The 62,715-nt window shown below is 45.9% G+C and overlaps 1 protein-coding gene across 2 annotated transcripts; it reads right to left on the bottom strand.

Moving 5' to 3' along the window:
- Positions 1 to 29,585: 29,585 nt before the first annotated feature.
- On the bottom strand, positions 29,586 to 60,164 carry ATP1A1 (ATPase Na+/K+ transporting subunit alpha 1). 2 transcript variants are annotated; one of them, XM_034788755.1, is made up of 23 exons: positions 59,989 to 60,164; positions 51,503 to 51,616; positions 50,497 to 50,556; positions 48,604 to 48,807; positions 48,098 to 48,211; positions 47,373 to 47,507; positions 47,038 to 47,155; positions 45,533 to 45,801; positions 44,730 to 44,928; positions 43,031 to 43,140; positions 41,787 to 41,921; positions 41,066 to 41,258; positions 40,338 to 40,513; positions 39,328 to 39,464; positions 36,493 to 36,643; positions 35,600 to 35,768; positions 34,486 to 34,640; positions 33,978 to 34,101; positions 32,986 to 33,131; positions 32,719 to 32,849; positions 32,142 to 32,243; positions 30,851 to 30,942; positions 29,586 to 29,911 (listed from the first exon to the last, which is right to left on the bottom strand). In XM_034788755.1, exons 1-23 carry the CDS (start codon positions 59,998 to 60,000, stop codon positions 29,883 to 29,885), a joined length of 3,075 nt encoding a protein of 1,024 aa, XP_034644646.1. In that variant the 5' UTR covers positions 60,001 to 60,164; the 3' UTR covers positions 29,586 to 29,882. The 2 variants fall into 2 exon arrangements, with proteins under 2 accessions (XP_034644646.1, XP_034644657.1); XM_034788766.1 differs by lacking the exon at positions 59,989 to 60,164 and adding an exon at positions 53,475 to 53,639.
- Between the last annotated feature and the right edge of the window lie 2,551 nt (positions 60,165 to 62,715).

Consider the following 62,715-nt stretch of genomic DNA (forward strand, 5'->3'; position numbering starts at 1 on the left):
TGCCCAGTGACCCTCTAATGTGGTTCTTTCACTAGCCAGAAAGGACAGGAACAAATATTAGTTTGAGCTGATTATGAATGTCTTCATCTCACTGTGAGCAGTGCACTGTACTTGCAACAATGCCATGCCTCACAGGCTCAGAGCCCTGCCGTTCCAGCTTCCTGCTGGCTCCTGGAGGGCTGCCAAGTTTCGCTCCTGTCGATCTCTTGCTATCAGCGAAGGAAGAAAGAGCCAGTGCCCCGCTCAACAGGACTTTGCTCTCCCAACGGCAGGGAGCTTATGAACCACCGGCCGCTGCAGAGGCTGGAGTGGCATACGGGCTCTGGTGAACTCAGCTACGCAAGAATGCACCCAAATTAAGGGCTCCGCTGAGAAGGCTTTTCAGCGAGATTTGATCATTTGTGAATGGAGCCCTGGGGGTGGGGTTGGGGGCTGCATGGAGTGATATATATTGGCTATGGGTGCGATTTTATTTGTATAGAGAAAGACACAGAGTTTTAACCATCCACTGTGCTTTATGCTTTCGGTCTACGGACGTGCCCAGCTGCACTCCCAGGACTCTGGGTGACATAGTGCACAAATAAAAACTATTTCCCCATGTTAATTTCCCCCCTACTGTTACTTACACCTTCTTGTCAGCTGTTTGAAATGGGCCACCCTGATTATCACTACAAAAGTTTTTTTTTCTCCTGCTGAAAATAGCCCACCTTAATCAATTAGTCTCATTAGAGTTGGTATGGCAACACCCATTTTTTCATGTTCTCTGTATATATACATGTATTTTTCACTGCATGCATCTGATGAAGTGGGCTTTAGCCCACAAAAGCTTATGCTCAGATAAATTTGTTAGTCTCTAAGGTGCCACAAGTACTCCTTGTTCATAGTGCAGTAGGCATTTCCTGTACTAAGAAGTACTGTAAGTAGAACTACCACTAGAGGGCACTCCATACAGAATGCCCCTACAGCTGGTATATCATGAGATCCCTGTGTGCTGCTTGCGTGGGCAGCAGTTGCATGGTTGACTCATGAAGAAGCCTGAAAAACGTACAGATAAATGCAGCTAACCAGCCTCCATCTAGAGGCCCTTTCCCATTGTGAGAAAACCCAGTTCTAGCTTCTGTGGTGTTTTAAGCATTGCTGTCACATTACACAACTGAGTTCCGGTCAGCTGCCTCGACGGTCAGCGCCCTTCCTTCCGATCACATGTTCCAACCACGGAGATGTATCATTGTGTGTATGTAAGGATTAATTGTGAGGTTATGAGATCAGAGCCGGGAGACCCACCTCTGAGTTCTCTCAGTGTTTACTACTTGCCAAAGGCACTTTCACTGTGACTTGACTGAGAGGGCAGGACTACAAGCATTGGGGAGCTGCTGCTGGCAAGCAGGAAGATAATTTAGCAGTGTGGGTGTCGTTACTAGAGCCATCGGCCCCTGTGGTAGAAATCAAAGTGGAGGAGGAGCTGACTTAGACAAGGGGAATTGTTTGTTCAGCTCAAGATCAGAGGCCCTTGTTTTGAAAGCTCAGTATTTTATTCTCTCCATAATCCGTTAATTGCTGGTCTGGGGAGGTGGATATGGATGGTCTCCAGAGCTGTAGAGCTAGTTGGATGGCTCTTGGTAGCACGCTGTAAATAAGTCCCAGTGGGAATCTGCATATGTAAACAGCTTCTCTGCTGGCACCCAGGCCTGTTGACACAGCATCAGCCCTGCCTTAGTTTGGGGCAAATTCTGTTTGTAATTACCATCATATAACCCTGGAGTAAATCCACTGAGGTCAATCAATTGACACGGAATTTACACCGGTGAAAGTCAGCGCTGATATGGGCCGTCAGAGCATGGTTGGAAAATGGTAACTATTTTCCTCGAAAATATCTATAAGAAATGATTTTTTAAAAATGTGTGGAGGTTTTATTCCCCTAAACATTTTCATGGCAATTTTTTGGGTTGTTGTTGTTGGAAAAACGGATAAAATTTGTTTATTTTTTGTCAAAAACCTGGAAAATGTGGGCCAAAATGATGATTTTCTATGAAAAAAATTCATTTCCATAAAATAGCCCTTTTTCATCTTTTTTTTTTCTTCAAATGAAAAAAAACTGACTAGCACCAGGGGCCAGGCAGGCTCCTGGGCAATGAATAAGGCACGGATACACCCCTGGACCAGCGAAGATTAAAAATAAATGCTTCCAGGCGGGCAGGCTCAGTGGTCTTTGCCTTCTCTGGGGACAAAGCGACCTTCTGTCACCCGTTAGTAGGAGAGATCAGGGACTGACTCAGTGCCCTGACACATTCCTAATTAGCCAATGGCACTCTGAGTATAGCCTGTTTCACTGGATTGAATGAAATAAAATCAGTTCAATACCCAGTGGCCAGGGATCCACATCACAAAAACACCCTACAACCAATAGCCCCCCCAGGAATCAGGTCTCCAACCAGGACTGAAAAGGGCTGTGGAGAGTGAGCTCCCCCTCACCCAGCAGAGGATCCCCTCCAGGGAGGCTCGCTGGGGGGCGGGGATGGTGTGTATGGGGGAGATTGCCTTGCTATTGCCCATTCTGTCCCCTTTCTGTGGCTAAGGGCAGGTTGCTAATCTTCCAGGCTGTCAATATAGGAAGCCTTTCAGCTGTGCTAGAGACATAGAACATACAGAGAGACACACATACGGGCTTGTCACAGTGTTTATAAATGGGTTAGGTAATAATCCAATCTGGGTACTGTCCGTCTAGTTGGGCTTTGTTCTCCTGATGTAGCTGGAATACGGTCAGTCTGCAGCGTGTTCCTTGCTACTGTGATTTGCATTCATGAAAAGGAACTGACAGTTTTACACTGAAGGAGTAGAAAAGCACATGAATGGGACTCTGGGGTTTACAGCATGGCATGTCCCCAGGGCTTTAATATGTAGCACTGGCACCTTGAGCTGTCTAGTGTAAATTTAGCTGTGGGTTTTATTGTGATTGTTAACCTGTGCTTGGACTAAGGCTATGTCTAGACAGCTGCAGCTATGCTGCTGTCATCTAGAAACCTGTGATAGTGATGGAGAGTTTTTTTTTTTTCATCACTGTAGTAAATCCACCCACTTAAGAGGCGGTAGCCAGGTCAATGGTGTCACACTGTCTGGAATGGCTCATGACCATAAGTGCCAACCTCCAGGCAGACTGTTAAGAAACAGGGCATGAACCCCAAACTGGGTGTGAGTTCTCTATTTAGATTTCACCAACCAAGTATCGTCTGTGAACTCCTCAAGGGCTATAACAGCATTAACATGGAGTCAGAGACAGTCCAGTCTGTCTTGACACCCAGGCGAGCCTGCCTTTGTGATAGAGAGTCCCTTACACCAAAAAGCACACTAATATTCAGGTTACTCCCAGTCCCAAAGGACCAGTCGCTTACCCCAGTCAAGTGCAACCTAGATCTCTCACCAAAAAGAATCCTATAATAAACTAACTAAAGGTTTATTAACTAGGAAGAAGAACTAGAGTTATTTACAAGGTTAAAGCAGGTAAACACGCACACACAAATGATTTACAGTCCTAGGTTCCAAAAGATGATAGTAGCTGGTATATATGCTTTATATGTCCTTTAGAGATAATCCAAGCTAAACCTCTAGGGACCCCTTGCTTATGCTTAGAAATCTTCACCCCTCAGAGTTCAAGCAGCATCGGGATACAATTTCTCCTTATCAGGGATTTTTATTCCCTTCCCCTAGCATTCAATCTGTGATGGGATGAGGGCTTGTGCAGGTCCCTTCTTCATAGGTGTGTGGGGACCAATCCACAACGTCTTTTATCCACTGATGTTCCACAGTGGTTTGTCTGGTGGCTGTAGGCCTTCTTTTGTTGGGGAGGAGATGACGCCTCTTGTGGTAAACTAGTATTTTACACTTGGTAATGCTTTTCTCCTTGCTGGGGGTGGTTTTAGAGTTTTAGCAAACACTTTAATAGTTACGGAGCAAACCCTTACACGTTACCTTATACCATGGGATACAGGTATTGGAAGTAAGATCAATACATGCAGCATCCTACAAGCATTTCATAAAGTCTAAACACATTCTTATAACTCTAAAATCCATTTTAACAACACTAACACACAGGTGAGCCAGACTGGTTTCCAGCTATGAATTTGTCAGTGTTCAGCAAGGCCCAGTGGCTTTGGCATGAGATGGCACCTGGTCTGCCAGGGTCACAAATGAAAAAACTCTTCTGCAACCTCACAGTGCCTATATTGGGGCTTAGGTCAGTTTAACTATGTCTCTCGGGGGTGTGAAAACCTGAGCTATACAGCTAGAACCACCTAAGTTTTAGGTGCAGAGCCGGTCTTAGTTGTACCTAATGCTAGATGTTATGGCTGTTTGGATGGATTTTGTGGGTATTGGCTAGGGGAGGGCACTGGGAGATAGGATTCCATTCCTAGGTTGGGGGGTAGGAGGGGGGATGTCACGTAGGCTAGGACAGAAGACTGGGAGCTAACACTCCTCGGTTCTGTTCCCAGCCTTGTCTCTGGGAACATCTACACTGCAGTTGGCGATGGGATTGCAGCCTGGGGCGGAACACCCACCCTAGCTTTAATCCAGCTAGCACAGCTCAAAATAGCAGTGAAGCTGGGGTGGCACAGAGATCAGCATGGGCTAGAAATGCCAGTACCTAACTGGGGAGACTCGGTGGGCTTGTATGTGCTGCAGCTGGTAGGCACTTCTGACAGGCCAGGGTGCATGTATGGAGTCAGGCTCCTAGCAGGTGGACAGGGCAAGATCCATAAGCTTTAGCCTTCTTAATCCCACAGATTCTTGGTCTCTGTGCAATCGGCAGCCCAAGATCCTTCTCAGATCTGCACTGCCACAGCCTCTGAGAGGGGACAATAAGGCAGAACGGAGGCAGGCAAGTAAATTCTCCCTTCCTGCACCTTTTCACTAGTAAGAGGAAGACCTGGAGCTGTGTAAACTCTCCCCAGCCCATTGCTATAAATACCCTCTCTGGGTCACACCTATATCTCCTCCGGCCCATCTCCCAGTAACCACCCCCAAAACATACCTTTCCCCCATACCTGTACCCCTTGTCCTCATCTCAGCTTTACAGCACTCCTTGCAGACAACTAAATTAGCCCAGCCATGCTGTAGATGATCCTCCACCCCCAGACAGGCTCCAGATCCAAACTCCCCACGATATGGCAGGGAGGGGCAGATTGCTGATTTTTGTTTGGCCTGGTGCAGACAGTGCTGCAGAATACAGACCCTGGTCTGACTATTTCTGGAGTTCTAGCTTGGTTCAGACCTATGTCTAGAAGGAGAGTAAACAAGAAGTGGAGGCTTCTCTTGCTCTTCCTGGACCAGTAAATTCTGCAGGCTATGGCAGATCCCTCCAGGAAACATATCCTTTCAGCACCGCCAGTTGCAGCTGGCACATCTGTGCATTCTTGGATGCAAGTGGACATGTTATTACAGCTTCTGATGAGGCGCTGGCCAGCCCAGCCTGCCAGCATAACAGAGGTGGGTGAAATGAACATGCCTGGGTAATTTCCAGAGCAGGAGCTATTGCTTCACTAAATACCTTCTCTCCCTCCTTTCTGCCTCTCTTTCTCAATGTTCTCCCAGGTTTGCTTTTTGGACAAAATGCTCTGTACATCTACACCTTGCCCATCCGGTGACTCAAAGGACAGGGATCAAAGCCCCAAAGGGTTATAGTGGGGGCCAGGAGGAGAGAAGGAGCTATTGTGCCATGGGTGCCAGGGTTTCCTACAAAGGCTTCAAGGCAGAAGCTGAGTCATCCTGCTATGCACATGCATGTGCCTGCAGCACTTAAAGTGGGTTGGGTCTTCTGGCCTCACAGATACAACCCAAGAAAAATGATGGTTCTGAGGCAGCTCTAGAGAGAGGAGGGGCTTGGAGCTCTGGGTCTGTATGATGTGGTCAAGTCGGCAGCAGCTGTTTCCTGCTGGCAACCAGGGAATGTGGCCTGTCCTGCCTCCGTCCCTTAAGCTTCCTACTCTATTCGGGACAGGAGACTCCTTGCATTGGTGCGGTAACGTCTCTGACTGGACTGGGGCATGGAGATGCAGGTTCCGGGGATGGGTCTGGGTGCATTTCAGAGGGGAAACCAGTCTCACGCATTGATGGTGGTTTGTCTTGATTGAAGATCTCTTGGGTGTGGTTTTAGCACTGAGTGCTGGTCAGGGTTCAAGGCCACAGCAGGCTCGGCTTAATGTCTGTTCTAGGCTCGTCCAAACACATGCCACCCCCCAAATGGCACACTCAGACCAGTCCACCATGGCAGTCCCTCCACTGCTTTCAAATATTTTAAAAGGGGCTGTCCCTTTCCAGGAAGTCTTGGCAAAGTCCTGAAATGCACTACCTAACATTCTGGTCTGCACTCATACCATTCCACCCTGGAGTAACAACAGACCCAAGACTTCTTTGAGATCCCAGTGAGTGCCATGTGTGCCTGTCTGTCTCTATCAGTCTGACCCCATATGAGTATGTGTTTTGGTGCAAGTGCCGCTCTGTATGGGTGGGTCTGTGTGTGTGTATGTATGCCTCTGGCTGTGCGGGTACATGTATGTGTGGGCCTGTGTACACATGTGTCTGTGCATACATGCTGCATATGCATCTCTGAGCAGGCAACTTTGTGTGCCTCTGTATATGCGTCTCTGAGCAGTCTTTCTGGGCATGTATACTTTGGTTCCTGTGTGCATTTGGGGGCACATGTGTTTGCAGATCTGTATTATACAGCTAAGTGTAATAAATAGTTTTAATTCTTCTATTCCTCCTTCCTGTTTGATTCCACGCCATCAATCTGCCAAATTTAAGACTATGTCAAATGTGGCTGGAACAATCCTGTCTGTCCTCAGACGAATCAGAGCTGTGCAGTTTCCCTTCCTCCCCTAAGCACAAAACAATGGTACTTGTAAAATGGCTGGGATAATATAAAATAGGTCTGTAAATGTTCCTTTAATTAGTCAAATTTTGACACATTGACCATGTTCTCCATGTAACTGTATGTGCAGCGATGGGTTCATTAGCTGCCAACCTCAATCAAGCAGCAAAATCTCCCTGTTCCAAGGTTTGGTCTGAATACCAGATCCCAGCAAGGTCCCCATAGTGCAGCAATAACATTTACTCCCCTCTTCTGCTATTGCCTTCCTGAGAAAATCATTCCACTCAGCTGTTGGCAAATGACCAAAATTCCAGGTTCACACTTGTGTGTCGACTGTGGGTCCCAGCAGGGTTCACAATGCAGGATGTGAAGCCTCAGCTGTGAGCCACAAGGAAATGAAGAGCTCTCATGCCAGGCCTTGGATTCTGGCTCTGTTGCCATGGCGCCCCCACAGCAGGGCAGCCGCTCTCACTTTATGATAGTCTCCTTTAGCAGATGTGCCAAAAGAGGATTTGAAGGTGGTGCCAGGGAGGTGGCTGGCCTTCAGTACAGTGTTCACGTCAGGCTCTAATCTTGTGCCATGGGGATATGGCAGACTCTGAAATAATGACAGTAATTCATGGCACCTCTCCTCTGGGGCTCTCAAAGCACTTCTTACAAGCATTTATTGAAATAAGCTTCAACACACTGCTCCTGAAATAGGTGTCCCTTAATACAGACGAGGTAACTGAGGCAACGAGAGGTTAGGTGACTTTTCCAAGGCCAAAGAACAAGCCAGGACTCTTGAATGCTGACTTTCAGTCATGTGCCCTAAGCACAAGAATATACTGCCTCCCGAATAGCCTGTTCTTCTGCCAGAAGTAGGGAGCAAACTCAGGCATTGTCCTTCAGGAGCTCCCTTAGCTGGGTTACAGGGCTGCTTAGCCATTAGAACCAGCCTCCACCCCACAGGTCAGGTCAGGATCTCTGTGCCACCTTAACTGGGCCCACTTAGCAAGCTCCACTGTGGTCAGTCCCAGATGCCCAGAATGAGGAGAAGCAGCTTGATGTGAGAGGCTCTGAAGGACTGAGCCACCTATTTGTCCTCTTTGAGGACTTCCAAGATGGACTCAGGGGCCATGGAAGGGCATGGCCTCTCTCTGGCTGGAAGAAGGCAATTACATTACACAGGCCAGCTTAGACACGAGTCACCACGCTCCCCCACGCGGTGGTGAATGTGCATTTCAGCCAGGCAGTTGCCGTTTTGTGGGCAGAGAGAGCAGAGGGCTGGAGCAGCCACCTGGGTCTTCCCTACACTCATTCGCACAAACATCTTCCTGAGGTTGGACATAGCTGCCTCTTCTGATGCCATCTTGAAAGGTGAGCACTTTAAACTGGAGTTAATCAGTAGCTGCAACGCTGGCTCCCTTGCTGGCAGAGGCAATGCTGTAGCTTTGTAGTCTTATGTGGGAAGAAGGGCTCACATCAGCAGAAGTCTGTGATTCCCCCTCCCTTCTTCATAGCCACCTGCTGGTAGGGGCAAGTAAATCCACTTATCTAGAGAGCTGATGTAGGAGATCATAGAGGAGAAAGCAGAGAAACAAGAAATTGCAGTGTGTCTGGATTAACATTTTATATGCTCAGAGCTTGGCGCATGAAACCCTTATAGGGGATCCAGTGTCAGTTGCAGGGTTTGCAACCTGCCTTTTAGTAACAATGGGCTCCAAACACAGAGCAGCCTTACTCCACGATAACAAGATACACCTTAGCCTGAGACTCTCCAGGGAGGTCAGAGCTGGGATCCATGACTTTCCAGCACAGTACAAGAATGCTTCAAAGGGGGCAGGAGATGAGGTGGGGGCAGGAGGGGAAAGGCCATGTCATCTGAGCTGTAATTGATTTATTCTTTGGCAATGTGCCGTGACGGCATGTCAATGAACAACTTGACTCCAGTAAGGCAAGAACAGAGCTCTTTGTCCCAGCGGCGGGAACAATGGCCTGCCTGTGAGCGTTTGGGCAATACTGACCCAACCGGGATCAGCTGCCCTTCTATCCTCCTTCACCATCACAATGCACAGTTACAGGGCTGCTTTCCCCCAGCCGGGCACGGGATTCAATGACACCGTACGCTCAGCAAGTGGCAGCCGAGATGCTGCACTTGAGTCCCTTTCAACGGGGGTGATGTCTGTGTTTTGTTTCGTTTGCTTCTGCTTCCCCCATTTTGCACTTAGGCTCATCCTCATTCTCTCTTTCTCTCTCCTTCTCATCCACTGTTCCTTACTTGCAGGGGTCAAAGTGGCAGAAAAAAGCAGTGGCCTCTCTTCAACCTGAACCAGCCACAGTCCCGAAGCAACGTTGACATTAAATGGTTCACGTGGTCATCGTTAAGCTTCGGAGGTGATGCCCATTGAGATGAATGAGGCAGCTTTTGCCTCTCTCTATGCTAGTGCTTCAAGCTGTCAAGCTCTAGACTTGGGCAGATAGGCCCCTTCCAGAAGGTTTAATTCAGTGGGTGGTGGAGAACTGCCAGCATGGTGCATCTCCAGGCTCTCACCCATTAGGCCTGAAGACAGGACAGGAAACAAGATGCACCCCACAGTGTGTTGCAGCAAAGCAGCATGAGATCATTTCTGCTGCCTGTTCTCCATTCCCATCCGAAACTATGCTGCTCTCAGGGCTGAATTAAGATGACATGGGGCACCAGGCACTCCCTACATGGTGGCACCATGGTTGTACCCTCATCTTATGACCCTTCCCCGTACTGTTATCCTGCCCCACCTTGTGGTGGCAGAAGGTTTCCTGGTGAATAAGATGAATTGGGAAGTTCACACCTCTTGGAAACATTGCTTCAGGCTGTGGACAGACTCAGGCAGGAATTATACACACTTGGGTCACATTTTCAAGACTTTCTTTGCAGGGATAGAAACATAATTGTATTTTTAACTGAGACCTGAGATCCTGATCTCATCACATGACTCCAGCAGCTGGTGCTCTAGGTATGGGCCTGTAATGCACATGCCTTAATCTGGTCTGGTTGTGCAGATTCATGAGCAGAAGCTGCATTGCATAGAGTTAGCAGAGCACTCTCTGGGTGCAGATAAGGATTATGTGCCTGATTCATTTTCCATTGATTTCCCCATTGACATCTGAGGCACTGAACTGGGCTGTAGGAACTGAATAGCTATCAAATCAGATCCTTAATGGCAGAGCCTGGGGTGAGAGGAAGCACAGGGTGACATTGGGCTATGCAGGGTGTTAACAGTGGCTGAAAGGAGCAGGGCCGTGTCTCCAGGAGGGGGGTACCCAGACAGGGGTAAGGCAGCCGAGGCTGGGGCCACAGCTTGGGGTGGGTGTGGGGCCGGCAGCTGGAAACCCATATGGGGGGCCATAAGTGGAGCCCAGGTGCGGGGCCGGCAGCCAGGACCCCTCCTGAGAGTTGGGAGCGGAGCCCTGCATGAAACCTGGGGGTGCTGCAGCACCCCCCACAACCCTATTTCCCACGCATATGACTAGTGAAGGTGTTGTCATAACTCTATTTCTAGTATGAGATGGTGGGCCACAGAACGACTGTGGTGTAGGAGGTCTGGCGAGTTTGCAATAGCTGGATGAACAGGTGGGATGGGTGCTTGTACCTCCTACTGAATGAAAGAGACACTCCCCAACAGGCTGGTTCAAGGTGAGACACCAACGCCAAGACCCCTCTCTATCCAGATAGTATAGGGGTTGTGTAATTCTCTGTGCCAAGCTTAACTGCCCCAGCTGGCCCCTGCAGACATATAAACTGATGTCCAGAAGCAACAGGCCACTGTGCAGACAACATCCCTGGGTGTCTCCATAGCGACTTTCCCTGGAGCTATGGTTTCTGTGCCTGAACTGCAAGGGGTGCTCTCTAAAGCAGCACTGCCCTGCTTTCTCTTTCTCAGACTCATAGACTTTAAAGCCAGAAGGGACCATCATGATCATCTAGTCTGACCTCCTGCACATCGCAGGCCACAGAACGTCACTCACTCCTGTAATAGACCACTAACCTCTTATGCGCTCTGTGCCCTGGGTTTTTTCATGTGTCCAGGAGGAAAGCCCACAACCTGGTCCTGGTCCTGTTTTGCCTCTGACCATGCACTGGTTGCAGAACCACCTGCAGCAGCACAGGGCACCTCCCATGTACCAGGGAAGGCCTGGGGAGCAGCAAAGCCCTCTCTACAAGGTCAGCTTGGAATAAAGGTTCACACAAGCCTAATCTGAGAGAATCAGGCTATGGAAAGCACGGGGAGGAACTAAAAAGACACAAGTGCTTAGGCAAGAGGGGAGCACTATTAAAAATAAGGGCATTGTTTTTGTCACGAGTAGTCTTAGCAATGCGGGTGTGTATTTGAGAATATACACAAGCCATGAGACATTGTCCCTTGTTGTCTGGTTTATGGACTGTTTCTTTCCATAAAAAACTAATCACACAATTATGAAATAAGGGATGGGGGATCAAAAATTGCTAGCCAGCTCCCAGGGAGCATCTCCCCAGACTCCTCAAGATCTTGACCTGCCCAATTTCAGGAGGCAGCAGCTTCCCCGATGTTGTTTAGTGTGGTAGCATCCTGTGGGGTAGAGAAGAGGCAGAACTTGGGTGTGATGAATACAGAGGAGATCCTTCACTGAGGCCACTGGACACAGACAGACCCTGCGGATCTTTCTAGCTCTTTAGCTCCCAGATTGACTAACACAGCCTGTGCTGTCACCCTAAATCCTGGCCTACTGTCAGCAATCATGGAAGGGACTGCTGTCTGCATTTTGCAGTCCTTTCATCTCCAACTCTCAGTGCACCTGTGGGAACGCTGGGTCTTGGGGACACTGATCCAAGAGGGAGTTTTGGCAGGGGTGTGAAACTTGGCTACCCCCCTTGCTTCTCCCTACTGAGATTAAAGGAGCAGGTTGTGGCTGGTGCTGCCTAGAGAGTTTTAATCAGATTTTCTTTGCGGAATTAGAATGGCTGCCAGCTGAGAGCACTGATCCCAGGGAACTCAAACAGAATCTCCCCTGGGATGTTTGTTGTGTCTGCCAGTGGGTGACCAGGCAGTAGCCTGCTGGCTCTAATTAAGAGATCACCAATTATTTTAGATACCTAGCTGCAGTCAAGTTTTTTTTTTTTTTTTAAAGTGTGATTGCATACTGAAAGATTTCAGAGGGGTAGCCCTGTTAGTCTGTATCAGCAAAAACAATGAGGAGTCCTTGTGGCACTTTAGAGACTAGCAAATTTATTTGGGCATAAGCTTACTTACCTACTGTATTTTTCACTCCATGCATCTGATGAAGTGGGTTATAGCTCACAAAAGTTTATGCCCAAATACATTTGTTAGTCTCTAAAGTGCCACAACGACTCCTCGTTGTTCATACTGAAAGATTGTCACAAGGTATGCACACCTACAGGAAGCATTAAGATCACATGTTCAGCCTTAACTTTTCTATTTCCTGCCATTGAAGTGTGGAAACCAGGAGCACACATCTGCGGGTGTCAAGGAAGAGTGCATCTACACTGCAATCGGAGGTGTGGTTGTACCTTGGGGAGCCATACCTGCGCTAGCTTTAATCTAGCAAGCGTGGCTAAAAGTAGCTAAATGAACCTGCAGAGATTTGGGCTGTACAAGTCCGCCCCATTCCTCTGGGTATGTACTCATCTTCCCAGCCTGTGCTGAGACCCGTGCTGCCATGTCTTCACTGTTATTTTTAGCCATGTTAGCTAGATTAAAGCTATGCCAACCCACGCTGCAATCACATCTCCAACAGCAGTGTAGATGTCTCCAAGAGGCAGGCTGGTGGCTTATTCATAGCTTTATAGAGTTTTAGGCCAGCAGTGACCATTGGGTCATCTAGTCTGACCTCCTGTTTGTCACAGGCCCCTATATTTCACCCATTTAGCCCTGTATGGAATCCAATAACTTGTGCTTGGCTAAAGCAGGTACAAGGTGGGCAAGGAGAGGGAAGGACTGAGCCCAGGGAGAAGGGGTCAGACTGGGGTTCTTTGTGGAGCGTGGGGGCAGGTTGCACGAAGGCTTGAGAAAGGTTCGTGGGGACAGGGTTTACCAGTGCATGGAGGAGAAATGTTAGAGGGACACAGACTGAGTTTACTCCTCTTCAGGTGCAGTATGAAGTTCACAGCAGGTCACATCAGTCAATGTAGAGGACAGCAAACATGTTCCAGGGAGAATTGTTAAAAAAGCAAAACCACACCCCGTGTACCAGGCAGGGAACATTCTGTTCGGCTGCCCATTAGTTCAGTTTATGAGTCTTGTTTGTATGGCTTGGCAACGTTCTGCGCCGTGAAAAATCATTTGCCATGGAGAGATCTGATAAGGGCTGAACTGCCACAGACTGGAGCAAAATGCCAAGAATGCTCTGTGCCATGCACCCCTTTCACCAGATGGCAGGCGCTCAGCTGGGGAAGTCAGTAACAGAACAGTCGGCTGCCTTCCCCTCTGTCTAACGCTCCTCCCATCAGTCGCATCTCTATTGACCTCCTGTGTCTACAAAGACTTCTCTCTGAGAGCCCATCTGATCTCTCGAGCCCCCATGTGCAGCCTGGATGATGACAGGGCATTTGGAGCAGCAGGGCAAGGCCATTTATGGCAAGGACAAAGCCCATGGGCTGCTCTCAAGTGTTCCATGGGGTGAGTCACACCTCTGATTGCACTGTCAACGTTCCCCAAGAGACAGGCTGGTGGCAAAATCATAGATTCATAGTTATAGGCCGGAAAGGATCATTAGCTCATCTAGTCTGATCGCCTGTATGTCACAGGCCATTACATTTCACCCAGTTGCCCATGACTTGACACCTCAATAACTTGTGCTTGGCTAAAGCAGGTACAAGGTGGGCAAGGAAAGAAAGGACTAAGCCCAGGGAGAAGGGGTCAGACTGGGGTTCTTTGTGGAGCGTGGGGGCAGGTTGCAAGAAGGCTAGAGTAAGGTTCGTGGGGGCAGGGTTTAGAATGGGCTTCAGTGCATGGAGTACGACTATTAGAGGGACACAGACTGAGTTTACTCCTCTTCAGGTGCAGTATGAAGTTCACAGCAGGTCACATCAGTCAATGTAGAGGACAGCAAACATGTTCCAGGGAGAATTGTTAAAAAAGCAAAACCACACCCCGTGTACCAGGCAGGGAACATTCTGCTTGGCTGCCCATTAGTTCAGTTTATGAGTCTTTTCTGTATGGCTTGGCAATGTTCTGCATCGTGAAAATCATTTGCCATGGAGAGATCTGATAAGGGCTGAACTGCCACAGACTGAAGCAAAATGCCGAGAACACTCTGTGCCATGTACCCCTTTCACCTGACGGCCGGCGCTCAGCCGGGGAAGTCAGTAACAGAACAGTCGGCTGCCTTCCCCTCTGTCTAACGCTCCTCCCATCAGTCGCGTCTCTATTGACCTCCTGTGTCTGCAAAGACTTTTCTCTGAGAGCCCATCTGATCGTTCGAGCCCCCATGCGCAGCCTAGATGATGACAAGGCATTTGGAGCAGCAGGGCAAGGCCATTTATGGCAAGAACAAAGCCCACGGCTGTTCTCAAGAGTTCCATGGGATGAGTCACAGCAGAGGGCCCGGAAGCTAGTGGGACCCATAGCAGAAGTGATACCAACCTTCCCAAAGAGTTTTGGGGGAGGAGCCAAGAGTGAAAAATGCAGGAACCCTGCAGCTGCTGGAGGTGGCCGGAACTGGCCAGCTAAAAGTTGTCAGGCAGCGGTGGCGTGATTTACAGCTAGTCGTGCCTGGGTCCCAGAGGAAAACTGCGTTGTGTCTTTCTCCACAAGTAGTACAAGGGGTGAGTGAGCATAGCAGGTAGAAATAAAGAATCCATGTAATGATGGTAGTAATCTGATCTAATCCAGCCACGGGGCTGCCCAAAGGGGGGGGGCAAGTGGGGCAATTTGCCCCAGGCCCTGTGCCCCGCTGGGACCCCCATGAGAATATAGTATTCTGTAGTATTGCAACTTTTTTATGGAAGGTGCCCCTGAAATTGCTTTGCCCCAGGCCCCCTGAATCCTCTGGGCGGCCCTGTCCAGCCATCCCCGCTGACTGGCCCTCGGCAGCGCTTTGCACATGAAAGGTGCTGCAGACAGTGTAAAGCCTTCAGGCAAGCGACTAGTCCTGGCTCAAGCTCTTTCCACTGCGATCCTTATCAGTTTCCTTCTTCATCTGTCCCCTTGTGTAGGTGGGCTCTGCTTTAACTGCTGCAGGCTGGCCAGTGTCCAAGGGGCCTGTGGACACTTGGGAAGTATTAGAAGGATTCAACAATACATGGTGAGCACAAAAGCTCCATGGGTAGATGGAGCCTGGGTAGATCGCTGCAGAGTAGCACTGCTAGGTTTATAGGTGGAGCGACTGGAACACAAGGAGGCCAAATGGCTTGCCTCATATGAGACTCTAATGCAGGATGCATCCTCCTAATTAAATTAGAGCCTGTTGTAGTAGGGACCACAACAAGCACCTTCGTTGCGCGCTCTCTGCTCGCGCATGCCGTGAAAGGGGCAAGAGACCAAGTGCCCCCTCTCTCCTCCTTCAAGCACTCCTGTCCTGTCTCCCCCTTATCCTCAGGAGCCCAGCCTCTCCCCTCTCCTGAGCTGTCATGTTGGGTCTTTGTCTCATTTAGACAGTGAGCACTTTGCGGTGCTCAAGGGAGCATCTCTTTAACTAGTGTAAGCAAAAAGCCCTGGCTCTGAGATCTGCTAACAATCCTGACCTACAACATGCAGGGTTGTGTGACTAGATTCAAAGATGGTAAGGGGAAAGCCCAGGGGACTTAACCCATCAGAACACAGACAATGCACATGAGTCGTTATGTTTGCAGACATGGGATAAGGGTCTGGATGTGCTGAACAAGTAGGAATGAATTATAGAGCTGGGCCCAGAAGCAGGAGTGGTGGAAGCTCCTTAAAAATGGAGGGCCCACCGGCGCCTGAACCATGGCCCTGCCCCTGCGCCACCACATCCCCGAGGCCCTTTGATGCCCCCTGAGTCCCCGCCGCCATGCTGCCCTGTCTCCCTGAACCCCCGCCCTCAAACTGCCCCTTCCCCTGAGGTCCTGCCCCTGTGATGCCCCTTCCCACCAAGCCTCTGCCCCCCCGGCCCACTCCTCTCCGCCCCTTCCCCCTCCATCGCTCTCCCTTACGGCCAGTAAAAAGTGATGTGGCCATGGCCCCCTGCCTCCACACCCTGGTCTGGCGCCCCCCCAGAAGAGCAGTGCAGATTTAGGAACATTCAAATCCATATCCAGTCCTTGCTGCCCAGGCCCAGTACTAAGGGACTAGTCAGGGCACGGACTCCTCATACTCACTCCCTCTTCACACTGTCTCTGTAAATGGGAAGCTAGGGGTACGTCTACACTGCAAGCCCTACAGTGGCATGGCTGCAACACTTCTGCTATCCCACTGTAGCACAGACACTTGCTACAGCGAGGGAAGGGTTTTTTCTGTAGCTATAGAAAATCCACCCCCTTGAGAGGAGTAGTAGAATTCTTCCATCAACCAAGTTGAATCTACAGGGGAGGTTAGGTCAACCTCAGTTTCACAGCCTTGAGCAATGTGGCTAGGTCGACTTAAGTTTTAGGTGTAGCCCAGGCCTAGGTTTGGTGTTAACAATCTCCCCTTCTCCCCAGCGGCGGCTCCAGGCACCAGTGCACCAAGCACGTGCCTAGGGCGGCAAGCGACGGGGGGGGGGCAGCCTGCCGGTCGCCATGAGGGCGGCAGTCAGGCTGCTTTCAGCGGCTTTCCTGCGGGAGGTCCGCCGGTCCCGCGGCTTCAGTGGCAATTCGGCGGCGGGTACGCCGGAGCCGCGGAACTGGCGGACCTCCCGCAGGCAAGTCACCGAAGCTGCGGGACCTGGGACCTCCCTCAGGCATGCCGCCGAAGGCAGCCTGACTGCCGTGCTTGGGGCGGCAAAAAAGCTAGAGCCGCTCCTGCTTCTCCCGAGTGCTTTGGAAGGTGCTGCTTTCCCCTGCCAATTGCCTCGCTCTCACAAAAAACATTAGCACTAAATGGGCACAAAACAGGAGGAGGAAGAGTTTTTAATCTGCTTAATGCAACCACCAGGTGCCTCCCCCCAGGAAAGTGGGGGTGGGCAGGAGGGATTAATTCTTCAGCTAAGAATTGCAGCTAAGAACTTGGGTTGGGACCAACGGGCAATGCAAAGTGGGAGGGTCCACGGGATGTATTTGGGGAGGATGCGCCTGCAAATTGTTTCAGCCCCTTAGATCTGCTGTCAGCTCTCAAACAAGCTGTATTCTCCAGGACCTGTTTCTTCCGGTTTCCTGCTCAGATCCCATTGCTGATGGAGTGGGACAGTGATTTGGGCTTGCTCTGTGTTACACCTAACCCCTTGTGGGAATACATTCGAGAGCCTTCTGAGGATGGGGTGCTCCCATACAGATTAGATCTGTAAGTAGAGAGGAAGGATGGTCCAGTGGCTAGGGCACTAGTCTGGGTCATAGGAGGCCTGGCTTTAATTCCATGCTCTGCCACGTCCCTTGGGCCCAGATCCAAAAAGGTATTTAGGCACCTAAGTCCTAATGGAAGTCTCTCAGTTTTTCTGTACCATGGTTCCACATCTGGAGTGTGGGGGTAATAGCACTGCAACAGGGATGTTGTGAGGGTAAATACATTAATGACAGCGTGGTGCTCCCGGTATGATGGTGATGGGGTCCATATAAATAACTAACGTATCCAGGTATATCTGTAGCCATGTACTAAAGAGACCGTGAAAGGGGAATTCTGTGGTATATTGAGGACTGTGCTGGGATTACACATTATCATGCTAAGAGTGGAGGGCTTCTTGGTCCTGCTAGGAGGCTCTGTAGCAAAGAGTGCAATCAGAATCAGCCTGGACAGAGCCAGCTTAAAGCAAGGTGGGGTGAATTTTGCCTTAGGGGGCAGCCTGCTTGGTCTCTCTCTGTTTTCTTGTGTGTTAGCATTCTGAATTCTAAGACAGAATAGTCTTGCACCCTTCCATTGAAAGTATTTATTTATGTAATTTCTCTGTAAGTATGCCATGAATATAACAAGTTCAAGCTCCTTGGCTTCTCCACTGAGACTGATTACAAGAAGCCCGATAAGAATAACAGAAATTAGAGTTGGAAATAGCCTGTTAAATTGCATCTAATCTGCCCCCCTGCTATGGCAGGTTTGTCCCTCCCAATGGAGTTCCTAATGTGTAGTTATACTTGTGCTTTTGTGATGTGGGCACCTGTCTGCCAGAAAAATGGACGGAGGAGGACTAACAGCTCATTACACGTCAGCCATTGCAAGCAGCTCCTAGAAAGAAATGAGGATCTTATCCTGGGAAGGATGAATTTATGGCTAAGGCACAGATCTAGGAATTGGGAGATTTCAGCCCTCTTCCCTGAACTGTCAATGACTCAGGGATTTGAGCACCCTTCCTCAGTTTCCTTATCGATGAGATGAGAATAATACTAGTGTACATCACGGAGTGGGCTCAGTAGGATTTTCAGTGGGAGTTAGGTGTAGGTAGTAGCAGCGTTAGCAGACCCAAGGATAGAGAAATGTTTTGTTAACTGTTTGTAATGAAATCCTTGGAGAGAAGGTGGTAGGTCAGGCAAATTATTACAATTCAGTCACTACCCAGGGCCGGCTCCAGAGTTTTGGTCGCCCCAAGCAGCCAAAAAAAAAAAGCTGTGATTGCGATCTGTGGCGGCAATTCAGCGGAAGGTCCTTCGCTCCGAGCGGGAGTGAGGGACCGTCCACCGAATTACCGCCGAATAGCTGGAGGTGCCGCCCCTCTCCCGAGCGGCCGCCCCAAGCACCTGCTTGCCAAGCTGGTGACTGGAGCCGGCCCTGTCACTGCCTGCCTGGGCTTGGTTTGAACTGGACAGAACAGGCTGTGAAGTCCATCCCCAGTGCCCTAGGTCCTCAAGCCCCTTGCGTGTTATTTGAATCACATCCTGAAATCCAGAGCTCATCCGGATAGCAACAAGCAGATACAGACAAAACAGTCTTGTTTCATATCATCGTTCCACATTTCCAGAAGATCATGCTAATTCCATCTTGTTCTACTGGACTGCAGCAGCAGCCGCAGGTCACCTGATCCTGCCCTGGCTAGCTAGACTTACTTAGCCTGCCAACTACCCCTCTTATTTTGGCAAATGGATCCCCTCATTTTAAACTGATTTCTCCAGGGGGTGGAATATCTCGTTGCAGAAGTTTCAAGCCCAATGCTTGCTTTGATTCTCTTCACCGCCAAGGGAAAACTTTGTTTTTCTGAATTTCTCTGAGGGCGAAACAAAATAAAATCTGTGCTGGAAAAGAGAGGAGGCAAGCCAATAAGAACACACAAATGTATGTACTCAACCTCAGATCTTCAAGTGTTCAGCCACCTAACTCCCACTGATTTCAATGAGCGCTAGGTACCTTCATACTTTTGAGGGCCAGGGCCTCTGAAACTGTAGTGAACAGGATGGAAAGAAAGAAAGGCTAGGGATCAAGTAGGCAGGGCCGGCTCTGGCTTTTTGGCCGCCCCAAGCAAAAAAAACCAAAAACCGGGGCGGCCAGAATGGCAAAGCAAAAAAAAAAACAAAACCTGCAGCGTGGCCAGAGCCAGGGTGCAGGGAGACTCCCTGCGCTGCAGATGTGCCCAGGCGAGCGAGGGGGGAGAGAGAGAAAAGGGGGGCGGCCCCGCCACCTGCCGGGAGGGCTCTGCGCTGCCCTGGTTGGCTGGGCAGGAAGGACGCGGGCTGCCTTGCCGGGCTTGCTGCAGGGCGCTCCCGTCCTCCGCGCCACCGCCCCCTACAGGGCGGCCAGAGCAGAACACCACCACAAAAAAAAAAAAAAAAAAAAAAGCAGCCGTGCCGCCCTAGGATTGGGCGGAATGCCGCCTCCTACAAGCTGGCGCCCCAAGCACCAGCTTGCTTGGCTGGTGCCTGGAGCCGGCCCTGCAAGTAGGTCCTTAAATAAGTGCAAAGTAGGAGAAAATTAATGATGACTGAAAACTGGCTGAAATACTGACCTCAATTTTTAAAACCCTGTCTTTAAGAAAAAAAATTAAGGACAAGCTATTTGGACAATTAGGAAGTAATTCAGACGAAAAGACAGATGAAGGAATATTTAGAAAATAGAAATAAATTTTGAGACTCCGTAGCACCAGGTGAGGCACCGGTTCTGTACTCACTTGAAGAAAAGAGCACCCACCTGAATCATTAACATTTCTGAACTTTCTCTTTGGCTGTCTCCTGTCTAAGCCCGGCCCCATTTGGTCATGAAAGCTGACACGGCTGTCATAATCCATGATGATCTGATGGCTAAGTTAAATAGCCCTAAATAGAAAACAAACTTTGCACAGTATATTGGAACTAATTCGTATAAGGCCAGATCCAAAGTCCACTGGAATCCATGCAAGTTTTTCCATTGACTTCAGTTTGCTTTGGGACCAGTCCATATTTATGATACAGGATAAAGAATATTTTTTACATTAGAAACGTGTATTTTCTTCACTTTGCCTGCCTTCCAGTCCCACCTTAATAACACAGCTCTCCTTGGCTGGCTGAGTCTAGGAATTTTCCTATTCCGTCCAAGTAATGACATTTTCCATCACTTGCTGTTGACATTTTCAAGAGTACCCCTGGTGTTTTTCAGATTTTTTGTTTTAAGCCAGCTCAATGGATCAGGTTTGAAATACGTTGCCTCACAGGAAGCCCGGGTTGTGAACCCCAGCAAAGGTCTACCCAACCTTTCATCCTTCCAAGGCAGATGGGGTGGAGTTCCATGCAGTGCACGAGGTATAGGTCTCTGGGAGGCAATGTAAAAATCCAGGGTCCTGTGCAGGTGCAAAATGAAGGGTTTGTCTGTGTCCTGGCCAAATCTCCCCTCCAACTTGTATACTGGTTCCTTGCCTGCTTGCTGCAGACACTCCAGAGGTGGCCATGTGTGTGTGTGAGATGCTGGAAATACATATTTTTTTAAAGTGAGAGGAGCATGGAAATGAGGGATGCTATGAATATTATTATTACTAGGGATGGGCAAACTCATTTTTACCTCACTTCCAACCCTTTTGAGGGTCACGGGTTCAGAAGCTCACCCGAACTCTGATGTGATTGGGTTTGAGAAATTGGGGGGTGGAGAGCAGGAGAGAGTGAGAAACAGAGCACGCTACTGTGAGAAAAGAAGTAGAGATGGGGAGGGAATATATGGGGGACCCCCCCCTCCATGTTCTTCCTAGCTTTGGAGGTAAGGGGTAGATCTCTGATACAGAGGACAAGCTTCCCCCCACCCCTCAGCTAAGGAAACATCTTCTCAAATTGACTAACCCTCATAAAAGGAAGTGGGGGCCAAGGATTGTGTGGGAGGGGCAGACGAGGAGATGATGAATTTAAACTAGTGTGGAGAGTCTGGAAGTAATCGGAGGTCACAGCCTAGGTCCAGCCTTCCCAGGAGGTTAGAGAGAAAGAATAAATAATCCCTATTTGCTATTTTTATTCTGCAGATTTGTGAGGCGCCTTTGGTATATTATTTGGCATTGGTTCTGCAGCCCTCCAAAGCTGGAGTGTGTTTGGCTCCATGGTTTTGGTTTGGCCCATTATACAGACCAGAAAAGCTGTGCTGGAAATGCCGGTTTGTGTCTGCACATAACATGGTTAATACTCATTAGTAGCCATGGCAGCTATCAGTGTTTCACCCCTGGCAAGTGGCCTAGACTGGTGTAACACTCTGGGAGGGCTCACAGGCAACAGGGATTGAACGGAGGGCCTCTAGATCTAGAAGCTCCCTCTGTTAACCAAGGCTGCAACAGGCTCATTAACCACTATATGTGGCCCAGCCATTTCTAGAGGGGACAGAGTGCCACACTGAATGGGTGTGAGTTACTGGCACATTGTGCCTACTACAGTTTGGCCAGTCCTTCTCCGGGTCTCTGTGCAGTAGAACAAGTCCAGAGTACGTTGTCCATGGGCTGCTTGTGTCACTTTGGGCCACAATATCTCCTGCTGAGGTGCTATGGAGGTGCTACCCAGATACTTCAGAATGTGCTGATGCATGCTTAGGCAGTGTGGTAGGGGTGGATGCTCAGACTTGGTTGTATTGGGGGGAAGGGGAACCAAACTACAGCATAGACACAACTCATCTGTGTTTTCTGGCGAGTTTGTCACAACCTGGTTACAAAATACAGTTTTCAGAGTAGCAGCCGTGTTAGTCTGTATCCGCAAAAAGAACAGGAGTACTTGTGGCACCTTAGAGACTAACAAATTTATTGGAGCATAAGCTTTCGTGGACTACAGCCTTGTGTTTTTAGTGTGGATGGGCCTTAGCATCTGCACTGGGCTGTATTAGTGTGCCTCAAACTTCCCAGGGTGCATGTAACAAGCAGGTTGCATCAGATCGGTCACTCAGCTAATCACCTCATTTTGCTGAGTGTATGTTTGTTTACACATTTCCACCTGATCGGTAGTAATCCTCTTCCTGATTTAGCTAATCATCTGTTTCAGAAGCCTCACAGAGTGGAGGGGCTTTTTTGTTTATTTGGGTTTTTTTTAGGCAACAGAGCCAGTCAAAGGAATAATGTAGAGCAGAAGAAAAGCAGTTGTAGATCGTGTCGAAAAATGTTTTATCCCTTGAGGAATTATGCATTGGCAACAGATCTCTGGGCCTGATTACTTTCTTTCTTCTCTTTAATTTGGGGCTCATGAAAGCGAAGGATTAAAAGCACTGATTCGAGCCAGGCACAGGGCAAGTAGGCACTGGCCAAGCTTCCCATATATACGATTCTATCAAATCTCTTAAATCCTGACTTGCAACATCTCTGCTACTCCAGTCCTGCCCCAGCTCTGCTCGTACACCTCATCCCTGCCCTGCTCCTCCTCTTGCTATGCCAAGCCTAGGTCCCCATGCAGCACAGAGGAGGAATGCAGTATGTGTAGCTATGCCACTGTTAGGTCTCTTGCGGACCAACAGACACTACTACTTTCAAATTCTCCAGCTCCTGGCGCATGGAGCATGCATACAACCCTCAGTGGAATACAATAGGACCATCACTCAAAGAAGAAGCTAGCAGGGTGGGGGGTTAGGAAGACTGGTGGAACCAGTACGGCATCAACCCTTGTGCCTTCCCCGCCTCACTGAAGAGAAGCTGTTATCAACTCCACTGGTCCAGCTAGACCTGAACTAAAGACCCTTTCCCCAGGGGTTGCAACCAATAGGGGAAACCAGTCTCTGTGAAATGCCTGGGGTGGCTGCTGTGTGTGGCCCCAAGGAGTTGTACAGGCATTCCAAACTCAAGGCTGTCCAGGCAAAGATTTGGTGCAACACCTTTTCACCCAGAAGGGAAGGACTAGGGTTGTTTTAACTGGGTCTAACATTTTTGTAATGACAAGGAGGGCTCGGTGATAAAGCATTTCAAAATATTTTCTAATAAAGCTTTCACTTCTTTTAAATTACCTCCCCCTTTTGGGAACAGTAAGTTCCTGGCATGTCCTGGCACATTTCCAGTCCCTCAGCTTGAAACAAGAAAACCTTTTTGAGTGAGGATAAATTGGATAATAGGGGACTGAACAAAAACACATTGGTCTTTTTGAGCTACTTGTCTGCAGCGTTATCAGGGGGAACAGTGGGAGTGCTCCAGAAACAAACCTTGTGGGTTAGCAACTCCGGTATGATTGGCAGCCAGATGCTCAAGGTCTTGTCTGATTAATTGCTACAGATACAACCTTGCTGCCATTCCCACAAAACCGCGTGCCAGCGAAGCCCAATGTCGCATCTGCTTTTCTCACAAGACACTATTCAGTCCCATACTTCCTATGAGACAGATATTGCCAATAAAGCTTCTTGTTTTTAAAGGTTTGAAGATTACAATGGGTCTATTCATCGATTAAGACAAAGCCTAGGAATTCACGAGGTTCCAGTCTGTACAAAGGAAGCAGCACAGTCACACACAAACACCCCTGAGGCCCCCTTTGTCATTGAAATAATCTTCTGCAACATGCAAAAGGGAATCCAAGAAACCAAGCCCAAAAATGAGTCCATGGAACGGGACAGTTGCCAAACACAAGGCCGGCGGAGTCAAGCACCCTGCAGCGGCAACCTTTACATTTGCTCTTTATGCAGGATGCAACATGGCCAAGCTGAAAAGCCTGAAAGCCACATGATCAGCCTTGTATATTTAATGGACACATGGGCCAAATTTCTCAGCCCTCAGTTCCGGTGGTTAGGGCATTCACCAGGGAGGTGGGAGATGCAGCCTTTAGTCTGGGCTCTCTTTCTGGGTGTGACTAGAAATTCCATCCTGAACCTGAGAAAGTGTTGTCAAAACTGATGCATTCCCTCAACAAGTTTTGATGAGTTGGCGTTTTTCAAAAAAAAAAAAAAAATCATTGAGTCAGAAAATTCCCCACCAGCTCTACCACAGAGCTGGAAAGGCAGCTGTGTGGGGTAGCTGGCAGGGAAGAGACAATGGGGACTGTATGTAAGAAAGTTGAAGGAGCTGTTTTTGATTTCTAACCCGTAATGCATCAGGTAGCTTTGGATCTGGGCAGCTGCTAGTGCCATTGTTTATCCCTGTCTCGGTGGTCAGTGGTTCCCTCAGGCCCTTAGACAAAGCTCAGCTAGCTATCTTTGCTTGTGTGACTAGATCCTTCAACGCCCTTCCATACCGTTGAGCATGAAGTGACATGACCTTCAGATCTGGCAGGAGTGGCGAGACTCACTTTAAAGTGGGGACCTGCTTGGCTTTTGGAGACATTTCAGAGTGGTGTTGGGCGACTTTCTCCTCCCCAAGGTCTCTGGTGTGGAGGTCTACACGGCTCAGGCGTTGTCCTAATCAATATTTGTGTGAAGCTGCTGGGGGAGATTGAGACACATTCTGAACTAATGTCTGGTTCAGCGCTACACTGTGTTGTTGCAGGACCAAGAGGATGATGTTTCCTTTGAGGCCCAATGTCTGCCAGGAGTAGGGACCTGGATGAAAACCAGTTAGGCTGAATGGGGGTAAGAAAGACTAAAGTGATGATGAGTAGAAGGGCATATCCCTATGACTGCACTGCAGGGGGAGGGGTGATTGCAGCAGAGTGATACATGCACATGCTAGCTTTAATCCAGGTAGCCTGGCTTTAAAGAGCAGCGAAAACACAGCAGTGCAAGCTGGCAGCGTGGGTATGTCCTGCCTGCACTATTGCATATTCTTCACTGTTGTTCGTGCGCTAGCAGCTAGTGCAGGTATGTCTACATGAGCTTCAGCACACCGCCGATTGCAGTTTGGCCAGACCCTTAGAGGAACGGGCAGAGCATGTAACCATTCCTCAGAATGAGAACATATACTGACTGCTCTTTGTCAAAGTGGCTCTCAAACTGAGTGGATTTTATTGGCCTCTCCTCTGTGTGGCTTCTCAGAGAACAACTCATCAATGTGACAGAGTGACAGGCCCGCCAGAAGCTCCCTAGATGTCAGGGAGCTGCCAGCACCTGAATTGTGGCCCCACCCCCACTTTACCACAAGGCCCCACCCCCACTTTCTCCTCTCCCCCCCCTCACTCGCCCTTAAGGCAGGTAAAAAGTGCGACAGCAAAGCCCTCCCACTTTTAAAAGTGATGGGACCATGGCCCCCGGCTGCCCCGGTAGAGTGACAATATATGGAACAAACGCTATGGAATTAAGATAAAGTTTATGGAATTAACTGAAGCCTTTTTGAATTAGAGTTAATACTGTTCAGGTACATTGTATTAAAAATGCCATTGTGTATGTGGTGTGGTTACAATTTATGTACCTTCTCCAGCAGTGGGGCGGGGGGGAATGTTAATGACCTTCCCCCATCATCAGCCTTTGAAGCCCTCTGAACTAGCATACACCTAGCTCTCCAAATGAGATTCTCCAGAGACCAACAGCCATAGAAAAGTATTTTTGATCATAAAACACCTGAGTTTAGGTGACTCAGGGCCTTTTTCCTGATCCAGCAAACAGATTAGACACTCTGGTCCACAGTGGGCCCCAATCCTGGGGGGGATTATTGGAAGGACTTGATCTACTGAGGTCTCATAAGACTGGGTGCTTGTTCTGGGCAGAAGCGGTGATGGACTTGTGACCACTCAGAAACCCCTAGGGTAGTATGATCTCTGGTAAGCTTATTAGTACTCATGCAGGGTCTCTTATTGTTTTAATACATTTTTCTCCATAATGCTTACCATCTTAAGACTAAAGCAGACTTATATAGGAAGTGCTGTATTGTAAATCACTGTGGTATCCATCTCTGAAGAAAGAACAGGAGTACTTGTGGCACCTTAGAGACTAACAAATTTATTTGAGCATAAGCTTTCGTGGGCTACAGCCCACTTCATCGATCCGAAAAACTTATGTTCAAATAAATTTGTCTCTAAGGTGCCACAAGTACTCCTGTTCTTTTTGCGGATACAGACTGACACAGCTGCTACTCTGAAACCCGTCTCTGAAGAGAAAGCCAGCAGGGCCGTTTAGGCAGAACGGCTGCTGGAAATACACCAGGAAGGCAGGGAACCGTGCAGACCAGAAATACCCTGGTCAGAAGAGAAAGATGTGCATCGTCACCGAGAAACGCAATAGGTGGGGAGCTGGAAGTGGACGGTGGGTGCCCTTGCTGAACTACTGAGGGGGAATACAGGTGCAGCTGCCCTGAACTCTGACAACCAGAAGCTCTTTTAATCGTCAGGTGGGGGAAGAGATCGCATCCTTTCCTCACTGATGCGGTGCTCATCACTCCCCCACTTTTGCAACCTTTTCTACAAGGTTGTCATTGCAATGTGCTCTGCCTGGAGTCAAGCTTCAAGTAGTTGGCTAGTGAGACTGTGACCACACAAGTGCTAGTACAATAATCCTTGGCACCATGCACTGGCTGCCAATTAACTTCCAGGGTAAACTCAAGACATGGGGTTACTAAACACAAAGCTCTAAACAGCCTAAACCACAATCAAATCAGAGATTCTTTGCCTGTTAGCCTGTGTTTAGATGGAGAAAGATGTGGCTCCATCCTAGCAGTGGAGCTTGCTGGAGCTGGGTGATTGGGCCCTACATTGTGGATTTCAAAGCCTGAATGACAATGCAGCAGACACAGAAACAACGTTTAGAAAACTCAAGCTTCAGCCAGCCGGGAAATCCAAAGTTTAAGTTTTAATTAAAATCTAGACACTGGAAAGCAAGGACATACCTAAAATAACCTGACCTCTGCCTTACCACCACTGCCAACTTCTCATGTGCTATCACTCCTCACCTTTGTAAGATAGGGTTATTGAAGTAAAGATTTTGCTTACACACATTTTGTTATTTCTGTAGGAGCTTGAAGAATCCACACACTGGATACCCTGACCTAAACACACAAAAGATTTACACAGATTGCAGGTGCTGTCCAATGTTAGCATAGCACACCAGATTTACACAGACATCCCCAAGGTGTATAATTTTTTTGCCATCACATTGCCTTGTACTCTCATCTTGCGAGTCCTGTAATACAGCAGTCTGGGCACAGATCTGCACCATCCATGTTTGGAGGCACATACGTATCTGATCAGAACAATGAAGATCTACCTGTTGTCTCCACTATAGATATTTTGGATTCACAAGTGGCTAAGCACATATCCCTGCAGGTATCATGGGAGTTAGCAATGTAAATGCAAGTGGAATAGTGAGTGAATACCATGGTATTTCTAATTACTAAGCAGAAGCGAGTTTACTAGGATGTGCTCTTCATTTTGGGAAGGGACACTGATACAGTGTACTTGCTTGTTAGTATTTTCTAAGCTTCTGGTTATTCCCAGAGATGAGATCAGAGTTAAAGCTAACAATGCACTTCCACACTTTCAATCTTCAGTCTTTCCAACACTGGGAGGGAAGGGGGTTTGTATGAGTTTCATTAAAAAATAATAATCCACACACACCATTCTTAAATTTCAGTGCCATGTGCACTCAGCATTCACTTCATTTAAGGATTAGCATTAAAAGTTTAAGCATTGTTCAGACTGGAATTCTGAGGCATTTGCAAAGCCACCCCAGAAGTCCTTGATGCTACTCTTCCCTGGGGGGGCTTCTTTCCTACTCTGCTTAGCCTCCCCTCCCCCACATTCTTTAACCCCTGCTCTCTACAACTCCCAGCCCCATTCCCCCCCAACCAAACAACCCACCACTCCTCCATACATGCAAAGCCATGGCTACCTTCACCAGTTCACTCCAACTGAATCAAGTACATTAAATATTGGTTATTTCTATTTCAGATTCAGCTTCAGAATTGTTTTCTCTTTAAATATGGACTGTCTGGGGTGTAGCTAGCAGCTCAGCATTGTTTATAAATATCAGGAAATTTCAGTACAGGGGCCATTAAAAAGCTGAACAGGAAAAATCCTGGGATCCAAGATCCTGAAGTAGTTCCTTCTCTCCACAAAGGAAGGAGGAAGCCCCGTTGTTTAGGTCATTTAACGCTGATGTGGCTGGGTATGATCTCCCCTCATTCCCTCAGATGCAGAGATAAAGTTCTAGGAAGTTACCTTGGTAAGATACTTTGCAATTCTCTGCCACCTTTCATTTGAAGGGTTTGTCCCTTTTTTAAAGATGAGCAGTAGGCAGTGAAATAGTTACACAGCAAGTCATGCCTAGAACCCAGATCCCTCCTCTCCTCTCCCATGGGCAGTTTTCCTTCCAGTTCTTAGTGCACTGTACAGAGGTCCATGTTGAACTCCTCAGTCACGAGCACTGACCTTCAGCAGACCCTTCCCTGCCCCATGAAGCATTTTTCTGGACTTCTAAGGAGGCTCTCAAGAGGCTGACAGTCTGGAAGCAGCAGCTTGCAGTGACTGGGAAAGGCTGTTTGAATTCTAGCGAGGAGAGTGGGGAGCACATTGGCCAATTAGCAGAAACAAACCAGGAAGGAAGGAAGTCAAGAGGAACAATTCCCCTTAGGGATTTTGTTTTGGGGTGGGGAGGATGTGGGGGAGGAAGGGGGAGAGGAGAAGAAAGTGGCTGCCCCATAGGGACATTACACATGCAGCTTTATCTCCATCACAGTGTCATACAAATTGCTCAGTGCTTGTCAAGCTTAAGGAACTATATTCCATTGTGATAGGGCTGAAATGCAGGTTCATGTGCATGAACTGCAGGTTTCCCCATTTCTCTTAATGAACCTTCTCCATGCGCCATAAATCCACAACTTCCGCTCTTAAGTACCAAGGTTTGTGCATTGCAGGAAGAGTCCTAGGGATGAATTCATTACCAAGGTCAACCAGCATCAGCTGGTGAATCAAAACAAGATGCCAATGTTCCTGCTGCAGTAAAGAGGGGTTTAGAATTGTATAAAAATGCAGAAAATCTCTGCAGTCCTTCCCCAGTCCCTTCCACAAGATGTGGTGGCTTGGCAGGGTGATGTCTCTGCTGTCACTAAGCTTGAACAGGGAGGAGACAAAAGGCTTCATTCATAGTCTCAATGAGAAAAAGCAACCATGAAAGCTGCTCCAATTAGATTGGGAGAGGGAAAGAAGGAAGATGTAATGTGGATTTTTGATCTAGGGGATCCCCACAGAGTTTTATGAACCACATAACAAACCTAACACTTATAGAGCAGAATTTAAAATGTGGTGGCAACAGGTGACAGCATAGAACTGATTCAGTAGAGAAGTTGAGTTGCTTGGATCATCGTGAAGCACAACGTACCAGGAGCTAGTGTCTGCACCTCCATGAGTTTTGAACACTCTTATCCATACATTGCTCTGATACAAGCATTATTTGATACAGCATATGTACAATACACACAAGAAGCATCCTGTTATAATCCATCTTTATTTGTAAAAATCCAAATATTAAAATCTTAACATTTCTCTCCTTTTAAAAAACAAAAAGGCACATAAAAAACTACTCCCATCTTTCATCGCCGTAGACTGATATGTCAAAGAAACTCCCTTCCCCCCTTCTCCGCCAGTCCACGTTTCTTCGGGTTCACTTCGTTCTTCATTTCGTTCTTTTCAGGGCACAATTCTGCATTCAAATGCTGAACGTACACATACACAGGGGAGGTGGAGGGCTGTGCTGTGCACGGACATTGGTTTTGCAGTTGAATTTTAGTAGTATGTTTCCTTTTCCACCCAACCTACAAAAAGAGAAAGAAAGAACGAACTAAGTCAATTTCATGAAGCCGCTTATATATAGGGTGACCAGATGTCCTGATTTTATAGGGACAGCCCCGATTTTTGGGTCTTTTTCTTACATAGGCTCCTATTACACCCTCCCGCTCCCCTGTCCCGATTTTTTACATTTGCTGTCTGGTCGTCCTAGCTTAGCTTGTCCATTAAACGTCTGAACTCTTAGGTGGAGTAGCACAAATGAATGTCAATGCAAGATTAAGTGACCTTGCTGTAATGGAAAGTCTTTCAAAATACTTGATGACTTGCAATTTTCAAACTGCTCTGACTTCCCTGAGCTAGACAAACATGAACCATTATTTTCTAGTACAGTGTGTAAATACTTCCAGGGAAAGGAAAGAGATTGGGGAGGAAGTATTTCGTAATCTGAGCATAGTAAGAACTCAGATGTTAGAGAGATTAAGGCCACAGTAGCAAATCTTCAGGGTAGTTCTTCCCTCCCCCGCCTTGCAGGCAGTGGCAAGAGGGGGAACAAAATACCGAATCAGAACCTTATTTGTTAGTGATGACACCAGAACAGTGATAAGGGGCAAATTTAGATGAACTTTGCCCATCCCTATGGCACGTTCACACACAGGAAGAACTGGGCTTCAAGACTAAGTATCACTATTCAATTGGTATTGTCCCTAATTTGAGTTTAAAAATCACATTTTATAATTACTACAATCTCATTTTAAAGAAATGAAGTGACAGTGCAACTCCAAAATGTCAACCCCTATAAGCAATGGGATATATGTGAAATGGCAACTGGGGATTCCCTCTCCTCCTCTCCAGCATTGCAATGTTGTGCCCTGATGCCCAGAGACTAAGAACACACTGCTCAACAGGGCTGAGATTTTTACTGCATATGTAACAGTGCTCAGTACACAGGAACCATATATTCTTACCTCCAGGGCTCCGTCTGATGATTAGTTTTCGGACCTCATCATACACGAAGATAAGGAGAGAGTATGGGAAGGCACAGAACCACCAGCTTGGTCTGTTTCGGAGAAACAGACATGAGTAAGAATACAGACAGTACATTGCAGAAAGATTCATTAACTGGCATTTGGCAGCAGATCTTCGCATTTATGCTACGAATTGTGTAGATCACTGAATGGAGGCAAGTCCAGACCTGCCAATACAGTAACTTCTGCAAGGGGCTCTGCTGAACCAAGAATCACCAGGGCCAAGAATTACCACTGAGTTTTCCCACAGGAAACTAATCTGATTCCAGATAAAGATTCCAACAAAGGTGTGCCACGGCACCTTTGTCCCATTTAGTATTAGCTCCTCCCACCCCCAGCACTCTGATCTAGGAAGATTTCCTTCCAAGCACAGGTAACCTTTGAACCTTCTGAATCCAAACTATCACAGCACAAGCCACTCACACAGGAGACTATCATATCTAGGAGCTGCAGAAGTGGCACTGGTGCCTCAGCATCACACTGGGTGACACTGTACAGCTGGGAATGCCAGCTTTTGTAGATTTAAAAGTCCCAGTAATTTTCTCATTGAGACTACAAGGGGTAATTGTAAATGGTTGTTTAGTTTTGGATAAATTCAACTTCATTCTGCTGCTAAATTCCCCATTCTGGTTTCAATCAATCAGATACAGGATATTTTCCACTTCCTGCCTTGAAGAGTTGTTGTGCAATATTAAACAGATGCCACAACCCACTGCAGCAGAGGACTGCACTTCAGCAACTGGGGAAGGGAGGCCTACAGACTGACAAGTCACCTATAGTATCTTTCATCTGAGGATCTCAAGGCACTATTCCCCTTCCTGCACATAAATAAGCTCTATTAGTGTAACTGCAGGCACCCTAGGGAGTTGTGCTGCTTAACTACACTGGCATAGGTGAAGTGGTACAACTTATGTTTAGACAAGCCCTGTGCTTTGAAGAGATTTCATCATCATAGTCACCTGCCAAGGTGAGGGGGGTGGGGGGGGGGGGGGGGAGGGAGAGAGAGAGAGGGATGGATTTCTGGTGGGCAATGTAAGCTAAGAAGAGACTACCAGTGGGTGACTTAAGAGGTCATTCTTCAGGCTCGATCCAGTGAAGAGTTCCAAAGCTACATTTTATAAGCTACTCAAACTCTTGGAGAGTCAATTTATGCAATCACATCTTAGCAATGTTTGTTCTGTTGCAACTGTTGGGGAGTAACTGTGAGCTGAAATATCAAGACACGACTTACTTCAGTGGATACATCCTTAAGGCAACATCCATGCCAGGACAATAAGAGAGGAAGGCAGCCAGGGCAGTCTCCTCAAAGAGACCAAATATTAAGATCTTGTTCCTAGGAAAGACAGAAAAATTAGTGCCAAGGCATCTTCCTCACCAAACACGCAGATTTTCACTGGGGAATCTGATTCGCTAGGATATTCTTTGTACAAAACAGTTATGGAATTAAACCCTCTTTATTTCACCCTGATCTTCGCATGGCCTTCACAACGCAGTCAATATTTGAGAATGAGTTATCTTCAGATGTTCTTACAGCCAAGGATCAGAGACAGTCAGTTGTCCACCTAGTCATATTCTGTCTGATCACAGAGAACAGTGGATTGCTCAGAAGCCATAAGCCTCTCTACTTGACCCATTAATGCACCTAATCAGCACTATGCCACGATTAATGCACCTTATTTAATTGTTTTGCGCTTGCTGAGATAGGCCCAACATTATACTGAAGAGACAGTGAAGACTATTGCCACTGCCTGCCAGCTGCAGCAGCATATGGACTCCTCCTTAAAACCTTTCCATCCCACACCACTTACTTCATCCCTTGCTGGAAGACTGAATTCCTTCTGGTCTTACAGATGACCAAGTCTGCCCACTGCACCACCACAATGCTGACAAAGAAGGCTGTGTGGCAAGTGAACTCCACAATTTTCCTCTGTTCGTAGGTCTGGAAATGAGGAGGAAGAGTGTTAGCTCTCATACATTCACCTTCTCCATTCCAAGTGCAGATCTACTTGTATCCCAATGCAGGATATGCACATTAGTAATCTGGCTTGTAGCCCCCACGCTGTGCTCAAACTTACCCACTGCTGCCCATAGCTGTCCTCCACATCATTCACCCACCGGTCATCCCATTTCACTCTGATCCCTATCAAGGAGGAGGGCAAGAACCCATTCTCTGCTAGGATTACAAAGTACGTGAAGAAGCCTCCGAGAGCCTGGATCATACCTGATTGGATTAGAAAGTGACAGATAAAGCTATGCAATCTGTGAAACATGGTCACAGACAAGTGATTTGCTAGACAGGAGTTGTTTCTTACACGGAAGCTCCAGGCACATTAAGTCCCTCTTTTCTCATTTACTGGACCCCTAACTACAGGAAATTTGCATTTCTGCAGCTATAACATTCTGTTCCTTTGACCACCATCTAACATCTGTTCCTTCCCCCTCCCCAAGGAAAATGTCCCCAATTTTGTACAGTTACCCATGTTCCATACTTTACTGTAAAGGCCTGAAACTCTGGATCAGGGACACAGGATGAAAACACCCATTTTAAGCCTCATCCCATGTTCCCCACAAACAGCTACATTAATGAAGCTTCAAGGTCTGCTGCAATTAACCACCCTGTGAACTGTGGCATATTTTTGTACTTCCTTTCATCAAGCCTCTAATGATGATGTGTGTACAGGGCTATACTGGAGAGAATCTTTTATTTCTAATTAAACTAACAATGGGATCTATGTTCCTCCAAACAAGTCTGAACCCAAGGAGAACTAGTTGGCCGCCAGCTACTTTGCAGTGCTGTGTAATTAAATAAAATTACTGTGAAAGTGATTCAGTGGATGAAGTAAGCTGCACAAGCAGCCACTATGTGCAGTTGCCTGAAGTTCTCTTAAAAGCCTGAATTTCTGGCTTCCCAAATACAATATGGCCTATGTGGCCAAAAGCCTGTACCCTACAGAAACCTGATAGCAGCTACTGCCCTAGACTGATTGCACAATCCCCCTTGAGGCCAAGCCAGCCCCCCATCAGTGCCAAGCACAGTCCCAAAGGATGAAGCAAAGCAGCAGCTTACCAATCTGCCCGTAGGCCATACTGATCAGTCTCTCGTTCACTAGCTTGTCCGTTTTGGGGTTTCTGGGCTGTCTCTTCATGATATCGCTCTCAGCTTGCTCATATGCCAAGGAGATAGCAGGAACCTTTGGGGTGGAGGACAAGAGTTGGCATACTTGGGAGCTTTGAAAACAACATGCTTTTCTATTTTCAAAAAGGAGTGGGCGGCTTCCCCTCTGTCCCATTATAGTGGCTAAGAAACGTACAGGCCTGTTGCCAAATAATGAAGTTAGACTGAGGGCTTATATGTAGTACCTTGCCCTTATATTGGCCCTGAGAGAGGAGCAAAACACTCTAAGCCATCAAGCTTCGATTCTCAGGAGACAGGTAAACTGGGCTATGGAAAGAGTATCTACTGACCAGCTTTGTTACAGGGCTAAGAAACAAGCTGGTTCCATATTCTCTTGAATCTGAAGTTCTTTAGGGCTATGTCGAACCCATATGTGCCCCTGGTATTCTAAGGTACTTACCATGTCAGTGCCCAAGTCAATGCAGAGAATAGTGACTGTTCCCAGGGGCAGGGGGATGTTAGCGATGATGAAGATTAGGAAAGGTGTGATCTCAGGGATGTTACTGGTCAAGGTGTAAGCAATGGACTTCTTCAGATTATCAAAGATCAGACGACCTAGGAAGGAACAAATACAGATTCTTTACTACCACATGGCAGCCAGGCGGCTTACAGAAAGCTTTATTTCTAAAGCTAACACACTGGTGCTTGAAAGCCTAAACACACTAGTTTTCCTTCTATGCAGAGCTTCTATCACAAGCAGAACTGCAGTGCAGTGGAAGTTCGGGTATTCTATTCAAGTCATCACGAAGGCAGTATCACTATCTCAGCTCACCACCAGCAGGTTTCCTTTCTCCATATTCAGTGGAACCATCTTATTTTCAAGTTCACTGGGGGAGTTCAGACATAACTGTTCCTGTGAGTTCCCACTTCCAACTGCCAATGCCCTCTCAAAACCCAAGACCTTTCAGTCATCGCAAGCAGCTGTGGCTGGGGATTCAACAGCAGGCATGGGGAGAGGGAAGCTCTATGGTTGGGCTACCTTCCATTTCACTTCTGCTGGAGGTGAACAGCCAGATCAAAATTAGGATCCTTACTTCCACGGCTACCAACACATATTAGAGAACAGAAGTGGGATAATAAGTTAACTAACTTCAGAACAGGCCCGGAAGTCTACACTGCAATAAAAAGGTCCTGAGTCCTGCAAGCCCGAGCTAGCTGGCACAAGCAAGCCAGAGTTTTTTCTTTGCTGCGTAGGCCATACCCTTAGTAACCCTAACTGTAGCTCAGAAAGCCCTACTTTAACAACAGGCTTCAGGCCTACCCCTAGCCTTGGAATCCCTTCACTTAGTAGCCAAGGGAGCCCTTAACCCAGATTAAGTACAGATCCCAATGACTTTTTGGGGGGGTAGAATTTCCTGCTTGGGTAGGTTTTGTAAGACTTAACTTGGGTTTATAATTCACTTTCACAGTAAAGGGAAGTCTTTCAGAGATCTAGTTTATCCCATAGGGTATAGCCAAGTAAGTGGCTACACTTAGTGTGCTAATTGAAGTTCAACAGGGGCTTGGAAACTCACCTTCCTCTACACCAGTTACAATGGAGGCAAAGTTGTCATCCAGGAGAATCATGTCAGCTGCCTGTTTAGAGACGTCAGAGCCAGCAATACCCATGGCAACACCAATGTCTGCTTTCTTCAGAGCTGGGGAGTCATTCACACCATCACCAGTAACAGCTACAATGGCTCCCTATGCACAGAGAAAGAGAAAGGGAAGATTTCGGTTCCTACAATAGGAACGTGCAAACTTGTAACATTCCCTTGAGAGTGTCCCAATCTTCCACAGGTATTACCGTTATCCCTTCCCCAACCCTGATCAGCTATTTTTCTGAACGGGACGACGTAGCTGGAAACAGCTCTTTTAGTGCTATGTTTGGGACCCGATCAAGGTTGTAGGTGACCAGTGAAGGATCTTTGAAAAGACAGCCTGTGTCTTCTTTGAAGTACAGAAAGCTGGTATGCCTCTCTGAAGCCTGCAGTCAGTCAGGAATTTCATATCTGGACTTGCTGCTTTCTCTGGAGAACACATTTGGTCTTAGGGTGGGGTGGTTGTAAAGCCTCCCCCCTCCAAAGTGTTTAGACCTTAAACCTAACTTCAGCAACTACTTTTCCCCTTGCAGATCACTTCAGGGCCATGCATCACTATAGATCATACACCTTTCCTCATAATGTCCATATTCACATATGAAGTCTATACTGACTACCTAGCTGTGGCTCAGACCAGCATCACAAGATGCTTTTGCAGCCATTGCCGTTACTATAAAGAAAACCTTGCACAACTGGGCAGACATCCCCCAGAGTGGTGAGAGATGTCTAGGCCATGCTGTTGCTCTTGAACATGCTGCATACTTGAGCTGGTAGTTTAAAGCGAATACTTTTATGGATGATCAAATAGCTTAGCACTCTCTCATTACCTGTCGCTGGCAACCTTCCACAATTATAAGCTTCTGCTGAGGAGATGTCCTGGCAAACACAATTTCTGTATGATGAGTCAGAATGTCATCTAGCTGTTCACTGGTCATGTCCTTCAGATCTGTGCCATGGACAACACAGGCCTTCGCATCCCTAGGATTTAACAAAAACACTCACACACCTTCCATTAACCCACAACTCTTATACACACTACAAAAGGGAAGCTGCAGCTTTTAATATACTTAAAAGTACTGCCTTCAAGGAGGAGATTCCAAATTTTATAATGTTTGGAATCTTGTGTGACCAACTCTTACCGTAGGAGAGGGAAGAAAGACTATTCCTGTGTTCTTCTACGGTCAGTGTTCCCTCTAATTTTTCCCACCCATGTGCAGAATGAATTTTGTTATGTGCACCAATATGGAGGTGACCCATCCTTTTCATATTGTTGCACATAAAATTAATGTGGTGGGGGTGGGGCCAAGGGGTTTGGAGTGTGGGCTGGGACAGAGAGTTGGGGTGCAGGGGTGTGAGGGCGCCAGCTGGGGGTGTGGGCTCTGGGGTGGGGCCGAGGATGAGGAGTTTGGGGTGCAGGAGGGTGCTCCAGGGCTATGGCAGGGAGAGAGGACTCTCCCCCCACAGCAGCACCTGGCTGGGGGGGAGGAAGCGGCGCCTCTCCCTGCTACGGCAGCTCTGGGGCTGGGGCTGCAGCTGCAGGAAAGGCACCCCTCTCCCGGCAGGTCCAGGCCCCGCGGGGTAGGGGCACTCCGACCATGACAGAGCTGGGCTAGGTTGAGGCTGGGGGAGGGGCACCCTTACCCTAGCAGGTCCCTGGGTGGGTTCCCTGAGCGCCTGTGTGGCACTAAGAAGGTAGCTGCACAGCTTACAGGAAACCTAGCCTACCATTACAAAATAGTCTAACAAACACAGCTCATGTTATGTTCTAATATTTTAGATTTTCTTACCCACGTAAGGTGTATATTCATGCCAGACTACATTAGACCACCAGCTCTTATGTAGTCCAGCATCCCACCCATTATCAGCCAAATGAATAATACATGTAGCTAATGATGCTACATTGTACATAAGGGGAAGTTACTTTCTGACCTCACTGCCAGCCACCAAGACCCCCAAAGATGTGGTCCAGTTATTCTACTTGGCCTGTATGAGCACACGAGTGTTATGAAGTTACCCTCTCAAAAAAATCTAACCACAATATTTCATCTTCCTCAGCAATTCATTCCACGGGCCCTCTATTCACAGTTCACAAGTGCTCTGTGGAGATTCTCCAAGCAAAACAAAGGCTTGGTCAGGCTAAACAACGCAGGCAGCCCAGTAACCCTATAAGCAGCCAGCTTATGAATAGGTGAATTTGCCTGATAAATATTTCAAATGTTGTGCTCTCGGGTAGTGAAGGCGCCATGTATTAACCAGTGAGGGGAAGTGAAGTCCTGAAGAGAACCTAAGTAATCTGTCCATAGGACTGTTTTCATTTTGGAAATCTATCTACCCTACTTCGGTGCTATGGACCTTAAGATCAGTTTTGAATGCTATCCCCAGAGCTCCTCAGTTCCTCTGCCCACCCAAAAAATTCAGATTTGGAACTCTTGAGGGAACAGGGTATTGTTTTGACTTCTGAGAATCTTAACCACCTGGTTTGATTTAAAATTTAAAATATTTATCTTTGGAGTTGAATGAGAAGTCAAATTTTAAGAGAGCGTTCCAGTTATGTTTCCTTACATTACAAGTAAGGAACCTTACACTCAAAATAACTATTTATCCTGTTTGAATTTTTGCAGGCCACTCAGCTTAGATAGTTAAAACAGCCTAGTCATTTTCACTTTTCATTTGAGTTCTTCCATGAACCTTTAATCAATGTTTCAGTGTCTTGGGCCTCAAAGGGGGCTTTTAGTCCAGTTTTGACATGTAATTTATTTATAATTAAGCTTTTCTTTAATGACGCTTGGCAGGATTCAATTATTTTTATAATTTCAACTGGTAACTGATTTTTTTTATACATATAAAGATTTTTTTATCTACTTAAATTTTCACAGTTATGGGAAATTATGGGGAAGGATCCGACAATTTAACGACAGTAGGCGTTGACGTTCAAAAAGTTAAAACTATAATCAGCAAGACACAAACATCAGATATAAACATTTACAAAATACTGTTAAAACAAACTTAGTTCTCAAGCAGTGCTTTTCTTACTTTGCTTATCTCAAAATTTCAATTACTGATGGATTTTTTTCATCAGTTTGTGCATGTACAGTGAAAACGTTTTCTGGTATTTACCAATAAAACAATCTAATCCTTCCAAGCCTAATAATATTGTTATATTATAAAGAAGTTTAAATAAGTTTTGGGTGAAAACTGGACTAAAGCACACCTTTAAGTACTCAAGCCACTGAAACATTGATTAATCTTAACATTAAATACATCTTCAATGGTGATTTGGTCAGTTGTTCATCTGCTAAATTCCCAGTTAATAATTCCACCATCTCCACTCAGGACACAGTTACCAGTGCTGGCAGCTATGAAATCAGGAAGGCGTGTCCTGCTTTTGGTTTATGCACACTAACGTAACAAGCTTTTCGGGTTTTGCGTCAAAGCTATTTGTAAAAATCTAGTAGTTACTAGAACATTTTGGAGTCAAGTGAACATTTCACTGGGCATGTGACAAGTGCCAAGGAAACACAATGTGCAGCATTAGACATGTTAACTTCTAGTCTCTGATAAAATAAAGCGAAGAAGGGATTGTGCAGGGGAGACATGAGAGGCAGGCTTTATTCTAAGACAGCCTTTTCCTTTCTAACTACCATGTTTTTTCTGTTCAGTACCTGGGGTTGACCTGGCTGACTGGGATATTCAGACGAGCAGCAATATCCTCTACTGTTTCATTGCCCTCAGAGATGATGCCGACACCCTTGGCAATAGCTTTGGCTGTGATTGGATGGTCTCCTGTAACCATGATAACCTGCAATGCAAATATCAGACATTGTGAAAGCCTAACCCATCCGGTCAAGCAGCGCTCTGTAAAAGAGAGACAGGGTGCGTACTGAAGGAGTGTTAACATTTCCTTTTGTTGTCCCAACTAAACTGTGGTAAAGATTAAGTCTTATTTCCAGAGTTGCTCTGTTCTTGTTGAACCCTGCCATGTCAATTCAGACTGCGAGAGGGTCAACAAGGTGACGTCCGTGAAGCAAATCTGAGCTCAGCCAGATATTTCATAGCCATTGCATTACAACTGGCCCATTTGCTGGGGATTTCAGAGGCCAACAAGATAGGAACAGGACATAGAAATAGAGCTCCCCATCCCCAGGTGGTTCCCCCGAGGAAGGAAAAAGAGACCAGTGTGGGGAAGCTTGCAATTCCTGGTCAGGAAGAAGACTTCTATCTATGGGGCTGTCAGCAATACTTTTAGACCAGCTGAGGTTAAGAGACAGGAGAGAACCAACAGAATATTAGGCCCACTTTTGTCTGACTCAGACCAGTTCAGCCATTGGTATGAGGAATTTGGACTCTCCATCAAAAAAAATTTTTTTTCAGTCCGCTATTTGATTAGCATGGACCCTGCATTACTCTGTTAGGTTAAATGGCAAACTTCCAAAGAATTAAGTGTCTTAGCCTTTAAGAATGGCATCAGAGTGAACTGGGCCCAGGGAAGTATTCACTACTAGCTACAAATCTCCAGTCTCAGGCACATGCAGTACACGTGTACCCACATTTGGAACACACAAGGATCAGCACTCGAAGGAGAACCTAGTTTCTTCCAGGTCTGAATACTGGGCTCACTCATTTCATTTGTATTTTAGCTTATGCCAACACACACACTTAAAAAGAGAGATACCTTGATTCCAGCACTTCTGCATTTCCCAACAGCATCTGGCACAGCAGCACGAGGAGGGTCAATCATAGAAATCAACCCAACAAAGCAGAGGTTTTCTACAGGAAAGTTGATGTCATCTGTGTCAAACTGGAAGCCTTCTGGGAACTTATCATCTGGCAGAGCCAAGTGGCAAAAGCCTGCAGCAAGTCAATAACGATGATTAGTTTGTGCCCCTAAGCAGACAAGTTTAGTGGTGAATTCACTTATTGTGAATAACAGTGGTGAGGAGCTCTAAGTTAGTGCCAGGTCTTCTGCTCAGGAGCCCAGTCAATGTTATTCAAAGTAAGCATCACTCCTGCTGGCTTAAAAGTTTTCCTAGACTAGTGGCTAGTTGCCAATGCCAGGTGACCAAGCACTACTTAGTTTACATGAAATGCAGCAATTTTTAATATAATGCAGCCCATGGAAATGATAGGTTCCGGCATGCATTGATTCATTTTGATCCAAGCAGTCCGGATACCCTGTATGATGGGACCCCAAAATGTCCATGTAGGCTGCACCCAATATTAGAACAAGTGCATATCCCTCCCAAGGGAGAGATCCTTTCCAGATAAATGCTGAAGTGCCCTGTAAGTTAGAGACAGTTGCATTGCCAGAACAGAACAACCCCCTGTACTTAATCCATGCTTCTGTGGCATTATGTGTGGACCCCAAGCCACTGGCAGTGCACTATGACTGCATTTCCTTACCTAGTACTCTCTCCCCAAGGCCGCCCAATTCAAGGTAGGCATTTTGAAAAGCATCTTTTGCCTCCTCATCCAGCGGCTGTTCTTTTCCATGGATCAAAATGGAGCTGCAGCGGTCCAGGATTCTCTCCGGGGCTCCCTTCATCACCAGCAGGTAGCGAGACTCTGATGGATTGGCATTCAGATGGATAGACAGCTAGGTTGTAAGAGAAGAGCTTTTACAGCTTTATATATGTACAGCATGAGATTAATGGGATTGCTCCCATTAAAAATGCCACACAGAATGGTTAGTTTCTACAGTGATTTGGAAGAGTTGCATAGGCAGAAAGTGCTTAACACTCATTCCAAGTATTCAATAGTGAATTGGAGAATTAAGGCAGATCCCTTTAAAGTACTCTGGAAACACAGGAATTCTGGCAAGTCCTCTCCCACAACCTTGGTTATATGTGGGTGTCGAGAACTCTCTAGTGTGTTTCATTTATTTTAAAAGATCACATTTGCAATTTGGTTAGTTCCCCAGACTGAACCTCTCCTAGTCTCCCATCACAACACTGAGATACATAACAAAACAAAAAAATAAAACCCTATTTGCAGCCAATGCAATCCCATTGCAGACAGTACTGCATGTTATACAGGGATGATCTAGCCCCTGAGGCACTTTGTATAAACTAACATATAGGGGCTGGGAACCCTTCTTCCTCAGGAGGGTCTTGCTCCCTTTTACCTGGTATTTGTTGGTAGAGTTGAATGGTATTTCCACTACTTTGGCATTCCTTTCTCTCATCTCTTTGACAGAACCACAGCACACTTCAATACATTTTAGAAGTGCAGATTCAGACGCATCACCCGCAACTGCCCTCTGTTAAAATAAAAAAAAAGTTTCACACATTGTAAACTTGCATGCGTTCACTCTTTCAGTGAAGAGACAAAGCATCTCAAACAAGGCTGAAGCCAAAGTCAAGCAGACCTCTAGAGTGTGGAGAAAGTTATGTAACCAACAGGACAATCTAAGACGAGTTGTGGCAGACAGGTATTACAGTAATAAGAAATTACTTTTTAACGGCTTCAAGTCATGAACGAAGAGATGCAAGAATCAGGATTACAATAGGTATAAGATTGCATGGTAGCCGATTGATATTAAAAACAGATAGAGGATTTATAGTCACAGAACCAGTATTGCTGAATAGTCAAGACAGTTCTTCTGTCCTACATGGCTTCTTCTACACTGTTATCAAGCATAGTATCTAAGCACCTTCCAGTAATGCATTAAGTGACATAATTAACATGTCGAAGCACTGCTTTTGTATCCAGCGTTTACTTGTGCAGACATTAGACTAGGCTGGATCTTAGCATTTCTCCTCCACAATTATCGCCATGTGGCATTTGCTTTAGTTACCTACAGTTATGTCAGAAAGTCAGACAAGATTAGGCACAAGTGTAGTGTGAAGTTAATGAAAGATCCTATGACACCTGCTCACTCTGCTCCTATGCCCACCACTGCCAGTTTCTTTAAAGCAAAGTATACTTTTATGGAACCCACTCCCCACATACTATGCGGGAATAACCAAAAAAGAGGAGAGGAAAAAAAATGCACCAAGCGGTGTAGGAAACCTTGCTCTGGCACATTCCCAGCCCGATGTGTTCTACTCCCTTAACCTGCAGATGTGAGGGGTCAGCAGAAGGCAAAGATCATGCTGCAGGAGCCATACATCTCAGAACCACCTCCCACCTCTGCCAGAAGCACAGAAAGGGAAATTGTTTCTCCAGCTTTCCTCTATGGGTCTGTTCACAGGAAAAGCCAGGAGTACCAGCTGGCCTTCCCTCCCTACACGTCCACTGCAATCCTGGGACTGGCAGGCATGTGACAGACAGGGCATAAATTGTTACTGCACTGCCTTCGCCAGTCTAGACAAATCAGAGCAAAAAACGGTTGTCAGGATAGTTTAGAATGCCTTTAACTGAACTCACCTTGAGAATAGGTACATTTTCTTGATTAGCCTGGAACACAGCACGATTGCAGAGACCTGCAACTCTGGACAGAGCAGCCCAGGTAAGAGAACTCTTGTCAAAGGAGGCACCTGGAAGCAGGGGAAGAAGGGAAATGTTATGGTGCCAAATAGATATGGGAAAAGGCTTCATTCAGCTCAGCGTAAAGCAGGCCTGCACAACATGAGGCCTGGGGGCCGCATGCGGCCCGCGTGGGCTCACTGTGTGGCCCGCAGCAGAAGGAGGGTTTGTTTCTGTGGGGCAGGCGGCGCTGGGGGGGGGGGGGGGGGGTGTTGGGGGGGGGGGGGGGGGGGTGTGGGGGGGCGGGGGGGTGTGCGGTGCTGGGGGGAGGAGGGGGGTGTTTCCAGCAGGGCCGGGAGGTTTCGGCCCTCAGCTGTTTTCTTTGTAGCAATAAAGCCCTCGTTGCTTTACGAGTTGTGCAGACCTGGCGTAAAGTCTCAGTCTTTTCTACCTCAGACTATAAGAAAGCTCGTATTTGTCCTACTGGGTGTTTTGCATCTGCTTCTTTTCCCCTAAATTTTAGTCACTCATCTAGTCATAAGTTACTCTGGGGAGCAGGTGGTGAGTAGGGAAAGGCCTGGGGATTAACAGAGTAGCTAAATATTTTAAGAATAGGCTTCTGTAGTCTAGATTCTATAGACTACTAGTTATGTTTTCAGTAGTAGCAAGGGTCAGACTGACTTCCTTTCATAGATCAGGACCCTAGGAATCAGAATTCCTGGGTTCCACTCCCGCTCTCCCACTCATTGTTAGGGAAGTCCTGGCCTCACTGTGCCCAGTCTGCAAAATTAATTTAATGGTCATCCCTGTGATAGAACTTAAAGGACTCATCCACTCCATTTACCCCATGTTTATTGTTGAGGAGCTTCAAATGACAAGAATTGAACATGGTTTCCCTGGAAAGAGTAAACCAGGCAAAAGCCTTTTAAAAAGTCATTTGCTAGTTGGGAGGGACACAACTATTAAGCCTCAAAGATTTTTCTTCATTGAATAAACACTGGTTTATTCCTACTATCGTCAGCCCAAATGTTTATACTGCACTTTGTGTGCTTCCAATAATGCTTTGTATTTATATAGCTTGATACTTTGCACTGTATTAAAGATGGTTGAAGTACTAGTGTAGACTAGACACAGCCACTTTCAAAACTGGATCAGACAAGCACGATCAGACCTAGGGAAAAATCAAGTCTTCCTCATCAGTGCAAGTGCACCTGATAACTAAAACAACATTTTCTAGTTTAGAAAAAATTAGACAGTGGCAGAGCTAGGACTGAAACTCATGATTTACAGGCACTTTACATAATAGGCTTGTAAGATTCTACTTTGAGTGGTGATAAGACTGATATCTTGCCAAACGATAACATCAAGATCCTAGATCAAATCCAAAACCTGATTTGGAACTAGGGGAAGTGATCTTTCCAATGCTCACTGTCTAGGAGTTATCAGTTCAATGAGATATACATTCAGGATAAAAGAGGAAGTTAGCATGGGGCCATAAATCAATAATTTATATTGATTAACCAGGAACTGTAGCAGACAAGTTCTAAATCCTTCCAACTCTGCACTCCAGACACCAAAGTCCTTTTACACTATCTGTAAGCTAAGACACCTCTAGCACAACATGCTAATTAGAAACTTTAATTGAGAGAACTTTTCTTACCGCTCTGGTTCTCTGTGGTGTCAGCCTCATGAATCTGATTGTCAAACCACATGTGGGCAACTGTCATGCGGTTCTGAGTCAGGGTGCCAGTTTTGTCGGAGCAGATGGTGGATGTGGAGCCCAGGGTTTCCACGGCTTCCAAGTTCTTCACCAGACAATTCTTACGAGCCATACGCTTGGCCGTTAGCGTCAAACACACCTGGGAGAGGAAGTGAGAAAGATGGAAGAATCAGACAGGTGCTTGTACACTAATTTAGTTCTACATAGCCCACAACTGGCACTAGAGTGCAGTAATTTTGCGTTTAGAAGCTGCAGTTACCACTCCCTCACAAGAGTTTTACTTAAACACAACCCCCTGCACCACACACACTATTTTGAAGTAAAGAGGTTAAATGTCACCACATTGGATAGTCTCCTGCTTTTCACTGTATCAGAAAGGGAACTGCATTTACAGTCCTGACCTTTTGACTAAAGAGAGTTGTTAATAGTCTTGCAATATGAAACTTATTTTGTGATTTAGTAATTTGGGGTCCCACCTACACTAGCTGAAGAGTTTCAAAAATGTGGTTAATTTTGCAAAGGGTTCAAATGTAGTTTGGATGAGTTGGTACTAGGCAGAAACATGGGATTGTTTCTCAGGCTAAATTAATCACTATCACAGGTTGGCCCCACCCACACAGACCAAGAAGACTGTTCAGCAATGAGAATACCCTTTGCTATGCTATGGTTTGCCTTCAAGTACAATCTGAGAAAGATTAAGCGCAACTGATTTCAAACCATCTTGATATTCCCCACCAGCTCACCGTGACAGTAGCAAGCAGACCCTCAGGAACGTTGGCAACAATGATTCCAATGAGGAAGATGACTGCCTCCAGCCAGGTGTACTCAAGGATCAATGAGAGGATGAAGAAGCTGACTCCCAGGAACACAGCCACTCCAGTGATGATGTGGATAAAGTGCTCGATCTCAGTTGCAATGGGAGTTTTCCCCCCTTCCAGTCCAGATGCGAGAGTGGCAATACGGCCCATCACAGTATTATCGCCAATGTTAACGACAACACCACGGGCAGTGCCTGGAAGTGAGAGATAACAGGCTTTAATAGAGTACTCACTGATGCCAAACACAGAAAGCTACTTCGCTCTGGTTTGAGTTTGGAGGTGCTTAATCAGATCTCCATACATTTACTTAAAACCACCATGTTTGTTCACACCACAATAGCCTTTACGCCCTCATCCACATCAAGCCTACATGAGGAGGAATCCCAGCCCCAGAGCAGGAATTCTTGTGTAAATAAAACCACCACTGCCATGCAGCCTTCCTGCACACCTCCTCCCTTGGATTCCAAACTAGGGAACAAGGACCTGCTGCATGGCAGTGCACCCACAGGGTTTTTAAGAGGGCAGATAGCTTTCCGACAAAGGGATGACGAAAGCCAGGCACAAGATGACATAAGCAGGCACAGACTTTTGCTTGCTTATTACGGCAGAAGAAGGGAATCCCTTCCAAATGCCAGTCCCTATTTTGGGGCCTATCCCTCTGGTACAACATAACAAGTGTCAACCAGCTACGAAGTACAACATTTCTGCTCCAACACTGGACTGACAGAGTGATCTAGGCATATTATGCGTGTTGCCATAAAGGTATGTACATGTGTATCTGAGGGCAGAACTGAGCCCCACATGTTTACCAAAAACGACACTACTTTTTATTTGTAAATCCTAATTGCACTTTATCTGGTTACATCGGGACATGTCTGTCACTCAAATGACAAAGGGAGGGGCTAATTTATACAATAGCCACTGAGTCTGCTGAAGAATTCTGCAGGAGGAGTACTAGTTCTGTTTGAGGGGCACTGGAATTCTCTAAAGCAGCTGCGTTATTTTCAAACACAACACCTGTGTCTGAATATTATATTACAGTGCCCCAGACCTCAACTGGGCCTTTGGGTGAGAACAATGCCAGGGGAGCTGTACAAACCCATGTTCCTTTTCCTTTTTAAAGATTTGAAATAGTTAAGTTAATAGAAGTCAAGTAAAGCAACATCTTGGAGGAAACCAGAAACTCAAAGCTAACATTGCTGCAGAAGCTTACTGTCTAACTACACACTGTCAATTTCCTATCAGAAACAGCCTCTCTCAGGGGCTATACCCTGGTTGTTTGCATGGGAGTTGGAAGTGGAGTCCATGTGCTTCCAACTACTTAAAGTTACACATTAAACATTTATACTGCCATAGCAGTTTCTTGATTTAATGTTTTAACCCCCCGTGTTACATTAGTGCACATTTTATGGAGTATTAAAGCCACTTACCTTCTACACAGTTGGTGGAAAAGAAAGCAATGTTCCTGGTCTCCAGTGGGTTCTCGTTCGTGAAATCTGGAGACCTGGTCTGAGGCTCTGACTCACCAGTGAGTGAGGAGTTATCCACCTGCATGGAAGATACATCACACTGTTTCTTGCACAAGCGGACAAATACACAGGCAGGAAAATAAATTTAAGGGGAACACACTGGAATTCTAGGGCACTTCTATATTATCATCGAAAAAACTAACATCCCATAAATTCAGCATTGAATTTAGCTAGTTAGAAAAGTGACTCCCTTAGTATGGAATAGGGTTTTCAGAGACATTTGAAAATGTACCCACCTTACAGCCATGAGCACTTATGATACGAAGATCAGCTGGAATTCTGTCTCCTCCTTTCACCTCCACTAGATCTCCAACAACAACACCTTCAGCATTTATGCTCAGCTTCTCACCATTTCTGATCACAAGGGCTTGCTATAAGAGTCAAGGAATACACTACTTTAAATATAATTCAGAAAAGGCTTCAAGGGGCCAGGGGTCTTTCCTCTCACGGTGGTAAGTCAACTTATTTACCTCATATGGGAATGTGGTTGAAGAAAACGGATGGGTTTAGTTTTCCTGTCATTAAAAGCTCCTTCTTGCCATGATGAAGAGGGCCTATGGCAGTTATGTGCGACATGGGCTATATAATCCAAATCAGAGCTAAATTTCTTTAAGTGCTTTATAATCAGGCCAACAGAAGTCCAATATACTAAGAAGCTGCAGTCAAGTGCTTTACTGGACACCAATAACTGGTGATACTCATCCAGCGAGGAGTATAGCTAGCGTTTGTTATTGTGCACTAAATAACTTTGCTAATGCCAAGAGAAATATGAAACATCCACTTTTAACAGATGGAGACCCATACTGACAGGCTGGCATGAAAAGTCAGATCTGCTAAAAACTAGTAAAATACTCCTTAAATCCAGTCACATCTTTTGCAGTGACAGCAACATTCTAATCTGGTTAACAATCCTGAGCTAGCTAAAGCCTGATCGACCGCTGGGTGATTAGACATTACATACCTGAGGCACCATGTTCTTGAAGGATTCCATGATCTTAGAACTCTTTGCTTCTTGGTAGTACGAGAAGCAGCCAGTTATGATAACAACAGCAGCCAACACAACACCCAGATACAACTGCAATGAACAAAAAGTCAACTGAGAGCAGATTCTGACTGAAGGGTTTAGTTATCAATTTCTAATGCTTACACTAAATTGGACAGCTACTTGCAGTCTTTGAATAATGTCTGTGCACAAGTTAATCAAGAGCTACAGTCAATTTTATGTTCCAGGAAACAGCTGAAACTTCCGTTAATGAGATCGGATGTAAGCTGGAATTCAGCTGCTGAAGGCATGAATTGAAGACCATATATGTAGAAGCACAGAAATTAAACTAGAGTGAGACCATAGTTATGAAAATACTACCATTCACTAAAAACCTTAGGAAGAGTTCCTGGACTGAAGGTTTAGATGCAAGATAAACAACATGTCTAGCTCAATGCAAATGAGCCTAGAACATAAGTACTCACATTATCATTATTTGGCTCCTCCTCCATTGCAGCCTGGATGCCATAAGCCAGAAAACAAAGAACAGCTCCAATCCACAATAGAAGGGAGAATCCTCCAAACAGCTGCCGGCAGAACTTTACCCATTCAGGAGTGGTAGGGGGAGGTGTGAGGGCGTTTGGGCCATCCCGAGCCAAAATCTCAGCAGCACGAGCAGTTGTCAAACCCTAGAACGCAGGTTGGGAAGGTAGTCTAGTTATAGCACTGCAGTAAGGGCACACCACCAGGCTCTTCCTCAGTTTGAGGCACTGTGGTCAAATGTGATTGAGCAAGCCATTCTGAGCTCATTGCAAGAATGAAAGCAAAGGCCTGCCTCTGCTTTGCTTCCCCCTCTGCTCCTGCAAACTAAAGGAGAGAACACTTTCCTTTCAATAAAAGAGCAAAGACAATGAGAGCTTATGTAGCCTTTTAGTGTCTCCAGGTAACTATTTGTACTACAAATCTGCACAATAAAATAACCTCACAAGTAACTTCTATTTCCAGCTCGCAGATGAAAGTACAAGCTGGCCAGGTGAAAGGAATGGTACAGGAGTTCACAATGATGATGGGCCTTCAACGTCAAAGGTGTGACGGGACCACAATTGTGGAAGTTATGACCCCCTACCCCCACTGCGAGAACGGTCCACAGCAGACTGTCAAAGGCTCGGAAGTTATGGTACAAGCAAAAATCAAAATGGTCTTTTATGTGGCTATTTTGATTTTAGTCTTCCCGAAAAAGTCTCTCTCAAGTTTTCAAAAAGCTTGACTTGTATGAGAATTAAGTTTTTCGCCCTACTGTGCTATAAGACCCAAAATAAAAGTTATCTTGCTGCATCAAACCTTGTAGGAAACGGCCGTCAACAAAATAGTAACAACCAAGGTGTGAAACCAGCATTGTACCCTGCTCAAAGTGCTGACCAATTCATTTATGTGATATTAATCTTAGTAAACTAGCACATTTTACACATTTCTACAAGTCTCAGAAAAAACAGTCAAGTGGGAGATAAGTGATGTAGAATTCTTTTTTGAATTTTGTCTGAAGATTTTTTTTTTATTTTTTATTTTTAAATCAACTAGCTACACCATCTACCTATAAGATTTTTTTTTTTTTTTTGGCCTGAAAGCTGGAAATTTTTTTTTTCCCCAGGTCGTGTGCACCCTGTACAGTCAGTTTCTCTCTTGCTGAGAGGCCCCTTTTTTAGGAGAGTAGAAATATACTTGTACAAAACAATCAGGACATTAAGTTGCTCTTTAAACAGGACTATTTCAAAATGCTCTATCCCTTTAGTTATCAAGTACAATAACTCAGTGGGGGTTTGCTTCTTGTCTCTGTTTCCGGCACCCTTTGTTATAAAAGTAACATTTTAACTACATGCGTCTGACTAAGTGGGTATTCACCCACGAAAGCTTATGCTCCAATACTTCTGTTAGTCTATAAGGTGCCACAGGACTCTATCGATTTTAACAACTGATGGTCAGTGTTACGTTTGTGGCCATGTCCTGGTTTACAGCAGAGGATTACCAGACAAATACATGTGCAAGAGAACACAAGCAAGAACACTCAATGCAAAACTTAAGAATCAACCTGACCTTGGAATACTTAAGAGGCAGATGAATAAATCCCAACTTTGTTAACGAACGGTCACTAAAATATTTGAGCCAATCAGTATAAAGGGAATAAGAGGTGAAATATTTGTGAACTCTAATGCTAAAACTGTTAATGCACAGACTCCCTCAGCGGCTGGAAGATTAACTGGAAGAGGGGTGCTAAACCAATTTGACAGCACCCAGATCTCCCTTCACAGCAGGCTTATCATATTGGTGAAGCTGTTCTTTTTTAAAAGTTGACAAATGGGACATGCAAAAAATCTACCTACCCGACTCAAGTCTGTTCCGTATTTACGATGAAGTTCATCAAGGCTGAGTTTATGATCATCCTGGAGGAAAGAGAAGAGATTGGAGTGGGAATGTGTAATAACAGTCCATGCATAACAGTGAGCAGAGGCTACTTACTGGCTTTCTACTCTCTATTCCCTTGCCAATAATAGCTTCATAAGATGGAGGTTTTCATGGCAAGGAAGAGTGTTAAAACTGAGATGGTTCCAAAGTTGTAACTTCACCATTTAATTCCTCTCACCCTACTTATCACTGTTCAGAATAGATTTATTCTAGGCAGCATTGCTGAGTGTTGTTAGAAAGATGTCATGTTCCATCCAAGAGCTGGTTGCATTTCGAATGATGTAGAGTAGCCTGAAAGTGGTCTGCATCCCAGGAGGTTTTTTGGGTGTTTTTTTTTTTTTTGTTTTTTTTTTTTTTTAAATGGAAGGGAAGAGGCATACAGAAGACTTGCTAAGCAATCCAACCTCCCCTTCCTAACGTGCACAGCAAGCTTGCAACTGGTTAAGAGCTTATACACTTTTGTTTCCACATTGTGCATCACAGCAAGGAAACATGATCTAAAGTAGAATCTGGTGAAATTTAGATACTAGCCAAATGTGATGCACAATTCACTCATTGTGGACAGATGTCCACAGCACTAAAATGGATTAGCAGTAACGCACACTACTGCTCACAGTCTCTGCAGGGGCCAATGTTTAAGTCTAGCCTTAGAGACTGAACTCACTAGCTAAAAAGGCAGTTGCTCCACAGCAGACCAGAGTCACACTGGCAGGACAATGTGGAGAAGACCGCACTTCCGCTACCTGAGCTGCACTTACTCCGCGGTATACATTTATACTACGGCTGCACTGAAAACTTACTAGATGCTTTTAGTCTCTGTAGCAGTGTCAGATTTTTAAAGGTAGGCACCTAAAGACACAGTGTTTTCAAGGAAGTGCATGTTGTTGAAGAGCCACCAATTCTTCCCCTTCCTCCCTTTCTTACCATTGAAACTTCCTTTTTCAGTTCATCCATATCCTTCTTTTTCTCCTTCTTCCCCTTTTTCTTACCGGCACCATGTTCTGATGTAGCAGTAGGCTCATACTTGTCACGTCCAGTCTGAGAAAAATAAAGTGTTTTGAGAAATGGCTGATGTTTAACTACTTCAGTAGTGTGTATGGTTTCTATATTCCCCATGCACAGAATTTCATGTCAGTCAACTATTTACATTTAAATTATGCTACTTTCTTATAAACAAGCTGGTAAAAAGACTAGTCTGCTCAATAACATCCCAATGCTGCACGGATTACTGCCAGGGATTGCATAAATCCTGGCTGAAGTTACTAGACGAACAGTAAGCTGCACACTATTCACAGATCAGTTTTGAGGTCTGAGCCTCAGTCCAACCAGAAGTGATCCACATCACAAGAATCCAGCTTCAGACTACATACAAAATTCCTTCAGATGTGTATTAACTTTGTTTTCTCATGTATCAGAGGGGTAGCCGTGTTTAGTCTGGATCTGTAAAAGCAGCAAAGAGTCCTGTGGCACCTTATAGACTAACAGGCATATTGAAGCATGAGCTTTCGTGGGTGAATACCCACCTCCGTTGCATCCGACTGATGGGTATTCACCCAAGAAAGCTCATGCTCCAACACATCTGTTAGTCTATAAGGTGCCACAGGACTCTCTGCTGTTTTCTCAAGTTAATCTAAGCAGGGCTTTGGAGCTGTGCTCCGGCTCCGCTCCAGCTCCAGGCAAAAACCTGCAGCTCCACTGCTCCGGAGCAGCTCCGCTCCAAAGCTCTGAATCTAAGGGGGCGAGTGTGGGGATGATAGAGCAGGAAGAGAAGAGATTCAATAGTTTAATCAATCTGAAAACAGATTTGACATTTCATGCATCCCCAAAACTTGGCAAGAGTTCATTTCAAGACACTTTCATACTTGCTTTGACAGTCTCCCAAACAAACAGTGCAAATTATTTTTGAAGACTGGTTTTATTTTATAGAGCAGATCCCTCTATAAATATTTTGGCATATAAGCAGGATGTGTGTTATCACAAAAAACAACAAAAAATCCACCCACGTAGAGCTGCATATGCCTCATGGAACAAACTGATTATGCTTACATAAATCTATTTTCAGACATCTCTTATTCTCCTTAATTACATAGGACATTTGCATGAAATTGTGGTCTTTGATGCTTAGTTCAGGTTGTGGAGGGTAATAAGCAGCAACAGACAAGCATCTAAACAATAGAGATTGTTTTCATACAAATGTCTGTGGCAATCAAGAGACAAGGGAAGAGAGAAGTACAGGACAATTAAGAAGTAGAAACATTTCTAAATCAAAAAAACAATTGGAATTTCCCTATGAGGCATTAGTAGCCCTAGGCACTGTGTGTCCCTGCCTATTGCAGCGGGACCATGAAATGCAAATACAATCTCCCGCTCCACCCACCTCAAAGGTAGATTTCCATACTTGCACAAACCTCTAGTGACACAGCTCTTCCCCCTCCCATTTTGCGCAACATCTAACAATTACTAACATTTTCCCTTGGCACATTTTCCACCACAGTTAAAATGACAGGCTGTGATAAAACCTTAAACTGTAATGGCTAATATGAGAAATGGATGATAATAAAACTAATACAATAACCTCTATGTTGTGCATGCACCTCTGATCAGAAGCTGGATTACTGGTAAGTTAGAGTAATGCATGCCAAGTACCTGTTAACAGGGTCCAATATTCAAGTATTAAGAATGACCTTTCACAAAATTAAGATAAAAAGAAATATTTAATTACCCCAGTGGTTTTAAACTATGGCCCGTAGACCCTGGGGGTCTGCAGACTATGTCTAATATTTCCAAAGGGATCTGCACCTCCATCTGAAATTTTTTTTAGGAGTCCGCAAATGAAAAAAAAAAAAAAAGGTTGAAAACCATTAAGTTACACTGTACATCTGAAAGTGAAACTGACCATAAACTAAACAAGTGAATCCAAGCAGTCTATTTTCATTGCCCAAGCTGACAAAAGATTCCATAAAGCACCATATTCCCTTCTTCACTGGAGGTGAGCATTTATGTTCTTCATACTTCTGCATGCAGCCACAGGAGAGCTGTGCAACAGGCAAAAGAACACTGCAGGCTATTTTTAATGAATGGAGTGGAACTTGTCCTTTACCTCCTCTTTTATCTGTAAAGAATGAAGTACAGCTAAAGATTGTCAGCATTCTTGACATTGTCTTCACCATACTAAAACCACATTTTTTTAAAAAGGTGAAAGCAGTGTTACATGCTTAGGACAACACTGAACTTTTAAATACTGACATTCCAAGATCACAAGAATCTGCTACAAGGCAATTTGAAAGATATTTTCAGAGTACAGAAAGTTGCCATAATTTCAATCCACATCCTCCAGTCTAACACAAATTATTTGACTTTAAATTATGAATGGATACTAGACGTACATTGTGTACAGCAGAAGGTAAACATTTCATGATCTTCCTGAAGCTTAAAAAGCAAGTGTGATTTCCAAATGTACATACAGGGCGGGATGCACAGTACTGTGTAAAATCTGTCTGCTTCACATTACTCTCCCCAATACTTTTGTAATTCTGCCTGTTCAGAAAGTAGCTGGAGGTTAACTTGCTCATTTCAGCCTTTTATTCCACCCTCCACTCCAATCCAAGTCACATGCTGAGGGCACTCTGACCCAAGGACACTGCCCAGAATCCTGTTTGAATGAGTAAAGTATACTGAGTGGTCCTTGCAAGGCCTACACATCAAAAAGCCAATTCAATCTAGCAGTCTAAACTGAAAGCATAATTCAGAGTTCATACTGCTCTGACTCACATTTCTACTCTACCATTTATTGAATGTTCATTGAATGTTTGTTTTGTTTCAGTACTGAGATTTTCAGTCTAAACATGGATACCATTCTGCTCTCATCCTGAACCTAAAGCTACAGCAGCTAGGCAGTTTCTGCAAGTGGTCTTAAGTGCAGTTATATCTGAGTGTGATAATCTGGTTAGGGACTGAAAATGGATTTACCCCTAGCCAGGGTGGGGAGGGGAGGGAAGAAGACGCCTAAGCCAGTAAAAAGAACAGGAGTACTTGTGGCACCTTAGAGACTAACAAATTTATGCGAGCATAAGCTTTTGTGGGCTACAAGTCTCTAAGGTGCCACAACTACTCTGAAACCTAAGCCAGTAGTTTCTATACAAGTTAAGACTGCACTGAAGTTGGCCTAACTTGTGCTTGAACACCCATGATTCCTACAAAATTCAGTGACAATTGCAGGAACTTATGTTTTCATTTTTCAAAAGTGAAAAGTTCCAAGCCCTTATGGTTGCAAAGAACACCCACACTTCAGGCGTTTCATTTAGCCCAGGGGTAGCCACAGGCAGACTGCGGGCCAAATCCAGACTGCCAGTCGCTTTTGACTAGACCGTGAAATCTCATTTACTTTTTGTTATTGAGGTGTGAAAAATATTTCTCTGGAGTCTGGACCTTGACCAAGAAATTTGGACCTTGACAAAAAAAAAAAAAAAATTATTGACTAACCCTGATTTTGCCAAATGACAGTGATCCACAAGGAGCTACAAAAGAAAACTATCCCTGCAAGAGGTTGGGAAATGTCCCTGCTTTCCATTGGTCCAGTCAGAGCATCTTAGCCAAAGCTTTATAGGCTTTACACAGCCCAGATCTGTGACTATGTTGGATCCCAAATAAAAGAGAGCAGGAAGCCTAACAGAGCAGGAAGCCTAACAGAGCAGGTTATGGTAGACACTTTAAATAACAAAAGCAATGATTCTTGGCATGGGAGAAAGGCAGCGGAGAAGCATTCAGATGTACCATTCTATAATGTCTCAATTTATGCTGACTGAAGTGATGCATGATGATAGCCAGAGTAAATTAATAAATAAAAAGAATTGCTGGAGAACTGCTTTTGATATTTACATTATGGCACAAGGCACAATGTGTTACTGCCCTGCCGCCTCAAAAACAGTTTCCAGTAATTATATTCTCCAGATGAGTCATGGGCAAGGACCACTTTCCTAGTGATACACAGCAAAACTGCCCCTCATCAAATTTAGGAAATGCTATAGCTAGCCTTTCCCCTTCTGCCCCCTCAAAAAAAGCCAAGTTTGAATGTTCAGCTTCCTGCTTCTGATTTTACAGAACAACACGGTTATGCTGAATCAGTGGCTCTCAACCAGGGGTACCTGTACCCCTGGCAGTACTCAGAGGTCTTCCAGGGGGTATATCAACTCATCTAGATATTTGCCTAGTTTTACAAACAGGCTACATAAAAAGCACTAGCGAAGTCAGTACAAACTAAAATTTCATACAAAATGACTTGTTTATACTGCTCTCTATACCATACACTGACATGTAAATACAAAATTTATATTCCAATTGATTTTATAATTATATGGTAAAAATGAGAAAATAAGCTATTTTTCATAATGGTGTGCTGTGACACTTATGTCTGATTTTGTAAGCAAGTAGTCTTTAAGTGAGGTGAAACTTGGGGGTACTCAAGACAAATCAGGCTCCTGAAAGGAGTAAAGTAGTCTGGAAAGGTTGAGAGCCACTGCTTTGAATGATTAGCACACTGCCACAGAAGTTTTACTGAATGGCTAGGGAGACCTCATTACACCCCAGTTGGACACAATGAGCAGACTTGCTAGTTTCAGTCCTATACTCAACTTTTCCCTCCCCCTTTATGAAAAGAAGTGTGTGCAAGCCGCACTTAAAACCAGCTCTGTTCAAAAGCTGGCCCATTCATGGAATAAAAAGACAACAAATGCTAAATAACCCTCTGTGTTCCATGGAGCTATTTTCATCAGAACATAAGCAGAGCTGGCTTCTGAAACCCAGAAAACTCATGACTGAGCAGTCCTTCCTGATTTGTGGGGCTGTCCTAATGTGAAGCATGATTTCCTCTTGCTGTATGACAGCACGAATAGGCTCCAATATTCAAGACAATATAGAGCACACTACTAGCCATGTAGCATCAAACAGATACAGCAAAAGGGAGAACATCATGTTGGCCAACTTTTTCAAAAGTGCGAAGTGATTTTAGGTGCCTAACTCAACACTTTACAGGGGCCTGATTTTCTGTAAGTACAGAGCACCTTCTGAAAGTCAGAGCCTTTTTAAGGGTCAGTTTGGGAACCCACAAATCAGTAACTGCTTTTGAAAGATCCCCTTTCTCAGCTGCTCTGTTCACCCCAAACTTTGCTAGTTTCTGGCAAGAAAAGAAGACTATCCAGGGTTAAGCAGGCTTCAATTTTGAGTCACACTTCCAGAGGTGAACCTATACCCTTCAGTGAGTATATCCTACAACCAGTTTAAAAAAAGGAAGTGGAGGGGAGAAGTAACAGAGTAAGCTGCTGCTCCTCCTTAGGCAATTTTCAGGCAAGATGATAAAAAAAGCAGGTAGGGATAATATAGAGAATGAGACTGTCTCCTGGCTACCTGTTCCTCACAATCCTGTGGGTCTTGCAGGGACAGGAACTGAGCTCCTGACAGCTGTACTATTTGAGCTGAAAACCCAGCTAAGCAGCCAGTCATCAGATCCCTCCTCCCCCACTACCAAGTAAGTAGAGTGGCTGTTTCCATCAGCTTCTTTTCATACCCCCTCCCTTCCCCATATATAGCAGTTACAAGGAGCACAGTTCTCTCTTCCCATGAGCTGACACTTGGATTGAAAAAAAGCTTTTCCTGTTTGGACAAACCAAGCAAAGATGGGCAAACAATACTCAAGTGGTTAAACCACACAGTCTTTCCTCACTCAGTTCCATTTCACATCCCTTCCTTTAATAGGCTCTGATTTGACACACTCACTAGAAGAGTGTTGCAAAGTCACAAGATAGTACACACATTCTGACTAAGTACACACACATACATACACACAAACTACTCTGTCGCAAATTTTCCATTAGTACCCCTCCCGCTTCTTTGTTTTAAGATTCCATACTAGGTCAAACAGTCTTTTAATATGCATAACCTGCGTCACTTGTATTATATGTAAGCACTTAAAAATATCAAGACATTAAAATAAACAACAGTCTCCCATGTCAATAAAAACACAACCCCCACCACTCAAAACATCTTAATCCACTCCCCACCACCACTCTGGCCTTTGGGCTATAACTGCAATGAACAGTTTCTACAGGATGTTCTGATAATGTGTTTGAGTCAGGAGCTTTACAAAACCAATTTACATAATACAGTAGATTAACTGTACCTAGTTACAGTGACCACATGAGGTTTGTAGTGCCAATTACCCTTTTGGACCACTGTAAATAATTAAACAACCTATAACATAGGTTATACTCTCCAATGTTTTTCTGGGCTACTAAATATCAGAAGGACTTTTCTGAAGACAATTGTCTTAATTAGTGTCTGCACAGTCTTGTGTTCTCATGGCTCTCCTACCATTCATGTATTTATGTCAACATTGTGACTGCTAAATGGCATTGATCAATCCAATGTTAGGTCAGTCAATGTTTGTATAGCACTTTGGAAACAGATCACTGTAACTGCTAAATATTATTACTAAATAAGCAGAGTCATTTTAAAATCTTCCAGGAAATGTTTTAAGAACCTTAATAGAAAAAGTATCCCTCCACTCCACATAGTCACCTGTTCACCATCTAAAATATTCAGATTAAAAACAGACACTGCTTTTTATTTTTAAAACTGAGTCTAAGTGGTCAACTAGGGAGGATTTTTTTTCTTTATGCTGGCTTTAGGACACACAGTTCTTCTCTGTCTGCTCCAAAAATCTTGGCTTTTGCTTTCTTGGCTTCACTCAACCTTACATTTTTATTTTACTAAGGGTTTTTATTATTATGAATAAATCAGCCATAAGAAGCTCTTTTCATTGTCAGTTACAACCTGGCAAACTGAAAGGAATCAAAAATGCTGATACAGCCCCTTACCCAAGAGGGGAGAACTACACAAAGCATTATGTTAGATTATACCATGCCAGCAGTTAACAGGTTTGGTGTGATGCAATGAATTTCTCAATCCTGAACACCTTCCTTCCCTCCCCCTTTTATCACTGGCTCTGGCTATTGCTAAACAAGCAGTACCTATTATCATGCAAACTTTCCCCTCCAGGCCTTGTACTTTAAGGAGTAAAGTACTTTTATAACAGCCAGAAGATATTTAAATGGCCACAGTTTCAAGTTTAGCTCCAGAAGGGCATCTGATAATGTTACCATATAACTAAGATTTCTTTTCCATCCTGACCTGGGGACTGTTAGTATAACCTTCAACCTGGAACATGCGTTCACCCACACCATCCACAGGCAAAAGCCCTTTACAACCTGAAAAATTTAGCCAATTTGTTAGCCACAGAGCCAATGGAGGGGAAAAGAAAAAAAAATTAAAGATCAGAAATGATACACAGAACCTGGTCAGGTGAGGCACTCTCCATTTTAAACAGACTGATCTGCTCACCAGGTTTCTACAATAGCCTAAACATTAGATTAAAAGAACAGGAATACTTGTGGCACCTTAGAGACTAACAAATTGATTTGAGCATAAGCTTTCGCGGGCTACAGCCCACTTCATCATGTTCTCTGTATGTATATATATCTCCACACTATATGTTCCATTCTATGCATCCGATGAAGTGGGCTGTAGCCCACGAAAGCTTATGCTCGAATAAATTTGTTAGTCTCTAAGGTGCCACAAGTACTCCTGTTCTTTTTGCGGATACAGACTAACACGGCTGTCATTAGATTAAAGTCCCCCCCTCCCATTTTCCCCTATGCAGCTTTTACTCATGTTAGAGCAAATTTAATTCTTTTAAGTATTATGACTTAAACTAAAATCAATTTCAAAAACTGAAACCTCTTCCTCTATTTCTATGATGATCTGATTGATGCCTTTCAAAGAAATAAACTGTAGAGTTGTAAAGAACAGCTCTCCTGGTGTGTGTGTGTGTGTGTGTGTGTGTGTGTATATGTGTGAGTGACGCATCACATCACCCCCTAGTGGTTTATTCAGCGCATACTCGGCATCAACACTGCCTGATCCCTTGCGTGGACACCACTGAGACGCCAGGCAGCAGCTATTCATTGCCTGGCTGGGGTCGGTCTCTCAGACCTTCGGGAACCAAATACAACCTAGTCCCGGCCTCCCGCCCACCCCCTGGGATCAGCTCCCAGGACTAACCCGCGAGCTCGCGCTGACCCCCCCGTGCAAACGGCCCCGTCACTGCTCGCGCCCCGGCGAGTGGCTGCACAGCCCCGGAACCTGCAGCGCGGCCCGTTGGGCAAGGACCCCCCGCGGCCCCGCCGGGCAGGGAGCCCGTCCCGGCGCTGGGCCGAGACAAAGCCTCGCGGCTCCCCCCGCCCCCGGTGCATCGGCCGGGAAGGGCCCCCGGGCCACACCCGCCTGGAGCCGGCCGGGGCCAGCGCGCCACAGGCCCGCCCCGCCTCGATCCGCCCCGCCGGGCTGCCCGCACTCACCCCCTTGCCCATGGTGGCGGTGCCGGGGTTCGCGTCTCGCTCGGGGCCGGGGCGTGCGGGGCTGCCACGTGTCCTGCGCCGCTGCCGGCTGCGGTGACTCCTGCTGCTGCTGGGACTCCGGGGCTTCCCCGGCCCGCTGCTGCCGCTGCCGCTGCTGCCCCCGCCGAGCTGCGACTGCGGGCGCCGCTTCCCGCCGCCTAAAGAAGGCAGCGAGGCCCCGCCCCCGCCCCGCCGGCTTCGCGTGTGAGTGAGCGCGCGCTGGGGCCTGGAGCGCGAGTGCGGCAGCGCCTGTGCCCAGCGCGCCCCCGGGCATGGAGCCCCCGCCTGCAGCCTGCCCCAGCACCTGTCGTGCGCCTGCCCCCATCGGCCCAGACCTGTAGGCTGGTCGCGCTAGGCTCCTGGCTGGGGGAGTGGGCAATACCCACGTGCTTCAGGAAGAGGCAAAAACTGCATATATCCACAGGGTCTACACTTAACAGACACTTACGTAAACGTGTCTCAGGGAACACTTGGTGGTATGAGGAAGAAGTCAGACTGTACTGAGGGGGTGGGAGTGTATTAAGAAGAAGTGACACAGACACCCAATGCTCCTTTCTAGTGACTATAATGTTAGGAAGAAATGACTGATATGACACACCCTGACCCATCCACCCCCACCCTTTCAAAATATATGCACAAAATACATATAATGGTAACGATGATTTCATGCAAGAAAGGTTTAAGGAGGTCAGTCTATACCAGGGGTCAGCAACCTTTCAGAAGTGGTGTGCCGCGTCTTCATTTATTCACTCTAATTTAAGGTTTCGCGTGCCAGTAATACATTTTAACGTTTTTAGAAGGTCTCTTTCTATAAGTCTATAATATATAACTAAACTATGTAAAGTAAATAAGGTTTTTAAAATGTTTAAGAAGCTTCATTTAAAATTAAAATGCAGAGCCCCCCCGGACCAGTGGCCAGGATCCAGGCAGTGAGAGTGCCACTGAAAAATCAGCTTGCATGCCGCCTTCAGCACACGTGCCATAGGTTGCCTACATCTGGTTTATGCCTACAGTCTTACACCATGTGCCATCATTTATACTTGTGCAAAGTGAGTGTAAAACACTTCTAATGAATGGCATAAGTGAAGAATTTTTGATTGGGTAGCATTTTTACAAAAGCAGCAGGTGCAATGGAGTGGAGAATCAAGCCCTGCATGCATGAATACCATGGATGTGCATAGACATACATCCCACATTCTGTGCATGTCAAGACCTCCTCATTCTTTAACACACAAAATCTTGGTGCTATTATATCTATGTTGAATCTTTTCAAGCTTTTTGGGGGCTTGTTGACCTACCACATTGTCTCTAAGTGTCCAAGCTGACTATGGACTCTAGTGTTTTTTTTAAAAGAATTATTCTCCCGAGAGAGTGATTCGACTGAAATGTGGTCTATAATCAAATAATTTCCAGGAGCTGTAACCATTTGTAAATAGAAGTGTACCCTTTCCTCCTTACCGCTGCTCGCTGTTTCAAGACTTTAGGATCTGAAGCTGTGCCAGACTTGCACAATCACTAGCAATCATTATTTGCATTCATTCAAACTGGTCTGTGGCAACAGTCTTCAAGTGCACAATGGGACCCATCTGTACCATATCAGCTACACTGCATAAATAAATATTGAGTCAAACCATACCTTTGCAGATATAGGTATCAACTCCTCACATTTAGGAGTCAAGCCTGTTCACACTATTATTTCTTTTGCTTGCCATTAAGACAATCCAAGTAAATGTAGACCAAAGAGCACCCTATGAGAACACAACTGGAAATGTCGCTGTCCTCAGCAAAGAAAAGTCCCTGGCTATGTTGGTAGTCCCTGTTAAGCAGTGACAATTTTTAAAGATTGTAACCATTACCATTCTACACCCAAGCCTGGTCAGAACTCGCATTACTTCAGCTTCACTGGTGTTCGCAATACTGGACTCTCTACTAGAGATGGGCCACTAGCTGCTGACACCATTTTAGGCACCATGTTGATTAGACCCACTCTGAGCAGGGTTGGATGACATAGTACTTGAAATGCCAGTGGCCCTGCTATCCCAGGATTAAAGCCTTGATACAGCCTGTTCTCAAGGCCAGTAAATATATATAGATTATTTTTTGCCACAAAAAATAGCTTCTGAATAACAATCAGATGAGAGACTGCACTAGATTTTACTGTGCCAACTTCAGTGCTTTCAAGCATAGTTATGACCAGAAAGTTGTGACTAGTGCAGTATTGCCAACCCCAACTGTTCCAAAATCATGAGTCAGGCTCACCAAAAAATCATGAGATTGGCTTTAAAATCATGAGTTTATGTAAAAATAATAGATTTGGTGTGCTTTTTATTTAGGGTTACCATATTTTGTGCCTCCAAATGGAGGACACCCCCAGCCCCGCCCCCGCCCCCAGCCCCGCCCCCTCCCAAAGTCTCCGCCCCCTCCCCTGCTTCCCGTGAACATTTGAGTCGCGGGAAGCCTGTAGCAGGTAAGGGGGGTGTGGGGGGAGGAGGCGCGGCCCAGGCTGGCCCCCCGGCGGCTCCAGCGTGGGTCGGCTCGGGCCCTGGGGTGCCGGCCCCGGCCCACCACCCCTGGCCCGCCCAGCACTGCCGGCCCCACGGACCCCCCCGGCTCGCGGCCCCGCGGGCCCCGCGGCCCCCCCGGCCCAGCGGACCCAGCGGACCCCGCGGACCCCCCCGCCCAGCGGAC

The sequence above is a fragment of the Trachemys scripta genome, chromosome 1 (assembly GCF_013100865.1).
Source record: "Trachemys scripta elegans isolate TJP31775 chromosome 1, CAS_Tse_1.0, whole genome shotgun sequence".
Taxonomy (NCBI): domain Eukaryota; kingdom Metazoa; phylum Chordata; order Testudines; family Emydidae; genus Trachemys; species Trachemys scripta.

Bases quoted from the DNA above. Each gene is read 5' to 3' on its own strand.
- ATP1A1 (XM_034788755.1), bottom strand. The intron at 45,802-47,037 runs GTAAGTGGCTTT...TCTCACTTCCAG, and splicing joins TTCCACCAACTGTGTAGAAG to GCACTGCCCGTGGTGTTGTC. The intron at 34,641-35,599 runs GTGAGTTTCCAA...GTTCCTTCCTAG, and splicing joins TGTAACTGGTGTAGAGGAAG to GTCGTCTGATCTTTGATAAT.